This window comes from Schistocerca nitens, chromosome 4 (assembly GCF_023898315.1).
Source record: "Schistocerca nitens isolate TAMUIC-IGC-003100 chromosome 4, iqSchNite1.1, whole genome shotgun sequence".
Lineage (NCBI taxonomy): Eukaryota > Metazoa > Arthropoda > Insecta > Orthoptera > Acrididae > Schistocerca > Schistocerca nitens.
The window spans coordinates 560,976,107-561,048,195 of NC_064617.1; positions in this window are offsets into that span (position 1 = coordinate 560,976,107).

The window sequence follows — 72,089 nt, forward strand, 5'->3', positions numbered from 1 at the left end:
CACGAAAGTGACATCATATAAATTTAAAATATAAGAAACAGTGGCATTCATTGGTCAGCAAATATTGAATATTACAAAACATTTTTCATCATTCAAGTGACATATGACATATTTAAAAATAATTATTGGCACTCATTGGCCAGTTACAAATCATCAGGAGTTAATGAGTGTAGCATCACGCTACTGATATTCATATATATATATATATATATATATATATATATATAGTATGTAAGTCACATAATACAAATTTAAAGTATAAGAAACAGTGGCATTCATTGGTCAGCAAGTATTGAATATTACAAAACATTTTTCATCATTCAAGTGACATATGACATATTTAAAAATAATTATTGGCACTCAGTGATCAGTTACTAAACATCAGAAGTTATCATTCAAAACAGGAGCTAATGAGTGTAGAGCATGCATGCATTATTATAAAATATCATTCACTATTACTCAGAACTCATCATTCAAGTGACATAAGACATAGTTAAAATGTAACACACTGTAACTATTACTCAAAGTCTGTGGTTGAAAAAATCATTCAGGATTACTCATAATTCTTTTAAATTGGTATCATTATTTGGGACTGGTAATACATTTTTTTTGTGCTAGCAATGCATTGCATTGGGATCGATAATTAATTGCTGGGGGCATAACAATGTTTGCTTTTCACTTATTGCTGCAAATGAAGATGTGTAACGTCATTCGTCATGAGTCAGCTGTAGCAAGGTTATGAAACAAATAAAGTATATGTGATCACATTCATGAATGACAATGGTTTAATGACCAACTGCTTATAGCACATTAATTGCATGAATAATTTCTCTTGCAAAAAATACAAAATTGATTATTAAGCTGAAAGAAGAAACGCATATTATGCTGAAAAGTAGTGAACTTCGAATTAACAGGTAATGAAATGTGTATTAAATATATATGTTCTCTAGCTGTCCTTTCCAAAACCTCCAGTCATCATACCATGGGACATAAGACATACTGTCAAAACGAACTGCAACAAATACTTAAATAACTACATAGCATTAATACATAAACTTCAACATTATCCTCATCTGAAAAGAAAAACTTCATTATCATTACTATCTTCATCTTCAAAGAAAAACTTCATTATCCATATCAACATAATTCCATTATTATCATCACCTGTAAAGAAAAACTTCATTATCCATAGTAGCATATTCTTCATCACTATTCATCATCATTCATTATCATCTGCAAAAAAGTCACTTCATTATACAACTATTCATAGTATATAGTTCCTTATTTGTAGCATATTTCATCACTAAAACTAAGATGTGTAGTTCTGTCTGACAGCCTGCATCAATCGCCTCGTATTCTGAAAGAAAAAATTAGTTAAGACTGCTATCATACGATGTGTATAGTAAATTCTTGTTAATGCTTGTTAATTCTGATCCATTTACTCTTCGTGACGAGGTATTGCATCTTCTTTCGTTCATTCCGAAGGTGAAATTCCCATTTCTGTTTAATTTATTTCTTTTACACGTTATTTCTTTCTGAAAATGATTAATGTCTTGCATTTAAATCATATACCCGTTTAATAAAAGCTGGTTTCTAGTGATATAATTGAGCATACAGCGTAGCATGACAGAAAACGTAATATGTCAAAAAACATAGACAGTGTTCAGATGGAAAAATGTACACAGGGTATCACAATGTAGCAGCAAAGAAAATGTAAAAATAGTCACGATGTTCAGATATCATACGGAAAAATGTCAAAGTCAACTGGTGTTTGTTATATCTTAAATATTTCATAGTGCATACAAGCAAAACAGTAAAACAATCATATATACAAGAAGAATGGAAAAGGTGCACGGTCTGATGTGTAACGACAAGAAAAGCGACCTGCTAACCTTACCTTGCCGGGCACTTGCCAAGAAAAAATACGATAATCATCAGTAAGTGATCATGTGAATATAATTGCATAAGTGGTCATAAAAAAAATCAGGAAATGGCATTAAAGTGTGATAAATCATAAAGTATACTCATTCAATAAAAGGTTTGATGTTGGAAACATGGTGATTCCCTTTGGTTTTTCTGGTTCTCAGAGTTTCGACGTGTATTACATGGGGGTGGGGAATGCTGCGAATTCGATATGGACCTGCGTATAGAAGTTCAAATTTACTACATCTACTTTTTCCTCTATTACATAAATAATGTGTGCGTGGTAATATCTTCTGTCCAATGTGAAAGTCACGGCGTGTACAAACCTGTTTTTGCTGTCTTCTCCGGCGCTCTGCGGCACGTTTGATGTGGTTCAGCGCAATGTCAATTATTTCATGGTGTCGTAGTCGACGAGATGTAGGAAAGGTTACTAATTCTTTAATTTTGTTAGGTGATTCAACATTTTTCAGTATAACAGACGGAGATAGCATAGTAGATTCATTTGGTATGGAATTAATTACATCCTGGAATGAGAGTATGTGTGTGTCCCAATCAATATGTTTTTTATGGCAGTATATTCTACACAGTTTACCAATTTCTTTCATTAATCGTTCACAAGGGTTCGAAGAAGCATGGTACCTGGATATATAGATCGGAGAAATGTTTGTAGCTCGTAACATACATCTCCATATAGCAGATCGAAACTGTGATCCATTGTCGGAAATTACTTTCAATACATGCCCTACATGAAATAGAAAAAGTTTTACAAATGCTTTCGAAACAGTTTTAGCAGTAGCTTTGCGTAACGGAGTGAAGGTAACAAATTTTGAAGTGAGTTCAACAGCGACAAAGATGTAGCAAAAACCTCTATTAGTTCTGGGAATCGGACCGAAAATGTCTACAGCGGCCATGTGTTTCAATTTAATAGGTACAATGGGATGTAATGGAGGAATATGTGAAGTTGTATCTGACTTAGCTTTCTGGCAGATCTTACATGACGCTAAAACTCGTCGAATACGTTTCTCCATGTTGGTAAAATAACAGTTCTGTCTCAGTATAAGAAAACATTTTCTGGCTCCGTAATGTGCGTAACTTAAATGAGTATACCAGATTAATTTGTTAATAAGTTCGTTAGGAATGCATAATAACCAATTGTTGCTGTCAGGATGAGAGCGGCGAAACAGAATATTATTGCATACAGTGTAATGGTTTCTAATGGTAACATTATTCCTATCTTGCCAAAGGTGTTTAATTTCGTTCCACACGTTGCATTTACTCTGCTCTTGTGTTATGTCTTGTAATGACGACGAAATGAAATTTTCAAATGCAACTTGTTGAATGTACATGACGCTGAAATTTGCTTTGCAGAATTTGGTTGCGATGTCTTGCTGATTGTTGCTGAGAGAACGGGATAGTGCGTCTGCTACAATATTTTGTGTACCGGGAATGTGAACAATTGTAAAATTAAATTCTTGTAAATAAAGTTTCCATCTGATTATCTGTCGTGTATAAATTTAACGGAAAGTAAAAACTGTATCGCTCTATGGTCTGTGTAAACGGTAGTGTGTCTTCCATAAAGAAAATGCCGAAATCTCGTAAATGCCCATACAACACATAATGTTTCAAGTTCTGTAACAGAATAATTGCGTTCAGCAGGTGACAGAATGCAACTCGCAAAGGCGATGTTTTTAATTACTGTAGTGCCATCTTCTTCAATTTCCTAAAAAGTTGTACGCCTAAAGCGGTGTTAGAACTATCGGTGGCAATGGAAAAATTTCTAGTAAGATCTGGGTGTGATAAAAGTCGTGCATTCAACAGAGCTTCTTTCAGGTTCATAAATTCAGAATGTGGTTGCTTATCCCAGGACCAAATAGTGTTTTTACCTGTCAATTGACATAATCTAGGGGTTTCTAAAGCAGAGTAATGAATAAATTTACGAAAAGAGTTAATTAAAGCCAAAAAACTGCGTAGTTGTTTCTTCGTCGTAGGAACAGTAATGTCACGTAAAGCTTGAAGTTTTTCCGGGTCAGGCGCAATGCCTTCTGCTGAAATTACTTGTCCAAGAAATTTTATAGAAGTTTTACAAAAGTGCGATTTACTGAGATTAACTGTGAGCCCTTGTGCACGAAAAGTTCGTAACAGTTGTTCAAGAATCAGATTGTGTTCAGACCAGTTAGCTTCTGCAATAGAATGTCGTCTACATACGTTGCGATTCTGTCTTTAAGTTCTGTCGGAAGTATTGTATTCAAACCGCGAATAAATGCTGCTGAAGAAATAGTTAAACCGAACGGTAATTTACAAAATTGATAACAGTCACCAAAACAGAGAAAAGCCGTGTACTTTCTGCAGTCCGGGTGGAGTTGAATTTGCCAAAATCCCGATTTCAAATCTAATGTGGAATAAATAGCAGTAACATGAAATATCTGTAGAAGTTCTTCTAGTGTCTGTGGGCGATCCGTTTCATTAATAATAATGTCGTTGATGTGACGCGAATCAAGTACGAGGCGAAGTGAACCATCCTTTTTCTTAACAATATGGAGCGGGTTTATGTACGGACTAACTGCCGGTTCAATAATTCCTTGGTCAAGCATAGCTTGCAATTCTTTCTTAACTTGTTCTCTGTGAATATACGGAATGGGATAATGTTTGGCTTTAAATGTGTCGTGCTGTTTAACTTGAAATTCATACATAAAACCGGACATAGTACCAGGAACGTTGTCAAAAACTGGAGCTTGCTGTAAAAGAATTTTGCGTAGTTGCGTGCGTTCGTCGTCTGTATTTTCACTGCTCTGTTTAACTTTATCAGAAATCATCTGTATAACGTCATAGTCGGCTTCATCTGGAGTATTATAGTTGTGTACGTACGTATCTGTTAACAAGTGGAATGACAGTCTATGTTACGTGATGCGGAAATGACCTCTGTACGATTAATTGTTTGTTCTTCTGCAGATAAAGAGTGCTGAAATTCTAAAGCTAGTTGTACATTTTCATCCTTTAACATTAAATAGGAGTTTTGAAAGTCAATAATTGCGTCGGGTTGTACCAGAAAATTCGTTCCTAAAATAACGTCTGTTGTCAATATGGGAACAATCCAAAAATTTGAGTGAAATGTATGACCTGCAATACAAAATGATAAATGTGTCTGTAATTTAACATCTACTCCTTTACCAGATACTGCTCCTTTTACTTTCGTTTTGCCTAATGGTAACGTAGGATAGCTATTCTCTTTGTTACATTCGTTGAAAGTTTCCTCATTTATAACTGACGTGAGAGATCCAGAATCAAATACTGCTGAAAATTTGGATGATACAACTTTTACTTCGATGACAGGGTGCGAAATGGTTTTTTGAATAACTGGTCTTTCATGCAAAAGAGTGTCTCGGATGTCGTCAAAAGTAATAGCATTTTCGTGAACAACATTCTGCGTGTTAAAAGTAATGCTTGCGTTGCTGGAAGATGCAACCTGTACTGTATTTAGTCAAATTCTATCTGACGTGCTATTATTTTCGGGAGGATGCTGTGGCATTTCAACTATTTGTACTGTTCTGTTATTTCTTCCTGACGTATTGCGTTCGGGATGATACCTACTGTCTGGTTCATTCATGATAATCTGTTGTTGCGGATGATTCTGCTGTCGGTAAGACCGACTGTTATTAAACGTACGCTGAAAATTGTGCTCATTACTTTTACGTCTCTCATGATAGTCATTTCTATACGGCGCATTGCGATAGGAATTGAAATAGTGTGTCTTCTGTACGTACTGATTCCCTTGTTGCTGTGCGTTACTATTTGTTGGAGCTGATGCTATACGTGCACGTGGCGAAACGTTAAAGCTTGGTTAACCCTGTACGTTACATTGTTGGTTAGGTATGCTAACGGGTTGGCTTTGTTGCTGTTGCGGAGAAAAACCTCTATTGTTACCAAAATGTGGTTCCTGTTGCTGATAATTTTGACGATACTAATAATGAAAATTTTGTTTGTTATTAAAATTATGCTCGTAGTTCTTGCCATTTCGGGAGTGTCTAAAAAAAAGTGTCACTTTCGGTAAAACTTGTCATATCAGGTTTTCTTTACACGTTCTTAATCATAGATAGATCAATAATTGAAGAGCTGTTTTAATAGATATAAAGGATAGTAGAAGAGAAGGCAGCAGTGCAGGAAACTAAAGATGAAATAGCACTACTATGGCTCGGGGCCCTGTGCACGCTACGGCACATATTCATCTAAGTGTAATGAATCCCCTGAGGTGAATTACGCACTGCAAATAAATTTTAGTTTCTGCGTTACAGGCAATGCCGGTGAAAATTAAAAAGAAAATTGTTGTTTCCAGTCCAATTCTAGTTTCTGCATTATAGGCCAAGCTGGTGAAAGTACAAATATAAATTGACGTATCCAGTTCAAAGCGTGTACCTGTGCTCTGTCATTTTTAAATACCTTAGATTTTTTTACTGATAAAAATTGCTTATAATCAACGTTATCGTCTCTGTATGTCTGAACAGGTTCAGGATTGAATGAGAATCTGTTTGACTGTGACTGTTCTGAATCTAACTCATGTACTCTCTGTAACTTACCTAAATTATACTGACTGTGTGAGTGTGACAAATGTTTGGAATGTGCCGTATGCTGTGACGTGTTATTGACTGAAATATTTTTTATCTCTGTTACTTCTTGCTGTAAAGTTGACAATTTTCTACGTAACGTATTATTGGACGAATCTATCTCACTGTTCGTCTGCTGTAAATTTTGGAATTCAGGTGTTTGATTAAACGAAATCGGTGAAGTATCGTCTGATTTGCTGTCATTATTACTTTCAATAACGTCAATACGACTGGCCAATTCATCATATTTTTCAGTCAGTATTTTTACCTGATCATCGTTTTTAGTGTCACAAGCATTAATTTGTTTTTGTATTTTACGTGTAGTTTCGTTCAATTTTTTGTCTGCTTTGATGACATCGGAATCCTGTATTAGTTCTAATTGTTCAAGTCTGTCGGTCACTGTCTGAAAGTCTACTGTGTGTCAATCTGTTTTTGATTTAAGATCGGAAATTTCATCACGCAATTCGGTGTTCAACTGTTTGATAGTATTAATTTCGTCTGATACTGTAGCAATATTGTTGTCTACGTATGTTTTTGCTTTCGTAAACAATTTACGCTTATCTTCCTGTCTCTGTGCGGTAATTGTTTCCATGACTTGTCGCTTTACTTTATTCTGTTCCTGTATGAATTTACGGTAACGCGTTTCACTGTTTTGTAGGTGGTGATTAAAGCGTTCGTCAATTTGACTGTTCTGTTGGTCAAATTTCGCGTCTACTTTCGCATCCAGTGTGCGTGAAAGTTCTGCTGACATTAATTTAATTCCTCGCGTAACTGTGTTGTGGTTTCAGAGCATTGTTTAGCGACTGCATTAATTTCGTGTCTAAGTGATTCTGTTGTAGCTGTTTGCGTATTCCTTAATTCTTGAGCAACAGATCTAATTTCTTCACTACTTTTCCTAGCACAAGCCTTAATTTCCTCACGTAATTGTTCTTTAGTATCTTGACATTGCGCGGCAACGGCTGTAATCTGTTCACTAAGCTGTTTGGAATTGTTATCTAATTTTTCATTAAGGTTGTCATGTTTTTCATTCAACTGTTTGTAATTGTTGTCTAGATTTTCATTAAGTTGTTTGTGATTGTTGTCTTGCTTATCATTTGACTGTTTAAGACTTTCACTAAGTTGTTTGAAATTTTCACTCTGTTGTAGCAATACTGCCATAATTTGATCCAAGCCAATATTACCTACACTATTCTCTGTGCTGTTTGATGGCATACCTGCAATTGTCACGTTTTCTGTAACTATTTGGTCATTCTGTAATTCTTGAAAAGGTTTGCCAGTTGAATGTGCACTGTTGGTCACTAAATCGGAATCACATAAATCTTTCGTACTTTGAGTACACTGTTCATTTTCGTTAGAAAAATTTATCTGTTCACAATCCAAATTTTGCAAATCGGGTGTGTTAAACCGGGCAGCGTTCATTGTAACAGAACGCCCCGCGTCATCAACTGTCGTTAAATTAACAGAGGACACAATTGAATTTATTTGTTCATCATTAGGATCAAAATCATTACTAGCGGTCGGTACGCACTGATTGTCTGTAAATGGAGGATTGTCATCATTACCCTGAGTGTTGCAAATATTATCGGTCAAATTATTCGAGTCGGCTATTTCACTCATTGCTCATCGCGATGCACTGTTAACAGTTTTTCGCGGCATTTTTCACAAATCAAAATTAAGCACAAATGAAATAAGGACAATGCAAAAATGCAACAAACACAATTACAACAAACAGCAACAAATTGCCGATGATCTGTGAAAGAAAGAGTGACAAATTAGTAAATGCGTTGCGCCAGATGCAAACTACATTTAAGTAAGTAAGAGCAGATATATGACTACTTATCAGAAGATTCACAAAGAAATACGATCCAGGCCGGATGTCGCCAAGTGTAACCTCCCCTCAGAAATACTAAAACTAAAATATGAACCATGTGTAGCTCCCCACGGTAATAATAATTAAATGAATTTTAAATATTGTAACCTCTGAACAAAATTGGCTCCCATTTATAATCTCTGTGCAGAAATGCATTCACATTTAATGTTCCCACAAAATTCTTTTCTCATTTAATGTTAAGTTCGAAACAGAAAAATTCGTAAACACCAAAATAATAAAAAAACTTCAGTAACCTGGTAAATTTTATGACGACAGCAGCGCTGCGCCTCGGCCCTGTATTCTGAATAAAAAAAGCAAAAAATTCTTACCTCAATAAAAACTGCGAATATATCTGCTCTTATATAAAAAATTTTCGGCACAGCTCCATGCAATGCTGGCCTATGCTTTGTGATTCATGAAAGGAAAGATAATCCACTGAATAAAATCTTTACATTGAAATGAATGCTTTTTTTAAAAAAATTACTTTATATTATAAAAATTATTATTGGGGCATTTTTTTAAAAGAAATTGATGACAGTTAACATACATAACTAGATATGAGCAAGGCTGCTTCTTTACCTTCTACAATAATTCTCATCATCCAGAGTCCCGACCAGAGCAGACTGCAGACAAGCGCATACACGCGCCGACTACTGCCAACTACTGCCGACTCACGCAGACTATTGTCGACTAATGCAGACTGATGCCGACTAGCGACAAGCAACAACTAACTACATACTGCTCTCTGGTCAGCAGGCAGCGCATACATCGCATACCTCTTACAACATGCAATTTCGCTGATTCAAAACGCAAAAATATCCAGTTTTAAACTCGAAGTAGAATCTGGATTTCCTGTATCCGTAAACCAAGAGTAAACTAGTACACAACTGTAAATCGCAAGACGATCGTGATGTACAAAAGCGATTTATGTTAGGACTCTCCGATGACCTATAATTTAAACAAATATCGACTGATTTTCCACATAGAATAAGACCAGCTTTAGAACGATTTCCACCATTGAAGGAAAAATAAAGAAGTATTGTCCATTCAAAACCGGAATATGATGAACTTACATAAAACAAAGGAACAAGTGACAGCATTTTAAAAATTTGAAATCAATTAGTGGTCTTACCTTACTGACTGATCTCAACTACCGCGCGGAGAGCATATCTGGAACACCGCATAAAGAGTCCTTGCAGCGGCGAGCGTACTGGCAGCAAGTTGCACGGGCGACAGGTGACTCCACGTACAATGCTAATGAGACGGGCTACAGCATTTGTGATAGCGGAGCAGACGACAGCGGCACAGGCGAAACCGGCTAAACATAGAATAAGGACTAAATGTATACTCACGAAAGTTTCGCGAAAACAAGGGTTCATTAGAAAGTAATACTGCAAGACAAATGTAGAAGCAGAGGGCAGCACACTCTGTTTTGTAGAGTAACCTAACCTAGATGATGAATCACACCATCTGAGGGCGAAAGGCTATCCTTTTGAGGTACTCGTTTGAAGACAGAATCGGTGGTGGCGTTCTTTAAAATGTAAACCATTTACCTCTTTCCATTTCCCAAACAATTAATTTAAAGTATTTCAGTTTCATAATTAGGTATAAGTTTCCAAGTATTTAAAGCTATAACTCCCTTACAACTTTCTTAAAATACTAAGAAATATAATAAATTTCATATTATATATTGCTTTGGAACATACGTATGTAGCGTTTTTACTTAAGTTTAATAAACAAAGCAAATAGGCATAACAGACATTTTGGTCATCAGTTATATATTCTCCTTCACTACTTACAACGGTCGGCTAGCGCTCAGATAACTTTACGATTCCGCGACTTTAAATATCTCGTGGTTTTGAGGCGAAGAACGCGTCGCGCCATTTTCATCCAGAAACGAAATTGCTTGAAGTTTATTCGATAGAGAGCTAGGAAAGCGAAAATCTGAGGGTGTAAGATCAGGTAAATTAGGTGGGTTTGGAATGACTTGCGTACCCAACACCTGCGTAGTGTTTATTGTCAGACCAGCAGAATGCTGGCAGGCGTTATCGTGGAGCAGCATCACTTCACGCAGTCTTCCTGGTCGTTGTTCTTCGTCGGCATCACGTCCCATTTTCTGACAATAAATGTCAACAGAACTGTTACACCTCGAGGAAGCAATTCGCCGTACATCACACCGTCAGTGTTCCACGAGTAGCATAACATCATTAAAAAAAATGGTTCAAATGGCTCTGAGCACTATGGGACTTAACTGCTGAGGTCATCAGTCCCCTAGAACGTAGAACTACTTAAACGTAACTGCCCGAGGCAGGATTCTAACCTGCGACCGTAGAGGTCGCGTGGTTCCAGACTGTAGCGCCTAGAACCGCTCGGCCACCAGGGCCGGCATATCAATATCTCTCGCGGTAGCGCGCAGATCTTTGTTTGGAGAGTTTCTGCTTTGTTTGGGCTCAACCATTCCTTTCTTTTCCTTAGATGCCATAAAAGCACCATTTTTCGTCACTAGTAACGATACAGAACAGAAATAGCTTTGTTCACGATCCAACTGATGACCAGCAAGCGAGGTGCACCAATGGACGCCCGCTGAGTTTGCGATTTTGGCTTAGAGCACGTGGTACCCATAATGTCGCACAATGATGGAATCATTATAGTTCATGACATTTGTCAGTTCTGGATTACACGTACGTAGATTATGGATTAATGCGTTTAAACGATCTTCATCAATCTCCGATGGTCTTCCTGAACGTGGAGAGTCACTGAAGTCAAAACGACCCTAAAAGAGAAAATAATTTTCTTGCCGTGCCCCGTCCCATGGCATTATCCCCGTACACGGCGCAAATATTTTTGGCTGCCTTTGTTGATGTCATCCATCTACTGAACTCAAACAGAAGGATATATCAGAAATGTTCCGATTTCTCCACTTGGCACTCCATTTTCTAGCGTCCACAGCTCCACTCACTATCTCCAAATGACAAATCGACAGTATGTTAACTTAGATATTAATAGTTAATTAGAAATAAGAAATGGCAATGGATAAATAAGCCCATAGCAGCTGGAATACCAACAAGCAAAACAAGTACTCAGTAGCGGTTGATTTAGTTCTGAGGTACGTAGAGGCATTGTGTTTACTTTCTTCAAAGTACGTAAAGACTTACTGATTAAATGTTCCGTATGCTTTTGAAAGCATTCCAGAGTGTGAATTTTCCCTCCTTTCACTTTTTCTCCTCATTTGCTCAGTTTTTGCGCTGTTTGATTCGAAAGTAATTTTTGCCACCCTTTTCCGCCGTATGCGGCCGCCTAGTCCTGCTTAATGGTAGAAACACCCCCAATCAGAATAATAGGTATGACGGCAGATAAATTCGACGTGCTTTGAAGTAGAAGCTCTACAGCCCCAGCAAATAAAATACATCGAGAAGAATGAGACAGTGCCGTGTCTGGCCACAGCCCGCAACGTGTCGAACAAAGTCAGCAAAAGATGAGTTGCGTTTCTGTGAACCGGGTTTTATCCCACGCAATCGCGGCAAGTTATCTATGGGGCAGACTATGCGGATAGTTGGAGAAAGATGCCAGGAGCAGAGCAGACACGTTGATCTTAAACAACAATCAAAATCTGCGTTTGTAGACCGTTGCATTACTACTGGAGGTTCAAAGAAGTGTGAAGAAACAGAAATGATTTGACTGACCTCGTCTTTTTGGGATTGGGTTCTAGAGGTGGGTTCCTCTACGAGGAGTGGCCCATGACCTGATAAACAGCGACAGTCACTCACTATAAATCGTGGGATACAGCGCTCATGAATTAATCGAGATATAAGTCTATTACCAAAAACAGCATGAAAAATAAGACCATTATTCCAAAACATTACAGTGTCGTCCGGGGGCGACTTCCGCGAGCGACGGGGGTGGCATAAGCACTGAAGGTGGTCGCGTCCTACCGTCATTCCACCCACGCGGCCAGCCGCCGGGTAGTGGGGGAAGGACTGTGGAGCGAAATGAGCATACGGGAGTAGCGATGTAACGAAGACGCTCGTTCTGCATGTATCACCTGAATATGATGGCAAGGTACGGTGCCGAAATGGGGTGTTAAGTAAGCGACTGCTCCAAATTGAGTAACCGAGAGCAATACAAATCAGGAAAATGTTAAAACATTATTTTTGTGGAGGACCACAGACTATGTATTTTGAGAATGACGACATTATCCAAGTAGACTGCAATCTGTTTATTGTCTGTGTGTTTTGTTTTTAATTTGATGCTGTTATCTGTTTATTATCTGTGCAATTAGTCCATTTTAGCGATGGCTCATTCTGAGGCAATTGTAATACATTTATATAATGTTGACATTGATTTATACATTAACTGCCTAGCAGCTGTCGCATATACATATAGGTACTTCATAACACAAGTTATTTACGTATTTTATGGTTTATTTCACATTTTACTACATCGCTAGTACATGTGGATTGGTGTACATCATATTTCTGTGCATATGTGGTACAAAAGTAATATAATAGTGTACAAGATTACGTCCATTAGTCCCTACAGAAAGCTGCCATATCGTAGTTGAGGCACAGCTCTTATGGTGTGACCAAAGATTTTTAGAGTCTTATCTGTGGATGGTCGATAGCATTAAGTAAGCCATGGACTTATTATTCAGTGGCATATTATATACATTGTTCTCATATGTGATATCTTATTAAAACCATAAGACTGAAACTCATACGCCATACCACATATACCATTCGAATTTACAGTACAAACTACGATCTAAGAAGATTATCTCGGTCCTCTTTATGGGGAGTGCCAGTCAGAGTTAGAAATAAAATGTTAATGGTGTAGTAACAAATGCTTACAGGTATAAAAAATTCTTTTAAGGTCTGTACGTCATGTGGTGTATTAGTATTGTAGCGGCACCACCCTTTAAGATAGGATAAAGTTAGATTCGGTGCAATATTTCTGAGCACACAAGTTACAGCCAGGCATGGGTCTGTTGACAGTAAGTTATGCTTACCAAGTGGTTGCGAAGTAGAATGGAAGCCACAGGGTCGTCGAAACACTGAAAAGAGTAAACGCAGCAGTTTGCATGGTGGAATTTACAGACAGAAGGGGCGCACTTGCCCAACTTAGGTGGTATGAGTGCATGACTTGGAGTGGCAGGTTAGCAAAACAGAGGGCACAGCAGCATATAAATAGGTGATGGTTTTCTAACGAGGGGGATTCAAGCGTGGCAGCTCTCCTGGACGGCTTGGCATGTCGCACCACCGGCTACACGCAGCAGCAGATGGGGCGCCAGCATTCCAGTCATGGCGGGTCGCTGGTTCGACCCTCAACCAACATAGGGTCTGTAGCCAGCCAGCGCCGGGCCACTCGATGGGTCGCTACCACGGGCAGTCTTGTTGGTCCCAACACACACCAGAGGCATCCCGAGGTGGGGGCCGCAGATTTGGCTGTCGGATTGGGCACTTGTGGTCGCCCATGATCTTAACCACAATGGTGAAGGAGCACACAGCGAGCCACCCTGCGGCTCCCAGCGAGCTGCGCTGCGGCAATGGGGATGAAGGCCACTGAGTTGGCTGCCAGCATATTCTGACATCACAGCTTTACATGGCCGGCACGCCACAGTACATTGCACTGGTCGCTGAGGTAGCCCTTCTGCACCAAGCTGTTTTGAAAACAGCGAAGTGGCGTCCTCAGAATGGCAGGACCCTGTAAAGGAGACAGACACAGCACTGTATCTGGGAATAATAAAACACTTGAAGATCACGGCCGAATTTTAATATGGCGCATCCTGACAGTTTCTATCCATGTCCAACATTCCTCCACCACACACCAATATCTACATAGGGCAGTGACAGCTACATTTGGTGTCAGAATAGTTGGTGTCCTCTGTACAGTATGAAGTTTGAGATTGCCGCCTGCATTACAGTCACAAAATGTGGTGCGTGTTGACCAGTTTTTATTTTGAGAGTTGGACGTTTTCTTTCTTTGCGTTGTCAGAGCAAGTGTTAGTTTGTTTCGGGGCAGTCAGATTTTTTTTGTGGAATTTAGTGACTTTTGTATTGGGTTGAGTATGATGTTTTATTTATTTCCTCCTATTACATAATCAGATGAAACATAAGATGAGATACTGAGCTGTGGGAAGTGAGTTTATTTTTGTAGTTCAATGTTTTGTTTCTGTGGGATTTTATAGGTTGAAATGGGACAAACTGGGAACGAAAGCAATACAATGGCAGAGTCAGGGACGCAAGGTGTGTCAGAACCAGAAACGGTATGGATTTTGATGGAAAAGGTAGCACAAGTGACAGCAGACATACGAAGCTGAGAAGTGAATTAACATCTAGGAATGAGTGGGAAGCCGCATCTGATCAGTCGTAGTTGCCTAGGGTGCTGCAGTAGGAGATTTATCCAGCTGCCATGAGTTTGATTATTCGGTTTTCTGGCAAGGCATTTGAGGATGTGCGTTCGTTTGTGGAGGACTTGGAACTTCAGCTGTGGTGAATGGTTGGTCTGATGTTCAGTTGTTACCTATAGCCAAGAATAGATTAACAGGTGAAGCGAAGACATATGTAAGGTGTTCTCTTGCTGTTACGAAGGCAGGACTGTTTAAGTAATTGAAGGAAGGGCTTTTACAGAGGTTCAAGAAACAGAACAGCGCTCGGTACTTTAGGGAAAGGTTGAGTACAATGACTAAGAGACAGGGGGAGACGATACAGAAATTTGCGGACAATAAGTATCAAGTAAAATTAAGAGTTGGGTCAGAGCGATGAAGCGAATGGTGTTCTGTTGCAGGAGGCTGAGCAAAGGGCACTTGATGTATTGTTGAGGGGGTTACCGGCGCATAAGTCGCGGAAAGTGCATGAAGGGACTCCGAAGGATTTGTATTCGGCCATTCAGCTGGCAATCCAGTGTCAGGAAACAGATGTGGCAACGGGGGTACGTGACACAAAAGCAGTGTTTACAGCAGGCATAAAATGGGTATAATATGTTATGAGTGTGGTCGTACAGGATATGTGCAGAGGCAGTGTACCCAGTCACCGAGGAATAGGGGAAGGAGTGGAAATCAGCAGTGTGTAGGATGGAGCAGTGGAGTTAGTAGAGGTGGACAATCGTTAAAAGGCAGAGGGGGCCAAGACCCACCTAAGGGAGTTCCCATTTAATTTCAGTGCTACAAATATGTATGTAGGGGTGGAAAGTTCAGTGGTAGGATCCATAGGAACTAAGAAGTTTAAGATTTTGTTGGACACAGGGGCGCAGGTATCAGTTTAATGGGATGAAGGAAGTTAGACCCACCACCTTATAGGTTGCGTGGAGTGGGGGATAAGGAGGCCACACCTTTGGGGTCAGTGCCGCTTGACTCTTGCATAGGGAGAGTCTGATTTGATGCATGCATGGAGGTAGTACCATGGGTAAGCGAGGGCTACGACATGATCCTAGGAGTAGATTTCTTGCATCAACATTATGCCAAAATTGATCTTGAACGACCAACTGTGGAACTTGGTGGAATGTTATTTCACCTAGGGGAAACTGTTGTCGATGCAGTGGTGTAGTAAGGGGCGTTCAACGTAATTAACAAACCAATTGAGCCGTGCACACCAGCATTAAAGCTTAATTCGCATTAGTGTGTGTCTAGTTGCACCGGGAACTCGCTTTGGGTAAGTGTAGAGTCAAGTCTATCTGTGGGTATGGTATGTGTTATTGAACCATTGGAGTGCAATTAAGTTTTGGATCCATTAGGTTGTTTTGTGAAAAGCAGTATTGTACGCATACAAAAGGGAAATGATGGGCGTGTAGTCCCTGTCAACATGGATAATTTTAGCGCTGTAGACGATAATTTGTGAAAATGAGCTTTAGCAGCGAATTTGGATGTACCAGATGACGAAGACTAGTGTTCGAGTGGTAGGCGTAGCGATCAACCACTAACTGCCGATAGAACTGCATTGCATAACAAAGTTAAGCATCTGAGAGGAGAAGAAAAAGAGCATACGGAAGAATCGTCGTGGAAATTTAAGGATTTGATTTTTCCTTGAGGGCCGTTACCAGCAACTCCATTAGTTCAACATAGGATACCAACAGGGAACGAAGCACCTGTTTACCATAAACCATACAGAATACCGAGGTATTTGGAGCCGGTTGTGGAGGATTTCATTGATCAGCAGCTTGTGGATGGTATTATAGAACATAGTAATAGTTGCTGGGGATCAGGCATTGTCGTTGTGCCTAAAACATCTATGGATGGAACTAAGAAATACAGGTTGTGTTGAGACTACCGGAGTATAAGACAGTAACGGACGCATACCCCACTCCAAACATTCGGAGACTTTGGGTCACATAGGACAGTGCCAGTACTTTTCTAGGAGGGATTTGGGCCGCGCGGGATTAGCCGAGCGGTCTAGGGCGCTGCAATCATGGACTGTGCGGCTGGTACCGGCGGAGGTTCGAGTCCTCCCTCGGGCATGGGTGTGTGTGTTTGTCCTTAGGATAATTTAGGTTAAGTAGTGTGTAAGCTTAGGGACTGATGACCTTATCAGTTAAGTCCCATAAGATTTCACACACATTTGAACATTTTTTGAGGGATTTGATGAGTGGTTATCATTAGTTAGAGATGGCTACAGAGGATCGTCCAAAACCTGCTTTCTCTACTCCTGGAGGACATTACCAGTACATTAGAATGGCATTCGGTTTGAGAAACGCTCCGGCAACGTTACAGAGGTTGCTAGACAGTGTGCTAAGGGGTCTGAAGTCACGGCAGTGTCTTGTCAATTTGGATGACATTGTAGTGTTTCCAAGTAGTATGGAGCAGCATAGACAGCGGTTAAGAGAAGTCTTTATGAGATTAAGAGCAGCTCGTTTGACGATGAGCCTTGAGAAGAGTCGTTTTGCATTGCAAGAAGTGATATATTGAGGTCATATCATCAGTAAGGACGGAGTGTGTACAGATCTGAGGATGGTACAGGCTCTAAGGGATTTTTGGGAGCCGAAAACAGTTAAGGAATTGCAATCATACGCCGAAATTCGCAATTTCAAACGAAAGTTCATGAAGGGTTTTGCAGATTTAGCACAGCCATTGACGCGATTATTACGAAAGGGTGTGAAATTTGAGTGGACAGAAGAGTGTCAGAAAGCGTTTGAAAAACAGCAAGAAGTGTTAACATCAAGTCCGGTTCTTGTGTTTCCATATTTTGATAAGGAATTTATTCTATCGTGGGATGCATCGAATCAAGGATTATGGTGTATTCTTAGACAGGAAACTGATGGGAAAGAACATCCTGTAGCCTATGCATCTAGTCAGTTGAATGCAGCAGAAAGGAATTACTCAAAAACAGAGAGGGAGATGCTTAGCGTAATCTATGGAATCACATATTTTAAATGTTATTTATATGGCAGAAGATTTCGGGCAGTGACAGATCATGCTGCATTGAAATGGTTGTTGGCATGAGGCTGTGAGGCTTAGTGAATTTGACCACGAGGTGGTGCACATGCCGGGGAAGAAGCACGGTAATTCCGATGCACTGAGTAGAAAGGTGGCAAAATAAGAAATCATAGGTTATGACCCAGCAGTATGGCAAGAATTACTGGACGCTGACAAAGATTGTAAATTATATCGGCACAGCCACAGTTTAATATGTACGACGGTCTTCTGTGCAGGGAAACGAAGTTAGGACCAAGGGTAAAAGTTCAAGTGAAGCTAGAGATGAGGTTTTAAAAGAAGCACATGTTAACTGGTCATGGTGGGAGTAGAGCGACGAATAGGAGAGTGGCGGGGAGGTTTTGGTGGAGAGGTAGGAAAGTAGATGTGGATCAGAATGCCAAGAATTGTATCACATGAGCACAGAGAGCAGATTTGGGTCGGAAACGGATACAGCTACAACGATTGCCGGAAGCGACATGCCCATTTTCTGGGTTGGGAATTGATGTCTTAGGACCTTTCAGTCGAACACCAACAGGGAACAGATACGTTCTCACAATAATAGACCATTTTTTGAGGTATGTGGAAATGGTAGCTATGCCAAATCAACAGTCAGCAATGGTCGCACAAGTGTTAATAAACAACTGGATTTTGAAGTTTGGTATACTGGAGACAATAATTACTGAACAAGGGACCAACTCCATGTCGTATTTAATGAAAGAACTGTGTAAAGTGTTGAACATAAAGAAGCTGAGGACGAGCACATTGCATCCACAGGCGAACGGAAGGAGAGAACAGATACACAGAACAATCGGGAAGATGGTGAGCTTTTATGTGGATTCTCATCAGCGTCAGTGGGACGAGTATTTGATGTATATTAACGCGCATACAATGCAAAAATCTAAACCAATAACGGTTGGTCTCCGCTTGAGTTAGTGTATTGGCGAAAAATGCCTTCAAAACACTGCGGCTGTACATGGCCGGCATGCCGCAGTACATTGCATGGGTCGCCAAGCTGCTTTGCAGAATGTGAAGTGGCGTCCTCGGCATCGCGGGACCCCGTGACGCAGACACATGTGGCGCTGTAGCTGGGAATAACAAAACACTTGAAGATCACGGCCGAGTTTTAATATGGCGCATCCTGACAGTTTCCATCCACGTACAACATTCCTCCACCGCACGCCAACATCCACGTTTGGCAGTGACAGCAACAGTGTATTAGGGGCCAATTTCACTATATGTTTTAAATGGTGTTACAAAAAAAATGGAAAACAGAGTTCGATTACGCCATGTAGGTATAGTTGTTTCGACAATATATTACAGCGCTGATGTTGCAACTTACAAATGTTTTGTGAAGTACAAAGGATTTATTTCTGCTTACCTACATGGGGCATCTAACTTGCTACCACTTGATGCGATACAGAACACATAGATAATAAACAGACTACAGCCTACTTGGAACACGTTTTCATTCTCAAAAGAAAAGTATTCTTTTTTGCCCATCGGTTACGAATATTGCATACGACTGCAGCATATTGATCATAATAAACAACGCTCATCTTTAGTTCTAATTCTATGGATTCAGTATACAGTTGTTGCTTACATGTGTGACTACGAATTGGTTGAGATCATTGATACAGTGAGGCAGTGGGCAATGGAAGTGATGCTATAGACTTTCCGAGTGTCAGTTTCTCAGCGGGAGGTGTGCTAATGTGTGACAACATCCCATGTTTCCAGTATAGTGGAGCTTCAGCACATTTCAGTTCTCGTGGATGAGTGCTACTGTATGTGAACTTCGTGGAATATTGGAAGAGTCAAGCTATACTTGCTGCTTCATCAGTGCAGTGGCTTTATTAAAGTCCAATTAATTTGTTTTTTTGAGGTTATGGCAAGTCTTTGGTACCATATAGGTTTTATATGCCCTTCTTATCTGAAGTTTTAGTCCCCTCAATGCAGTTCAGAATACTAGAGAATTTGCACAAAGCGCAACTTATTCAAAAAAACTGGAATATGTGGGGTCCAGATAGCCATCTAAGTGGGAAAAAGGCCTGTCTTCAAAACTGTTTCATTTTATAAAACGCACAGTCCGTTATGTGATGTGAATATGCATAATCTCTCAAGTATAATTTTGCCTGACAGTGTGATTCTAGACCACGGAACGCTCTTTACTTCATATAAAATTTAAAATATTTGTGAATATTGCTGTCTGCCGTTGAAGCTGGGCATCTGGCACAAAATGTAAACCAACGTAAAAATTACAAATGTCAGCTGCACAAACCAAACAGAAGCGGTAATGTACTATTTGTAAATTAAATATTGACAAAACTTCGACTATTTTATCATAAGAAACAAATAAGTGCAACTGACGATGATACAACTGTGGCGAACCATGTTTTGGCAAAGTTAAATCAATAGTTCCATGAATATTTCCAGTATGCTGAGTAATGTGGGACAACAACTCATTTTAGATTGTGATTCAAAAAGAATTATCCAGAGTTGCAACTAAATCGGATATTTATTTAGTTGGTGAGAGGTTTCGGGCTATACCCATTCTCAAACCAACCAATGTCTGCCAAGTAGAATGTCCGTCCAAAATAGCAGTAAATGAAGTGGGCATATATATGTATGTTCCCAACTAATGTTCCTTAGTTTTGCTCTTATTGAATGGCAGATTGGTTAATAATTAGCAAATTTGCTGGTCATTGTGACCGAGCGGTTCTAGACGCTTCAGTCTGGAACCGCACGACCGCTACGGTCACAGTTTCGAATCATGCCTCCGGCATGGTTTTGTGTGATGTCCTAAGGTTAGTTAGGTTCAAATTGTTATAAGTTCTAGGGGACTGATGACCTCAGATGTTAAGTCCCATAGTGCTCAGAGCCATTTGAACCATTTTTTAATTAGCCTATTTCTGGCCAATATATTGAAGATGGACAACGGTACTTTAAGCAGTCAGAATGTCAAACGTAAATGAATTATTTGCTGTTAACTTTCTTCACTGGATTTGTATTGAAAATTAAGCGATGACGGAAAAAAGACTCTAAAATGTAGGTTGCTTTCAAGAAGTTCGCGTTTCAATTACTCAAAAAATGCGGCTCTTTTATTTCTATTAACTTATAGACCATTACTAACAATTTCAGATTGCAAAACAAATATGCAGCTGTTACTTCGGTGTAAATGTTACTCGATCAAAAATACTGAAATTTGAAGTAAGGAAGACACGAGGGAATATTAAGGCGTAACTTCCCATCGACGACGATGTCCTTAGCTGCACTCACACATCCGAATAATTAATAAGTCACGAGTCACTACAACCGTTAATCAGTACAGACCTACACTTTTTAGAACTAAGATTTCGGTGTGTTTAAAAAGGAAATTTGCGAATAGTGCGTATTACCAGTACTCAGTTAAGGTAGAAAGACGTGGAATTCAATGAGAAAACCGAAAAGTGAGAATTTCTCAATCAGAAATGTTGAAAGATATGTTAGAAAGTACTAGCAGAAACAGAAAAAAGTTATAAGACATGAGAATGTAGCGAACAAATTGTGGACATAAAATGTGGAATAAACAACGAACTGAATATGGACCAATAACCTTTTTTTACTAGCAGATAATTAATACCCGAGACGAAGATCTAAAACGTGCGATATCAGATAACACCATAGTATCAATATAAAGTAAAAAATATATTTTATTTTAATTATTTAAAATGTTTTGTCTTGCGTTCTCCCTTGTTTGTTCTTATGTGTAGTATGAGAGAGTTTGTTTATCAATTACTGCCTGGACGTGTATGTCTGATCACGTGTATTTTGATTTTTACTACCCTTTAGTAGCATACAGAATTGACTAAGATTTTTCAGACTTTAAGAGTTTGGTACAGATTTCTTTTTTACCTGATTTACAAACTAAAATGACCATAGGATGGACTAAATCAGTTATGATTATTATAATAATTTAAATACGATTGTGTATAACACAATTACTCTCTCCGTAGAACGTCGTTTTAGTGCACAGTGTAACTCTCCCATGAAGGGTTTTTCTCTGTTATAACAGACTCTCTATCCTTAATGGCTTTCCGGAGCTTGTGTGCTCATTTTCGAAGTTTTGATTCTGAGAAAGAGACATAAAGTAACGAAGACATCGAGGTCTTCATCTTGGCCGCAACCTCGATCGCAGACATGTGTGGAAGTGAATGCTAGGCTTATGAACTTAAATGATATTGATACATACTCAGGCGATACGGGCAACGTCAGTTTACTAGGCAAAACGTAGAATTCTCATGGGCTCTTTCACCAACACAATCACGATTCTCCTTCACTCCATATTTTGTGTTTTCCTCTGCTCTGTGGGCAATGATGAGTTGTCTTTATATCTAAAAATTTAGGAAGTTGACAATGTGATTTTTTTTTAAGTTCCTCAGAAAATATCGAGCAGCACACAGTATTCTGTTTGTTAAACTGATGTCTTTCTCTGTGGCAGGATAGAGATAGCTTTTGTTAAGAATAATCTGTAAACGCGTTCGAGTGCAAAAGCCCCATTACCGCCGTTAAGATTTAATATCTCACGGAAACTTGCTGCAGAGTTATTAAACCTGTCGGAAAATGTAAGCTCGGGCGCATTCCATTCGACACCAAATTAGAGCGCCAGAAGTCTCACGTCCCGCAACCGCTCTCTCGAATTACCAGCGCATTTCCATCCGACAGCATGAAAAGTACTTTCTGCTAATGGAATCCGCGAGAACTCCGACTGTGCCTGAGAATGAAAGGGACGGTAGGAGCTCAAGAGCAAAAAGAGCGGCTGGTAGAGTATTGCTCAATTCATCCCATTCGAGTTATCGATTCATATGTAAACAGATGTCTGACATCCTGAAAGCACTTAGCTTTATAAACGCATACATTTCGAAGATCATAACTTCGTGAGTTGTTCCTTAGAGAGCAAGCACAAAACCCCTGTTACGAACATTCCAACAAGTTCAATGCAGCGATTCTTTTCTAGCAAATTGTGACTCACCCTGCTTACCATGGAAAGTACATCCGTGTATGTAGTTATATAGGACCTTTTCAGCTCTACAAATATTGAAGTAACATCTCTTTTCAACGAAGAATTAGTTTGTCTATTGAGGAGATGTACCTATACTGAAACTTGAAAATTCCTGGCAGATTAAAACTGTGAGCCGGACCGAGACTCGAACTCGAGACCTTTGCCGTTCGCAGGCAAGTGCTCTCATTCTGGAAGTGTCCCCCAGGCTGTAGCTAAGCCATGTCTCCGCAATATCCTTCCTTCCAGAAGTGCCAGTTCTGCAAATTTCGCAGAATTCTGTGAACTTTGGAAGCTAGGAGTAAAGGTACTGGCAGAACTGAAGCTGTGAGGAGGGGTCGTGAGTCATGCCTGTGTAGCTCAGTGGTACAGCACTTGCCCGCGAAAGGCAAAGGTCCCGAGTTCGAGACTCGGTCCGGCACACAGTTTCAGTGTGCCAGCAAGGGTCGTATCAGCGCACACTCCGCTGCAAAGAGAAAATCTCATTCTGTAACTATCCTATTTGAAAATGTCTCCTATTTAGTATCGCAGAAACTACAACATTAGTTAAATGTTTATTATTGGCTACACAAGGGGATATGAAAGATCCCGATAAAACCCCAGGTAAGTGACTTTCGTCATGAAAACAAGAACAGAAAGAGAATCAGAGATGTAAGCTTCTTCGATTTTGTTCCTATCATTGCATTTTCAGCACTTTTAATATTATTCAGCATTATTACAACCACAGAAACTAACGTTTATTTCACATGTTATCAGTCACGTGCAAAACCACGGAAAACCTTCAACACTAATTGTAGAACTTTGTTTTATTTATAATGTCCCGCTAATTTGGTCTGGAAATATGAAGAAGATCTGAGAGCAACAGAGAGATATGTAACATATATTTGCACAGAATTTAAAAGACAGTATTAACATCAATACTTAAAATTACCCGAATAGGGCACAAAAGATAATTCGAACTCTCGTATGTTCTGTGTTGAAGCACCTTTGTCAGGCTTTCTTTTAATACTGTTATTATGGCTCCTTATACGCATCTCTCCTGTTCAGCAGAGGATGCTGAACGGATGAGGCTTTAATTTCCTTTGACGGGTGGGGCTTTAACGGAAATTTCCAATTACACACAATTCCCTAACAGACTCTCTACACGACGAAATGTGACGATTTCATTCTAGAATTGTCAGTCACGCTTATGAAATGCCCTAGGGCAGTGTCGACCACAGAGCGCCAAGCTGCACACAAGCACGATCTAAGGACCACGTGAAGTCCGAGGCTCGGCCTTACTCGGCTGTGTTTGGTATTTCTCGGAAGTACACGGTACTGCACGACAATACGTTTATCTGGTGAAATGAAATGAAATCAGATCTGACATCGGCCACAATTGGGCACTCAAATGAAATCAGTGTCAGCAAGAGAAAATTTTTGACGGACCTGGACTCGAACCCGGATATCCCGCTTACTCAAGTGATCACAACCGTTTCATTTACCTGAGCACGTTTTCTATTTTCCGCTTTCTTTAGGACATGTCCAATAGAACAGACACCACCCGTATATGAATGTACGCGGGTTGGAACTTTAATAGTGGCAACTATTTATTTACAGCTCGTACAAAATAGATACGTGTTCAAAGTTTCATTGACCTTGAAAGTAGTCACCAGCATTGTGTATAATCCGTTGCCAGCGATGTAGAAGTCGTAGGATACTCTTAGCACTGCTAGTTGTGTTGACAGTTCAAGCGGCGATGTCTTTTTTTTTTTTTTTTTTCACTATGGGGCTTAACTTCTGAGGTCATCAGTCCCGTAGAACTTAGAACTACTTAAACCTATCTAACCTAAGGACATCACATACATCCATGCCCGAGGCAGGATTCGAACCTGCGACCGTAGCGGTTGCGCGGTTCCAGACTGTAGCGCCTAGAACCGCTCGGCCACCCTGGCCGACGGCGATGTCTATTGCCCAACGAATTTGTAGCAGTTCTGAAGCCAATGCCACGAAGTGTTTCCTTCAGTTTAGAAATCGAGTTGAACGTACGAGGGTTTATGTCAGGGGAATGCAGTAGAGGATATAGCACTTAGCAGCCCCATCAGTCAAACAAATCAGTAACAGCTTGCACTGTACCTGCTTGAGCATTGTCCTGCAAAATGATGGTCAGGTCCTGCAGAAAGAGTAATCACTTCTGTCTCTATGCAGTTCATTTTTGGAACACAACCTACGACCAGCACTCACCTGGTATAAGCCCTCGTAAGTTCAACTCGATTTCTGAACCGAAAGAAACACTTAATGGCATTCGCTTCAGAACTGCTACAAATTCGTCGGGCAATAGACCACGCCGCTCGAACTGTCAACACAACTGGCACTGCTAAGAGCATCCTACGACTTCCACATCGCTGGCAACGAGCTATACACAATGCTGGAGACTACTTTGAAGGTCAGTAAAACTTTGATTCATGTATCTATTTTGTACGTAGTTGCCACTATTTAAGTTCCAACTCTCGTATATGGCTTAACGACCATTAAGTCGTTTTGGTGTCGATGTACTCTGTCTCCTGAATTCTTGCGGGAATCCAGCGTGACTGCAGCGTGTAGTGAGTACCGTGGACAGGGGGCGCTACGTAAGCAGTGTGCAACCAGATGGGAATATGGGTCGGACGTGAAGCATGCTCTGATATCCGGTTAATGTTACCACTAGTGTAAAGAAGGAAATCCGAGTTTGTGTCCCGATCCAGCCCAAATTTTTACTCGTATTTCATTTATTACTGAGGTGTGACACTGTTTGGTGGCACGAATTTCTTCAGTCCGAGAGAATCGTAGTGTCAGTGTTGTTTACCTTCGCTATTCTTTCGTTACTTAAAAGAAATTCACAGTGGCTGTTTGTACAATGACAGGCAATCTATCGGCAGGAGCTTTTAAAAGCGAATGGGAGTGAGAGAAGCGTAAGAATTCTCAGTACCTATTATGCAATATACAGTACATAAACGACAGATACCGCATATTTTCTACGGAAAGATATTACAACACCATACAGAAAGAAATTGAATATGCAGTTGCTGAAGAAGTAAAAATTATAGCGTTTATCACGACAGGATTCACTGTTCTGTACATGAAGAAGCACTTTGTAGTAAATTTCAAAGCATAGATGAAATTGTCGGTACGAATAGTACATTTTCTGAAGTAACACAAGTCGTTCTACCGTCTGTCGCAACAGTTTTCGACAGAACTGAAAGGAGTGCATGGAGATTTTATATTTAACTTCAAAGTACGTTGGGTAAGTCAGGTGGCATGCCTGAAACGATTTTTTAATTTTAAAATCTGTACTGTCGAATTTAAAGAGAAAAGAAGAGCAGAGACAGACATTAGAGCATTCGGAATGGATAGCAGAACTCGCATGTTCGGAGGACTTGACTATATACTGCTCACAGTAAGATATTGCAGGCTGAGGAACAACTTATTTTTAAGTTGATGGGAACGCACTGAATGAGCTACCTGCACAGAGCAAGAGACAAATACAGTTTAAAAATACCATTTTCCTAAGCTCACTGGCCTCCAAAGAATTATAATGTTGTTTTTATAAACTTTATCGAGCTGTTTTTGAGACCGATTGCCATTTTAGTTGAAATAGCCTCTTTACATCTGCATATGGGACTGACTGATTGCTCTCCAGTGTCGTCAGGAATGTCCAGAAGATCTTCGTGATTTCCTGCATAAGAGTTTCCAATGTGACTGCATTGACTTTTAAGTGGGATGCATTAAAATTGCCCCTCTGCCCCGTCTTCGCACCTAAGGCAGCACGACGCTGTGGTGCGCAGAGTTCGCAGAGCGGCGAGAAAGCTGTGGCATGCAGCCAGAACACGGCTCGTGTGACGAAACCTTGGTCTTTCCTGCCCTAGGATTTCCTCTCTTTGTTTCAAATTCCACAGACCTAAGTTCTTGTCACATTGTATGTACGAATCACCTCGATCTGAAAGTATGACCTTCTCTTTCATTAAGGTATGCGTGATATTACGTACCATGTAGTGAACGATACGAATAATTGTGAACTATTTTTGTCCTCCTGTAGAGCCACAAAGCTCTTGAAGCTCTTCAGCTTATTAGGAAGGTGGTTCACCGGTCGTTGTACAGATGACTTGCCCGGTATTTTCGTTGTAATGGTTAAGTTACCTACTTCTTTTCCTGTATGCTAAAATTTTAATGATAAATAAACGCATGATTAATCTGTTTCTACAATTTTCTGTCGTATTAAAGTTGTGTATGTGGTGTCACCGCCAGACACCACACTTGCTAGGTGGTAACTTAAATCGGCCGCGGTCCTGTAGTACATGTCGGACCCGCGTGTCGCCACTGTGTAATCGCAAACCTAGCGCCACCACTTGGCAGGTCACAAGACACGGACTAGACCTCGCCCCAGTTGTTGTACGGACGACATAGCTTGCGACCAGACGTACGAAGCTTTCCTCTCATTTGCCGAGAGACAGATAGAATAGCCTTCAGCTTAGTCCATAGCTACTACCTAGCAAGGCGCCAATTGTATCAGTGCTTATAGCTTACTAATATTCAAGAGAGATGTATTCCAACAAGAGAATAAAGTTAAGTATTATAAAACTACGTACTTTTCTTTAGTGCATTAATAAGTCTCCTGTTCCAGAACTTCAAGCCCGTCTGCGTTAGTTTAGCGTGCACCTAGCTACCTCATTGTGTCTATGCTGTATGAAATAGACACAACATTATTTGGCGACGAGCAAAAGAGTTTGTATTAATTCGCTTGTGTCATGGCTTCGCCACAATCTCCAGATGTACTGTCCGAATTTTTTCGCTTACAGAATCAGCAGACGCAGGCGTTACTGGAAGCCCTTGGACAGCTCGTCCAGGGTCAACGTGCGCTGCAAAACGATGCGGCAGCCGCCGCTTCTTCGCTACCGCTGCCACAAAACGCTGTTGCACCTCCCTTTCGGCCATACGTGGCGGCCGATGAGACCTGGCACGAGTGGTCTCGCCAGTTCACCTTTCATCTAGCAGCCTACAGAATTCAAGGTAAAGAGCGGCAGCCGTTTTTGCTTTCTTGTGTCGGTGTGTCTACCTACCATGTGATTGTGAAATTGTTTCCCCGACGCGACGTAGCAACTCTGTCCTACGACGAAATTTTGTCTGCTTTAGATGCCTATTTCAAAGAAACAGTAAATGTAGTTGCAAAACGGTATACGTTCTTTCGTACAAAACGTACGGCCGGTCAGACTAATAGGGAGTGGGTAGCAACTTTGCAAGGACTTACTAGGGAGTGTGCATTTGAATGTGACTGTGGACTTCCTTATTCAGACACTATGGTGCGTGATGCAATAGCACAGAACGTTACTGATGTTCGCATAAGGGAACAGATTTTGAAACTAGTTAATCCCTCCCTTCAACAAGTGATAGACATATTGGATAGGCAAGACACACTTGACTTTGCTCAGGCATCATTTGAAACGTTGCCAGCAGTGTGTCACATTAACCGGCCCGCCGGGCCCGCTGCACGGGACGCTCAGCGGCCCTCGCGCCCGTCTTCGCAGCGGCAGCCTAGATTGCAAACACGTGCGCCGCGTAAGCAAGCAAATGCAGTGAAATCATGCCCGCGGTGTGCAACTAGACATTCGCGTGAAAATTGCCCGTCACGCCAAGCTATTTGCTTTTACTGCCAAAAGAAAGGACATGTTCAAAGTGTTTGCCAGAAAAAGCTTAGATCAGACAATCACAATACTTCCAGGCCTTTTGCTTCGCGCCGGAATCAAACCCAGGACAATCAGGCTCGTGGACCTTCTCCCATGGATATTCATGTAGTTCATTCCCACCCGTCCAGTGACACTTTAGCTATCAGTGACTGTGTTCGTCCCACCAAAAGTGTGCGTCGACGTCGCCGGAATTCCCGTAAAGTCGCAAGTGCTTCTGTACCTGTATCAGTTCAAATTGCACGTGACAGTCGCTCTTGTCGTCGACAGGACAATAAACTTTTTGTGGACTTAGACTTTGAAGGCAAAGTGATACCATTCCAGCTCGATACCGGAGCTGCAGTTTCATTGATCAATCACGACACGTACAAACAACTGGGCCAACCGCCATTGCGTGCCGCAAATGTTAAGTTAACTAGTTACTCAGGACAGCCGATCCCTGTGTTAGGACAGTGCAGCCTTCTTGCCACATACAAGGGACAAACAAAACTTGTATCGTTTTACGTTCTTCGTTCTTCTAGTGCAGTGAACTTGTTTGGTTTAGATTTATTTCAATTGTTTAATTTGTCTATAGTAAATCAGGTCCTATCAGTGAATCAGACTGAGCCTTCCGCCAGTGTTTCTACTCTTTGTGAAGAATTTGCAGACATTTTTGCACCGGGCCTTGGTTGCGCTACGAACTATGCTGCACATTTGGAACTGAAAGACAACGCGCAACCGAAATTTTTCAGAGCGCGCAATGTTCCCCACGCATTGCGTGATGAGGTCGCAAGAACATTGCACGATTTAGAATCTCAAGGTGTAATTGAACGTGTGCAGGCTTCTCTCTGGGCCTCACCCTTAGTCATTTTGCCAAAACCTTCCGGAAAATTGCGACTTTGTGTGGACTTCAAGGCAACTGTGAATCCACAACTTGTGACTGCTACTTTTCCTTTGCCCCGCCCGGAAGATCTTTTTGACAAACTGTGCCCGGGAAAATATTTTTCAAAATTGGACCTAGCAGATGCGTACTTGCAAATACCTGTGGACGAAGACTCCCAGTGCGTCTTAGTGGTAAACACGCATCTTGGCTTGTATCGCTTTAAAAGACTGCCGTTCGGGTGTGCATCCGCCCCTGCTTTGTTTCAGCAATATTTACAAACTGTTTGTGCGTCGGTCCCTACTGCTGCGAACTATCTGGACGATATTGTGATCTCCGGAAAGACAGAAGCCGAACATTTGCAAAATCTCCGAACATTATTTCAGGTCTTGCGTCAGAATGGTCTTCGCTTGAGGAAGGACAAATGTGTGTTTTTTGCTCGGGACTTACCTTACCTGGGGCATGTCATAAATGCCCAAGGTATACATCCGAGTCCAGAGCACCTCCGTGCCATACAGGACTTACCTGCTCCGCAAGATTTGAAACAGCTACAGAGTGTGCTGGGTAAAATTCATTATTATGCAAAGTTTGTGCGCAATGCTTCTTCCATTTCAGCTCCGCTTCATCGCTTACGCCGTAAAGGTGTTCCGTTCGTCTGGACGACGGAATGCGAACGCGCCTTTCGCCAGTTGAAATTGGCGTTACTTTCAAATACTTGCCTTACGCCATTCGATCCCCGAAAACCCCTTTTGTTGATGGTAGATGCTTCGGAATTCGGGATCGGTGCTGTGCTTGCGCACAAGGATGGCTCGCATGATCGCCCTATTGCCTTTGCGTCCAAATTGCTCTCATCTGCGCAAAGAAATTATTCACAGATAGAGAAAGAAGCTTTAGCTCTCGTGTTTGGTGTTACCAAGTTCCATGACTTCTTGTATGGTCGTCACTTTACCATCATCACGGACCACAAACCTTTGACATCGCTTTTTCATCCGAACAAGCCTGTACCTCCACGTACAGCGCAGAAATTCATTCGCTGGTCACTTTTTCTCTCGCAGTACCGCTACGATATCTTGTATCGGTCCACTGTTAAGCACGGAAACGCTGATGCGTTGTCCCGTTTGCCTGTTGCTGAGGATACAGCATTCGATTCTTCCGAACTTGCTTGCATGTTCATTGATTCGGAAACCGATGACGTGGTCGAATCGTTTCCGATTGATTTTCGTCGTGTAGCTACAGCCACAGCTGCTGACCCTGTCCTTGCTACTGTCTTGCGTTTTGTTGCTACGCAATGGCCCTTGTCAAAATCACGGATCGAAGATCCTTTGGTTCGCCGTTTTTTTGCTCACAAGGAGAGACTTTTTGTACGACGTGGTGTTTTGTTGTTGCGTTCTGATAATGATCAATCCCGAGTCGTGGTCCCACGTTCGTTGCAGTCCTCTGTCTTAAAGCTTCTTCACCAAGGACATTGGGGTATAGTGCGTACGAAACAACTTGCTCGTCAGCACTGTACTTGGTTCGGAATCGATGCTGCGATTACGAATATGTGCTCCTCTTGCGTGGCGTGTGCCGAACAACAATCCGCACCGCCGCGTAAATTCTTTGAGTGGCCGAACGCCACTTCCCCTTGGCAACGCTTGCACATCGATTTTGCTGGTCCATTCTGGAATGCTCGATGGTTGGTTGTGGTCGATGCTTTCAGTAATTTTCCTTTTGTTGTCCGGATGTCTTCCACGACGTCTTCTGCCACAATCCAAGCCTTGTCTGCTATCTTTTGCATTGAGGGTCTTCTGCAGACTATTGTTTCCGACAATGGCCCACAATTCATGTCCGCAGAATTTCAGTCATTCTGCAAGGCCAATGGTATTCAACATCTGACATCCGCGCCGTTTTCGCCTCAGTCGAACGGTGCCGCTGAACGATTGGTCCGGACTCTCAAGTCACAGATGTTGAAATTGAAAGAGTCGCGTTCTCGGGAGGACGCTTTGTTGCTCTTTTTGTCTTCGTATCGCTCTCAGGCCCGCAATGGTCGCTCGCCGGCTGAGTTGCTCCATGGTCGTTCTCATCGCACCTTGATGTCTTTGCTGCATCCGCCGCATCAGGTTCCTGTGCAGCGGCAGACTCCTGCTTTTGCTCCTGGCGACGTTGTCTATTATCGCAACTATCGCGGTTCACAGCGTTGGCTCGCAGGGCGCATTCTTCGCTGCCTCGGCCGCGCGATGTATTTGGTTTTGGGGGCCTCTGGTGAGGTGCGTCGGCATCTCAATCAGCTGCGCCTCTGTCGTCGCCTGGGTTCTGCCGCTCCCCGTCTGCTTTCAGCGACGGAGCCGTCCGGTCAGCGCCTTGGGGACCCATCTACTGGCTCGCCTCATCCCCAGGTGTTACCGACGCTGCCTTCCATTTTGCCTCATGGCGTCGCGCCGCCGCCGCCGCAGCCGCCGCCGGCGCCGCCCGCGGGGGACGCTTCGCTGCAGCCGCCACGCGCCTCCCTGGGTCACGCGCCGCCGATCGCTTCCCGTGACCAGCTGTCCTCCGCCATGGACCTCTTGCCCGCTCCGGACCAGATGTCGTCATCGCGCGTCGTATTCCCCGACGCAATGGAGGTCGACCCTTCGGCCCCTCCTGTCTCATTACGTGCGCATACACCGCATGTTGACGTGCACCCTGGACTAGGTTTTCAGGCGTTTCCTAGCTCCCCTCGGACCGAATGGCCGGGTGCGGGTGGCACAGCCTCGCCTGTTGTTAGGCTCCCCACCTCATCGCATACGTCAACATGGGGTCCTCCCCACGGCGGGCGGAAGCCTTATCTCACGACCGTTCGCCGATTTGCGGGGTAGGAATGTGGTGTCACCGCCAGACACCACACTTGCTAGGTGGTAACTTAAATCGGCCGCGGTCCTGTAGTACATGTCGGACCCGCGTGTCGCCACTGTGTAATCGCAAACCTAGCGCCACCACTTGGCAGGTCACAAGACACGGACTAGACCTCGCCCCAGTTGTTGTACGGACGACATAGCTTGCGACCAGACGTACGAAGCTTTCCTCTCATTTGCCGAGAGACAGATAGAATAGCCTTCAGCTTAGTCCATAGCTACTACCTAGCAAGGCGCCAATTGTATCAGTGCTTATAGCTTACTAATATTCAAGAGAGATGTATTCCAACAAGAGAATAAAGTTAAGTATTATAAAACTACGTACTTTTCTTTAGTGCATTAATAAGTCTCCTGTTCCAGAACTTCAAGCCCGTCTGCGTTAGTTTAGCGTGCACCTAGCTACCTCATTGTGTCTATGCTGTATGAAATAGACACAACAGTGTACTCAAACCTGGGGCCTTTGCCTTGCATGAAAATGTGATCTACCAGCTGACCTATCCGAGCACGACTCACGACACGTCCTCAGTTCTGCCAGTAACTCGTCTCGTGCCTTCCAAACATTATAGAAGTTCTCCTACGTATCTCTCTGGACTCATACTCCGGAAATAATGGATGATGGTAACATGGTTTAGCCACAGCCTGGGGTATTGTTTCCAGAATGAATGTTTCGCTTTTCAATGTACTGTGCACTAAAATATTCCTTTTTTTGGGCAATATAAAACTATCTGTTGAACTGGAATACAAACCTGGCAAGTTTGATTTGACGGGAAAGTGCTCTACCAACTGAGCCATCTTCATTCATCCAGGATTCTAGTCCTTCAAGGTGTCCATCAGAAAAATGGCTCTGAGCTCTATGGGACTTAGCATCTGAGGTCATCAGCCCCCTAGAACTGCTTAAACCTAACTAACCTAAGGCCATCACACACATCCATGCCTTAGGGAGGATTCGAACCTGCGACCGTAGCAGTCGCGCGGTTCCGGACTGACGCGCCTAGAACCGCTCGGGGACAGCGGCCGGCTGCATCAGCACCTCTGTGAATCTGGAAGATGGGCAACGAGGTACTACCGTAAATAAAGCTGTGAGGAGGGGTCGTGTGTCATGCTCGTGTAGCTCATTCGGTAGAGCAGTAGCACATGAAAGGCAAAGGTTCTGTCCAGCATATAATTTTAATCTGCTGTGGTGTTTCGTACCGGTGCACACTCTGCTAAACGTTGAAAACCTCATTTTGGAACCTGTTCTGTTTGATAGGTTTAAAAAGATGTCATTCCGACGGATAACTACTGGAACTTCGGATTCATGTCGAATATGAATGTAACTCTTCTATTTTCTTTTCTTTATCTTTCACGTGTAATACTATTTTAAAGAAATTCCTTAGTTTGTTACTGCCTATGAACCTCAGGTACTTACATATTTCGAGTATAATATGTTTCAGAGTAATGTAACCGCTATCCCGAAACGATAAGGCAAGGCCTATATATCTCAAATATTATAATTTTTTCATAGATCTCTACACTGAACAGCAAGAACATTATGAACACCTATGACCTATTATCGAAATAAACCCTTGTACGAGATAGCAGCGTCACCTGCGAGGAATGACTGCAAATCTGACACGCGTGCGGTGCATGTAGTACTGGCGAGCGTGCTGTCCGTGTGTAGAATGGGGAAGGCGCGCGATCTGTCTGAGTTTGACCGAGGACAGATTGTAATGGCCTGGAGGCTCGGCACGAGTATTTCGGAATTGCACAACTTGTCGTGTGTTCGAGGAGTGCTGTGGTTAGTGTCTTCAACACGTGGCGAAACCAAGGTGAAATTATAGCCAGATTTTTGGGGTTGGGCTTTCACCACTCATCAAAAGTGTCGGACTTCGTACGCTGGGCGGACGGGTAAAATAGGACAGGTAACGACGGTGGCAGACTTAACACCAGACTTTAATGATGGGCAGAATACAAGTGTGTCTGAACACACAATGTACCGAACAGTCCTAACGATGGGCCTCCGCACCCGAATGTCGCGCTTAAGTCGCGAATGAACATCGTGAAGTATTGAGAGTGTAAAGGTATAATGTTGCACAAGGTGTTCGAGTAAAGGAGTGACATAAGATTAGCAGGGACGCTAGCAAATAGGAGGAACTGTGTTTTAGCGATAAGGGTAGTGTGAGCTATGTGATCAGCACCATAGAAGCTTTACGAAGGAGCTGATGTCAGGAGGACGGTGCGTGATCGAGTGGGACACGCATAATGCGAGCCTCTATAAGCGGAGGCGCCGGCCCTGCTAAAGTTTCCGATCTCAGTCTGTCTCAGAGGCTGGACCTGCATTACTCTGGCCCCGGGACAGGACTAAGTTTCTCGTGGCACTTAGCTGCAAAGGGTACTTGCGGGGTTGCACAAATCAAGTCAGTGTCTTAGTGTCTCGTACGATTCGATATAATTTCTTTATCCTACACTGGTGTTCAGTCTGGGCTGCTATTCACATCTACTCTTCCTTTTCATGACAAGTTTCCTTGCCTAAAAATATTCCAGCTTGCATTTTCAGGCACCAGGTTTACAAGTTGGACTAGCCATTTCACAACTGGAGTTAGCGTCAGCTCCCATCCTGATCCGCTCGCGGGGCACTCCACGACGACCCACGCATGTGCTAATGTTAACCCCATTACGACTGAAATGACCACTTGACCATAGGCACTGAACATTGGCGCAGTGGCAGGGAGTTGCATGATCTGATGGATCTCTATACCTTGCACACCATGTCGAAAGTAATGTGCGAATCCGTCGTGTTTTCCGACAGCAGTGGTACTTTTCAACAAGACAATGAGCAATGTCACAAGGCCAGGAGTGTCACTGAGTGGTTTGAAGAACATAGTGGTGAGATCCAATTGATGTGCTGACCCCTCAACTCGCCAAGTCAGTACCTGATAGAGCACATCTGTGATGTGATGGAACGTAGCGTCAGAGCTCATTGCCCATCTCCCCGAAATGTACTGGAATTAGGTGACTTGTGTGTGCTGATGTGCTCCCAACTCCCTCTAACGACTTACCAAGGCCTCATTGATTCCATAGCACGACGCCTCGCCGCTGTTGTTCGTGCCAAAGCAGGACATCTAAGCCATTACGTAGGTGGTCATAATGTTCTGGCTGATCAGTCTATGTTACGAGTTAATGTGAAGTTTATACATTCTTCAGTCGCATCAATGTGACCATCCGTCAAAAGGATTAATAACAACTTTTGAAGCACGTACCGCTGCGAGAAGTGCAGGAGCACAGTCATTGAGGATCTAGATGGAATCGACAGGCTTGGGGGAATCATGCCGATTCCAAGGTCGTGGCCAGCTGTGCTAGGTTTCTCGCGTGAGGATCCATGCCGCGTGCATACCGATCGAGGTGGCCCCACAGATTCTTGATCGAGTTTTAATCCGAGAAGTTTAGTAGCTTGGGAAATACGGTAAACTTATCCTAGTGCTCTCCAAACTACGCATGTACGCTGTGAGCCGTGTGACAGATTGCATTATCTTATTGATAGAAGCTGTCGTACCAAGGAAAAATAAGTTACATGCAGGGATCGACAGGATCCCCAAGGATAAATGTATACTTGTGGTGACGCTTTGTTCCTCCACAATGACGAGATCACCCTGGTATGCGACGAAAATATTTCTCAGACAGTAACGCTCCCACCTCTGGTCTGCATTCTTCTGACAAGCCAGTGCTCATCTGTCCAATGGAGCATAAAATGTCATTCATCTGGGAAGACCACCTATCGTCACGTAGTGGACCTCCAGTTGCGTAACTGGATTGCCAATGCCAGCCTTCGTCGCTAATGAACAGGAGCCAGCATTGGTGCATGAACAAGGTGCCTGCTGCAGAGGCCCTTATGCAGCAACGTTCTCTGATCGGTAATTGAGGAGCCACCGGTTGTAGCCCCTTGGTTCACCTTGATGATCGGTTGCTCAATAGTTACACATCTGTTTGCCCATACACATCTCTGCAGCTGTCGTTCACTCCTATCATCTACGGCCTGTGCTGCGTCACTGCAGCCTCACCGTCGGTTTTGGAAAGAACTATTTTCCTATGCTCGGTCTATTTCAACAACGGTGACACGTGAACACTTCACAAATTTAGCCATTTCGCAAATACTTTCACCCTTCGCCCAGAAGCCAATGATAATACCCTTCCGGTGGTCAGAAAAATCACTCCGCTTCGCATTACCACAACAACGCAACGTTGTCCGCTCCCCCCCCCCTCCCCCATCTCCCCCCACCAAATTCTATGTATATCGTCCACTGCTATTGCTGCCACCTGACCTCTGTCAGTGACACATAGGCGGTGGTCACATTAATGTGATTGGACCTGTATGTGCAACGTAGAAGCTGTTTCAGTTAGGTAGATGTGCGTGTATCTCTACTCGTATGCTTCATTAAAACCTACTACCTGTTGTCATCGTATACCAGTACGGCGCTGTTGTCTGGGAGATCGCGTGAGGCGACGCACAGCTGGCTAAAAGAACAGGGTTTTCTTCCTCCGCGCACAATGGCTCCTTTCCATGTGGAAGTAATACTTGTATGTTAAGTGTGTCCGTAGAGAGTAAACGTCAGTAATGGGTTTATCTACAATGTGGAGTGTATGTTGTAAGATGACGGGAGAAGGCAGACAGCGAAACCTACATCCTTCTGAATCTGTTTAGTGTATTCATCTCTTGGTCTCCCTCTACGATTTTTACCGTCCACGCTGCCCTCCGATACTAAATTGGTAATCCCTTGATCCCTCAGAACGTGTCCTACCAATGGATCCCTTCTTCTAGTCAAGTTGTGCCACAAATTCCTCTTCTCCCCAATTCTGTTCATTGCGTTCTCATTAGTTGCGTGATATAGCCATATAATCTTCAGCATTCTTCTGCAGCATTACGGTTAGAAACCTTCTATTCTCTTCTTGTCTAAACTATTTATCGTCCGTGTGTCACTTCCACACATAACTACACTTTATACAAATATTTTAAGAAAGGACTGGTTCAAATCGCTCTGAGCACTATGGGACTTGACATCTGAGGTCATCAGTCCTCTAGAACTTGGAACTACTTAAACCTAACTAACCTAAGGACATCACACACATCCATGCCCGAGGCCGGATTCGAACCTTCGACCGTAGCGGTCACGCGGTTCCAGACTTAAGAGCCTAGAACCGCTCGGCCACACCGGCCGGCTTTCAGAAAGGACTTCCTGGTTCAAATGGCTCTGAGCACTATGGGACTCAACTGCTGTGGTCGTAAGTCCCCTAGAACTTAGAACTACCTAAACCTAACTAGCCTAAGGACATCACACACATCCATGCTCGAGGCAGGATTCGAACCTGCGACCGTAGTGGTCGTGCGGTTCCAGACTGTAGCGCCTTTAACCGCTCGGCCACTCCGGCCGGCAAAGGACTTCCTGACACTTGAATCTATACTCGATTCTGACAAATTTCTCTTCTTCAGAAACGCTTTCCTTGCCATACCCAGTCAACATTTTGTCCTCTCTACATCGACCATCATTAGTTATTTTGCTTCCCAGATAGCAAAACTCATCTACTACTTTTAGTGTCTCATCTCCTGATCTAATTCCCTCAGCATAAACTAATTTTATTCAACTACATCCCATTATCCTCATTTTGCTTTTGTTGGTCTTCATTTTATATCCTCCTTTCAAGATATTGTCCATTCCGTTCATCTGCTTTTCCAGGTCCTTTGCTGTCTATGACAGTCGTCAGCAAACTTCAAAGTATTTATTTCTTCTACATGGAATTTAATTCCTGCACCAAATGTTTCTTTTGTTTCATTTACTGCTTATTCAGTATAGAGATTGAATAATATCGGGTTAGGCTACAAACTCTGCCTCACTCCCTTCTCGGTCACTGCTTTCCATTCGTACCCCTCGACTGTTATAATTGCCATTTGGTTTCTGTACAAATTGTAAATAGCCTTTCGATCCCTGTATTTTACCCCTTCAACCTTCAGAATTTGAAAGATAGTATTCCAGCCAACATTGTGAAAAGCTTTCTCAAAGTCTATAAATACTAGAAACGTAGGTTTGCCTTTCCTTAACCTACCTTCTAAAATAGGTCGTAGGGTCAGTATTGCCTCGAGTGTTCCAATATTTCTACGGAATCCAAACTGATCTTCTCCAAGGTCGGCTTCTACCAGTTTTTCTATTCGTCTGTAAAGAATTAGTATTTTGCAACCGTGACTTACTACATTGATAGTTCGGTAATTTCACACCTGCTTTCTTTGAGATTGGAATTATTATATTCTTCTCGAAGTCTGAGGATATTTCGCCTGTCTCATAAATGTTGCTCACCAAATGGAAGAGTGTTGTCATGTTTGGCTCACAAAAGCTATCAGAAGTTCTAATGGAATGTTTTCTTCTCCTGGAACTTTGTTTCGACTCAGGTCTTTCAGTTCTCGGTCAGATTCTTCAAGCAGTATCATATCTCCCACTGCATCTTCATATACGCCCTCTACCGTTTCCCTAATATTGCCCTCGAGAACATCGCGCTTGCATAGACCCTATACAGGGTGCTACAAAAAGGTACGGCCAAACTTTCAGGAAACCATTCCTCACACACAAAGAAAGAAAATATGTTATGTGGACATGTGTACGGAAACGCTTACTTTCCATGTTAGAGCTCATTTTATTACTACTCTTCAAATCACATTAATCATGGATGGAAACACACAGCAACAGAACGTACCAGCAAACACTTTGTTACAGGAAATGTTCAAAATGCCCTCCGTTAGCGAGGATACATGCATCCACCCTCCGTCGCATGGAATCCCTGATGCGATGATGCAGCCCTGGAGAATGGCGTATTGTATTACAGCCATCCACAATACGAGCACGAAGATTCTCTACATTTGGTACCGGGGTTGCGTAGACAAGAGCTTTCAAATGCCCCCATAAATGAATATCAAGAGGGTTGAGGTCAGGAGAGCGTGGAGGCCATGAAATTGGTCCACCTCTACCAATCCATCGCTCACCGCATCTGTTGTTGAGAAGCGTACGAACACTTCGACTGAAATGTGCAGGAGCTCCATCGTGCATGAACCACATGTTGTGTCGTACTTGTAAAGGCACATGTTCTAGCAGCACAGGTAAAGTATCCCGAATGAAATCATGATAACGTGCTCCATTGAGCGTAGGTGGAAGAACATGGGGCCCAATCAAGACATCACCAACAATGCCTCCCCAAACGTTCACAGAAAATCTGTGTTGATGACGTGATTGCACAATTGCGTGAGGATTCTCGTCAGCCCACACATGTTGATTGTGGAAATTTACAATTTCATCACGTTGGAATGAAGCCTCATCCGTAAAGAGAACATTTGCACTGAAATGAGGATTGTCCCATTGTTGAATGAACCATTCGCAGAAGTGTACCCGTGGAGCCAATCAGCTGCTGATAGCGTCTGCACACTCTGTACATGGTACGGAAACAACTGGTTCTCCCATAGCACTCTCCATACAGTGACGTGGTCAACGTTACCTTGTGCAGCAGCAACTCCTCTGACGCTGACATTAGGGTTATCGTCAACTGCACGCAGAATTGCCTCGTCCATTGCAGGTGTCCTCATCGTTCTAGGTCTTCCCCAGTCGCGAGTCATAGCCTGGAATGTTCCGTGCTCCCTAAGACGCCCATCAATTGCTTCTAACGTTTTCCTGTCGGGACATCTTCGTTCTGGAAATCTGTCTCGATACAAAAGTACCGCGCCACGGCTATTGCCCCGTGCTAATCCATACATCAAATGGGCATCTGCCAACTCTGCATTTGTAAACATTGTACTGACTGCAAAACCACGTTCGTGATGAACACTAAGCTGTTGATGCTACGTACTGATGTGTTTGATGCTAGTACTGTAGAGCAATGAGTCGCATGTCAACACAAGCACCGAAGTCAACATTACCTTCCTTCAATTGGGCCAACTGGCGGTGAATCGAGGAAGTACAGTACATACTGACGAACCTAAAATGAGCTCTAACATGGAAATTAAGCGTTTTCGGACACATGTCCACATAATATCTTTTCTTTATTTGTGTGTGAGGAATGTTTCCTGAAAGTTTGGCCGTACCTTTTTGTAACACCCTGTATACTCCTTCCACCTTTCTGCTTTCCCTTGTTTGCTTATGACTGGATTTCCATCTGAGGTCTTGATATTCATCCTGGTGGTTTTCTTTTCTCCAAAGGTCTGTTTAATTTTCCTGTAGGCAGTATCTATGGTATCACTAGTGATATATATGCTTCTACATCCTCATATTTGTCATCTAGTTATCCCTGCTTATCCATTTTGCACTTCCTGTCGATCTCATTTTAGAGACGTTTGTATTCCTTTGCGCCTGCTTCTTTTACTGCATTTTTATATTTTCTCCTTTCATCAGTTAAACGCAATATCTCTTCTGTTACCCAAAGGTTTCTGCTAGCCCCGTCTCTTTACCTACTCGATCCTCTGCTGCCTTCACTATTTCATCTCTCAAGGCTACCCATTCTTCTTCTGTTGTCTTTCCCCTGTTCTTGCCAACCATTCCCTAATGATCTCTCTGAAAACTCTCTACAGCCTCTGATTCTTTCACTTTATCCATGCCCCATCTTATTTATTTCTACCTTTTTGCAATTTCTTCAGTTTTAATCTACAGTTCATAACCGATAAAGTGTGGCCAGAGTCCACATGTGTCACAGGAAATATCTTGCAATTTAAAGTCTGGTTCCTAAGTCTCTGTCTTACCATTGTACAATCTATCTGAGACGTTCCAGTGCCTCCAGGCCTCCTTCACATATACAGCCTTCTTTCATGATTTGCAAACCAAGTATTAGCTATGCCCCCCCCCCTCCCCCCATGAACCATGGACCTTGCCGTTGGTGGGAAGGCTTGCATGCCTCAGCGATACAGATAGCCGTACCGTAGGTACAACCACAACGGAGGGGTATCTGTTGAGAGGCCAGACAAACGTGTGGTTCCTGAAGAGGGACAGCAGCCTTTTCAGTAGTTGCAAGGGCAACAGTCTGGATGATTGACTGATCGGGCCTTGTAACAATAACCAAAATGGCCTTGCTGTGCTGGTACTGCGAACGGCTGAAAGCAAGGGGAAACTACGGCCGCAATTTTTGCCGAGGGCATGCAGCTTTACTGTATGATTAAATGATGATGGCGTCCTCTTGGGTAAAATATTCCGGAGGTAAAATAGTCCCCCATTCGGATCTCCGGGCGGGGACTAATCAAGAGGATGTCGTTATCAGGAGAAAGAAAACTGGCGTTCTATGGATCGGAGCGTGGAATGTCAGATCCCTTCATCGGGCAGGTAGGTTAGAAAATTTAAAAAGGGAAATGGGTAGGTTAAAGTTAGATATAGTGGGAATTAGTGAAGTTCGGTGGCAGGAGGAACAAGACTTCTGGTCAGGTGACTACAGGGTTATCAACACAAAGTCAAATAGGGGTAATGCAGGAGTAGGCTTAATAATGAATAGGAAAATAGGAATGCGGGTAAGCTACTACAAACAGCATAGTGAACGCATTATTGTGGCCAAGATAGATACGAAGCCCACAGCTACTACAGTAATACAAGTTTATATGCCAACTAGCTCTGCAGATGACGAAGAAATTGAAGAAATGTATGATGAAATAAAAGAAATTATTCAGATAGTGAAGGGAGACGAAAATTTAATAGTCATGGGTGACTGGAATTCGAGTGTAGGAAAAGGGAGAGAAGGAAACGTAGTAGGTGAATATGGATTGGGGCTAAGAAATGAAAGAGGAAGCCACCTGGTAGAATTTTGCACAGAGCACAACTTAATCATAGCTAACACTTGGTTTAAGAATCATGATAGAAGGTTGTATACATGGAAGAACCCTGGAGATACTAAAAGGTATCAGATATATTATATAATGGTAAGACAGAGATTTAGGAACCAGGTTTTAAATTGTAAGTCATTTCCAGGGGCAGATGTGGACTCTGACCACAATCTATTGGTTATTACCTGTAGATTAAAACTGAAGAAACTGCAAAAAGGTGGGAATTTAAGGAGATGGGACCTGGATAAACAGAAAGAACCAGAGGTTGTACAGAGTTTCAGGGAGAGCATAGGGGAACAATTGACAGGAATGGGGGAAAGAAATACAGTAGAAGAGGAATGGGTAGCTTTGAGGGATGAAGTAGTGAAGGCAGCAGAGGATCAAATAGGTAAAAAGGCGAGGGCTAATAGAAATCCTTGGGTAACAGAAGAAATATTGAATTTAATTGATGAAAGGAGAAAATATAAAAATGCAGTAAATGAAGCGGGCAAAAGGGAATACAAACGTCTCAAAAATGAGTTCGACAGGAAGTGCAAAATGGCTAAGCAGGGATGGCTAGAGGACAAATGTAAGGATGTATAGGCTTTTCTCACTAGGGGTAAGATAGATACTGCCTACAGGAAAATTAAAGAGACCTTTGGAGATAAGAGAACCACTTGTATGAACATCAAGAGCTCAGATGGAAACCCAGTTCTAACCAAAGAAGGGAAAGCAGAAAGGTGGAAGGAGTATATAGAGGGTCTATACAAGGGCGATGTACTTGAGGACAATATTATGGAAATGGAAGAGGATGTAGATGAAGATGAAATGGGAGATACGATACTGCGTGAAGAGTTTGACAGGGCACTGAAAGACCTGTGTCGAAACAAGGCCCCCGGAGTAGACAACATTCCATTGGAACTACTGACGGCCTTGGGAGAGCCAGTCCTGACAAAACTCTACCATCTGGTGAGCAAGATGTATGAAACAGGTGAAATACCCTCAGACTTCAAGAAGAATATAATAATTCCAATCCCAAAGAAAGCAGTTGTTGACAGATGTGAAAATTACTGGACAATCAGTTTAATAAGCCACAGCTGCTAAATACGAGGGCAGTTCAATAAGTAATGCAACACATTTTTTTTCTCGGCCAATTTTGGTTGAAAAAACCGGAAATTTCTTTTGGAATATTTTCAAACATTCCCGCTTCGTCTCGTATAGTTTCATTGACTTCCGACAGGTGGCAGCGCTGTACGGAGCTGTTAAAATGGCGTCTGTAACGGATGTGCGTTGCAAACAACGGGCAGTGATCGAGTTTCTTTTGGAGGAAAACCAGGGCGTCTCAGATATTCATAGGCGCTTGCAGAATGTCTACGGTGATCTGGCAGTGGACAAAAGCACGGTGAGTTGTTGGGCAAAGCGTGTGTCATCAATGCTGCAAGGTCAAGCAAGACTGTCTGATCTCCCGCGTGCGGGCCGGCCGTGCACAGTTGTGACTCCTGCAATGGCGGAGCGTGCGAACACACTCGTTCGAGATGATCGACGGATCACCATCAAACAACTCAGTGCTCAACTTGACATCTCTGTTGGTAGTGCTGTCACAATTGTTCACCAGTTGGGATATTCAAAGGTTTGTTCCCGCTGGGTCCCTCGTTGTCTAACCGAACACCATAAAGAGCAAAGGAGAACCATCTGTGCGGAATTGCTTGCTCGTCATGTCGCTGAGGGTGACAATTTCTTGTCAAAGATTGTTACAGGCGATGAAACATGGGTTCATCACTTCGAACCTGAAACAAAACGGCAATCAATGGAGTGGCGCCACACCCACTCCCCTACCAAGAAAAAGTTTAAAGCCATACCCTCAGCCGGTAAAGTCATGGTTACAGTCTTCTGGGACGCTGAAGGGGTTATTCTGTTCGATGTCCTTCCCCATGGTCAAACGATCAACTCTGAAGTGTATTGTGCTACTCTCCAGAAATTGAAGAAACGACTTCAGCGTGTTCGTGGGCACAAAAATCAGAACGAACTTCTCCTTCTTCATGACAACGCAAGACCTCACACAAGTCTTCGCACCCGAGAGGAGCTCACAAAACTTCAGTGGACTGTTCTTTCTCATGCACTCTACAGCCCTGATCTCGCACCGTCGGATTTCCATATGTTTGGCCCAATGAAGGACGCAATCCGTGCGACGCTCTACGCGGATGATGAAGAAGTTATTGATGCAGTACGACGTTGGCTCCGACATCGACCAGTGGAATGGTACCGTGCGGGCATACAGGCCCTCATTTCAAGGTGGCGTAAGGCCGTAGCATTGAATGGAGATTACGTTGAAAAATAGTGTTGTGTAGCTAAAGGATTGGGGAATAACCTGGTGTATTTCAATGCTGAATAAAACAACCCCTGTTCCAGAAAAAAAATGTGTTGCATTACTTATTGAACTGCCCTCGTACTAACACGAATTCTTTACAGACGAATGGAAAAACTAGTAGAAGCCGGCCTCGGGGAAGATCAGTTTGGATTCCGTAGAAATACTGGAACACGTGAGGCAATACTGACCTTACGACTTACCTTACAAGAAAGATTAAGGAAAGGCAAACCTACGTTTCTAGCATTTGTAGACTTAGAGAAAGCTTTTGACAATGTTGACTGGAATACTCTCTTTCAAATTCTAAAGGTGGCAGGGGTAAAATACAGGGAGCGAAAAGCTATTTACAATTTGTACAGAAACCAGGTGGCAGTTATAAGAGTCGAGGGACTTGAAAGGGAAGCAGCGGTTGGGAAGGGAGTAAGACAGGGTTGTAGCCTTTCCCCGATGTTATTCAATCTGTATATTGAGCAAGCAGTAAAGGAAACAAAAGAAAATTTCGGAGTAGGTATTAAAATCCATGGAGAAATAAAAACTTTGAGGTTTGTCGATGACATTGTAATTCTGTCAGAGACAGCAAAGGACTTGCAAGAGCAGTTGAACGGAATGGATGGTGTCTTGAAGGGAGGATATAAGATGAACATCAACAAAAGCAAAACGAGGATAATGGAATGTAGTCGAATTAAGTCGGGTGATGTTGAGGGTATTAGATTAGGAAATGAGACACTTAAAGTAGTAAAGGAGTTTTGCTATTTGGGGAGCAAAATACACTCCTGCAAATTGAAATAAGAACACCGTGAATCCATTGTCCCAGGAAGGGGAAACTTTATTGACACATTCCTGGGGTCAGATACATCACATGATCACACTGACAGAACCACAGGCACATAGACACAGGCAACAGAGCATGCACAATGTCGGCACTAGTACAGTGTATATCCACCTTTCGCAGCAATGCAGGCTGCTATTCTCCCATGGAGACGATCGTAGAGATGCTGGATGTAGTCCTGTGGAACGGCTTGCCATGCCATTTCCACCTGGCGCCTCAGTTGGACCAGCGTTCGTGCTGGACGTGCAGACCGCGTGAGACGACGCTTCATCCAGTCCCAAACATGCTCAATGGGGGACAGATCCGGAGATCTTGCTGGCCAGGGTAGTTGACTTACACCTTCTAGAGCACGTTGGGTGGCACGGGATACATACGGGCGTGCATTGTCCTGTTGGAACAGCAAGTTCCCTTGCCGATCTAGGAATGGTAGAACGATGGGTTCGATGACGGTTTGGATGTACCGTGCACTATTCAGTGTCCCCTCGACGATCACCAATGGTGTACGGCCAGTGTAGGAGATCGCTCCCCACACCATGATGCCGGGTGTTGGCCCTGTGTGCCTCGGTCGTATGCAGTCCTGATTGTGGTGCTCACCTGCACGGCGCCAAACACGCATACGACCATCATTGGCACCAAGGCAGAAGCGACTCTCATCGCTGAAGACGACACTTCTCCATTCGTCCCTCCATTCACGCCTGTCGCGACACCACTGGAGGCGGGCTGCACGATGTTGGGGCGTGAGCGGAAGACGGCCTAACGGTGTGCGGGACCGTAGCCCAGCTTCATGGAGACGGTTGCGAATGGTCCTCGCCGATACCTCAGGAGCAACAGTGTCCCTAATTTGCTGGGAAGTGGCGGTGCGGTCCCCTACGGCACTGCGTAGGATCCTACGGTCTTGGCGTGCATCCGTGCGTCGCTGCGGTCCGGTCCCAGGTCGACGGGCACGTGCACCTTCCGCCGACCACTGGCGACAACATCGATGTACTGTGGAGACCTCACGCCCCACGTGTTGAGCAATTCGGCGGTACGTCCACCCGGCCTCCCGCATGCCCACTATATGCCCTCGCTCAAAGTCCGTCAACTGCACATACGGTTCATGTCCACGCTGTCGCGGCATGCTACCAGTGTTAAAGACTGCGATGGAGCTCCGTATGCCACGGCAAACTGGCTGACACTGACGGCGGCGGTGCACAAATGCTGCGCAGCTAGCCGCCCGAAGTGGCCGTGCGGTTAAAGGCGCTGCAGTCTGGAACCGCAAGACCGCTACGGTCGCAGGTTCGAATCCTGCCTCGGGCATGGATGTTTGTGATGTCTTTAGGTTAGTTAGGTTTAACTAGTTCTAAGTTCTAGGGGACTAATGACCTCAGCAGTTGAGTCCCATAGTGCTCAGAGCCATTTGAGCCATTTGCTGCGCAGCTAGCGCCATTCGACGGCCAACACCGCGGTTCCTGGTGTGTCCGCTGTGCCGTGCGTGTGATCATTGCTTGTACAGCCCTCTCGCAGTGTCCGGAGCAAGTATGGTGGGTCTGACACACCGGTGTCAATGTGTTCTTTTTTCCATTTCCAGGAGTGTAATTGATGATGGTCTAAGTAGAGAGGATATAAAATGTAGACTGGCAATGGCAAGGAAAGCATTTCTGAAGAAGAGAAATTTGTTAACATCGAGAATAGATTTAAGTGTCAGGAAGTCATTTCTGAAAGTATTTGTATGGAGTGTAGCCATGTATGGAAGTGAAACATGGACGGTAAATAGTTTGGACAAGAAGAGAATAGAAGCTTTCGAAATGTGGTGCTACAGAAGAATGCTGAAGATTAGATGGGTAGATCACATAACTAATGAGGAAGTATTGAATAGGATTGGGGAGAAGAGAAGTTTGTGGCACAACTTGACCAGAAAAAGGGATCGGTTGGTAGGACATGTTCTGAGGCATCAAGGGATCACCAATTTAGTATTGGAGGGCATCGTGGAGGGTAAAAATCGTAGGGGGAGACCAAGAGATGAATACACTAAGCAGATTCAGTAGGATGTAGGTTGCAGTAGGTACTGGGAGATGAAGAAGCTTGCACAGGATAGAGTAGCATGGAGAGCTGCATCAAACCAGTCTTAGGACTGAAGACCTCAACAACAACAACATATTAGCTATGGTTAAGTTGTGCTCTGTGCAAAATTCTACCAGGTGGATCCTCTTTCATTCTTTACCGCTAGTCCATATTCACCTACAACTTTTCCTTCTCTTCCTTTTCCTACTATAGATTTCCAGTACTCCATGACTATTAAATTTTCGTCCGCCTTAACTATCTGAATAATTTATATTTTTTATCGCATCATACGTTTCTTCTATCACTTCATCATCTGCGACACTAGTTGGCATATATACTTGTACTACTGTGGTAGGCGTAGGCTTCGTGTCGTCTTTGCTACAATAATGAGTTCACTATGCTGTTCGTAGTAGCTTATCCGCGTTCCTATTTCTTATATTCAGTATTAATCCTATTACTCCATTATCCTTGTTTGATTTGGTATTTATAGCCGTGTGCTCACTTGGCCAGTTGCTTTGTTCCTCCTGTTACCGAACATCACTAATACAAACTATATCTAACTTGAATCTATCCATTTCGGTTTTTATATTTTCTAACGTACCTGCCCAATTGAGGAATCTGACATTCCTAGCTCCGATCGCTAGAACCCCAGTTTTGTTTCTCCTGATAACGACGTCCTCCTGAGTAGTCCTCGCTCGTAGATCCGAATGTTGAACTATTTTAACTCCGAAATATTTTACCCAAGAGGACGCCATCATTATTAACCATACAGTAATTTTGCATGTCCTTGGGAAAAATTATGGCTGTAGTTTCCCGTTGCTTTCAGCCGTTCGCAGTACCAGCACAACAAGGCCTTTTTGGTTAATGTTAAAAAGTCAGAGCCGGCCGGTGTGGCCTTGCGGTTCTAGGCGCTTCAATCTGGAACTACGTGACCGCTACGGTCGCAGGTTCGAATCCTGCCTCGGGCATGGATGTGTGTGATGTCCTTAGGTTAGTTAGGTTTAAGTAGTACTAAGTTCTAGGGGACTGATGACCACAGATGTTAAGTCCCATAGTGCTCAGAGCCATTTGAAAAAAGTCAGATCAGTCAGTCATCCAGACTTTTGCCCTGCAGCTACTGAAAATACTGCTGCCCCCTTCAGGCACCACATATTTGTCTGGCCTCTCTACAGACACGCTTCCGTTATGGTTGCACCTACGGCACGGCTATGTGTATCGCTGAGGCACGTCAGTGTCCAGGATTCATGGGGAAGATTAAACTTATTTTGTAGACGCCAGCTACTTTACGCCTTCTGCTTACCTCCCATTTTCGGTTAAATACCAGTACTGAATTTGCCTACCACCGACACGAACGCCACAGCACTGATGTGCATAAGTGACCTCGTATCAGCGAGCACGAATCTGTTAATATTCTATGTGGTTTTACTGAAACCTTAAATTTCGCGTAACGTTTCAAATAGTATACGAATATAACATACAGCAGTCTCATCTAGTGTGGTGTTTTCTTTACTTCTGTTTTCTGAGGATGGTTGAGAAGAGGTGGTGCAGGGTAGGGCAAAGAGCTAGTACTCAGGAGAACAGGCATTCAAATCCCCGTCCACCCATGAAGATTTAGCTTTATCATAGTTTCCTTAATTAACTTAAGACAAACCCCTATTTTTTTATTTATTTTTTATTTTTTAAAGCTATAAGCGTGAATCGTTCTTCATCCAATCCTGGTCCAAGTTTGTGTTCCGCCTCCGAAAGAGCTCATCGTCGACAAGACGACTACCTATTTCTTTTCTTCTAAAGACTGTTGCGTCCAATGCGTTTATTGTTCTTCTCCTTTTATGTGAAAATCGCCTTTCCCAGAAAGCTCCTTAGGATCTAAAGTACAGAGTGAAAGACACATTCTGAATCTTTCCGAGACGAAGCCACTCTCGGTCACATATATTTTCCCAGTAATAATAGTCCTCCAAAGCATCAAGGTTAGTGGAAGTATATTACGCGATATAGATAGCTTTCATCGAAAAAGTACCCAGCAGAGTTTCCGAGGAATTTCATATCTGAAACGCATTATGGATGCTGAACCGCTTGTAAGGCTTTTGAATGAGAAGATGTCTTACGAGATGTGCCGTATACAACAGGTGCAGCCTTCTCATTCTCCGATACCACACAATTACAGACAAGCGTTCTTGGAAACGTCTCTACTGTGAAGCAAACCAACCGCTGTATCACGTGTGAGATGCAGAGGCGAGCGAGTACGCCGGGACTTACCCCAGTTCACTGCTAGTAGCGCCACGTCACCTTAACGCGTCTGCATGTAGCGCACAAGTATTGCATCACAATTTAGTATGAAATTATAAATCAAAATTTATGTTTAAAACATTGTTAAATTATAGTTTAGTGTAATAATGTTCCAAATACCAAGTCTTGAGGTTCTAAACTTAATAGTTTACGGAAAAATGCCGTTTTAAGAGAAAAATCAGAAGCGCTAAATAATGACACTAGGAAGCCAGAATTTGGTCAGAAGGTGCAGTTAGAAGTTATAAATAAGTGATTCTGGTTTCCAAAACCATAAAACAAAAATTAACGCCAGAATCCACGTTTTTCGGAAAAAATAGAGGCGTTAAATAATGGACTTAGAAACTTTAAAATTTTTTTTATGCTTCAGTACGCCCCAAAAATAATAACAGAGAGTCCACGTTAATCTACCTCTTATAGTTTTTGAGTAATTAAATAAAAACTAGTTTTGTAACTAAAATGTACCTAAGTGTTGTAGATTAAGTACTTGAAATTTTAATGATAGAGGATTTAGGTTAAACCAGATGATCAAATATATCAAATAACAGAGCTACACCAAGTTTAAGACTTGTAACATAAATGGCAACTGATATAAGTCTTAGCAAAAGTAGGGTTCAGAGGTAACAATCTACCGTTAGTTCCATTAAATAAATTCTATTAAGCAAAGTTTTCATTCTAGCGAGCTGAAACTTTCTACGTGATTTCAAACTGCTTATCTGCATACCACCAAAAATTAAGAAGTTTCTGAAGTAATTAGTAACTATATTATTAAAGATTATGTGCCCGTGGTAGCGGTCGTTTGTAGACTCCCGCCGTGTGCAAATAGACAGAGACAACAGATGTTTTCTCGGCAGTCCGCACAGGCACCTTATAAATTCAGCCCCTGAAGGAATAGGATGGTTCACTTCGCTCTCAGACATTGTGTGGTCCACGCCAGTTAAACGTCTGGTCGCGTTCTGCCTCGGATGGCGTCAGAGCCGAGCTGTGACAAGTGCGTATTTGGTAGTGAAAACGGATAGTGAACTCGCGAGGACTGTACACCGTCAGAGATCGTTTAGAATTCGGTAAAATAACTGCTAGTGTCCTGTCCGTGTGAAATTCAATTCCGCGTGGCAAGTGGTGAATTTACTTCCACTTTTATGGCGAGCATTAATTTTTGAACATTTATTGCGAACTTTCAATTGAGTGATGTTAGTCAGGGCGAAAAACAATCTGGTAGGAAGTTACCGTAGGGGTCGCCTCTGAACTGCTAAAGGTGCTGTTAGATTAGAAAGACTTGTTTTCAATTGAACATGACGCAATTTGAAGTGTTGTTTGGGAGAAACTTTAATTTAATTAAATCTTGATTGGAACTTTAAACTTTTACTGAAGTCATAGTCCTGATCCCGCAAAGAAATGGGAAACAGACACTTTTCTTTCAGTGGGCTGGACCGGAATGTGGCCGTGCAGACTGGAAACTAAGGTCAGTATGTTTCCCTTCGCTTTCTGGCTGACCACCAAATTAGTTGCCAGGCTCACGTGATTAAAGACGGCATCAAAACTTTAAACCAGTGAAGTAAATTACTCGCCGCCCCACAACTGGACAGGTGCGTTTTCGTCAGACGATCGATGTAAATTATCATTATTACTGAAACTGTCACGAGTAAACAGTATTAATGATACATCTCGGCGATTTGCAGTTAGTCAACGTCGAAATGTAGAATTCATTGTAAATGATAAGAAAGGGTTGCGCATATGTGGTAAGTGGCCGTGCATAAGTAATGTCTACCATATTCATGTACGTGTAACACCACCAATACGAGTAGAAATTCTGATTGTGCTTCCTGAAGGACTATGTTCGACCCAATGAATAGAGCTGCGAAAAACCCACCGTAGAAACTGGTATTTTAGTTCTGAAGAAACAGCATTTTTTGGTATTTGTTTGGTCTCGGTTATAACAGGTTTATCTTACTTTTTACTAATATCGGCTGAAAAAACCGGCTTATGGTTTGCCATAGCAATGGTGGTAAAATATTTGGTTCTTAATAAACCTTTTTTTAAATACCGGTACAGGTGATATTTATTCGTAAATTTTCCATCGCTATGAAACAATGGATTATTACAGGAATTGGGAAAAGCGATCCTATCTCTTTGAACAACAACGCCTACAGTTACAAACCAGCAACAAACACATGTTATAAGAGTCAGTAGTGCTTTGCGGAGAGAATGATGTACCTGTTGCCGTGTGGCGTGGTGTGTTGACGGTACATCAGATGCGTTGCGTTGCTGAATAGTACCGTCCCTAGATTGCAAATTTCTTACGAAGGGTGGTGGCAATGAAGTTCAGTGCTCCATTTGCTTTAAAAGAAAAAAAAAAAAAAACTCGAGGAGGCACAACAAATTTGCGACGTCATATAAGGGGAAAACATCCACAATGTTCTTGGAGGCGAATATAAATTTGATTGCTGTACCTGTACTTTTATTGACGTTCTATAAGTTTTGGATAATAACTGAAACGTTAATGTGGCGGTTGCTTTAGGGTGAAAACCTGATACCATCCAAAAGTGACGATGTAGGAAAGTCATCACTTGCGACCGTTTGCTCTTGTCGTCACCGCGCTCTTCTCCTTCGCCTTCGCCATCTCTGCCGGAGAAAATGAGACTGATTTCTGCTGAAGCCTCACTACCCTATCGATTGTGACCTGCTATTTCTCCGCCTCAATTGGAGTATTTCAATCTTTTCGAAGTCCACGTTTTTTTAGGTAAAGTCCCCAATTATGCTCCCCTTTAATCACTTGATAATCCATCAAATTTGTGGAACAAGGACGAGTACATGGTTCATTAAGCACCCAAGTATGTTTTGTGATTCAAACTTGGCCTTTATGTATTATAGGGATGCATAGCTTTGGGAGCTGGTAATAAAATCGCTGAGACTGGAACCGCGCGACCGCTACGGTCGCAGGTTCGAATCCTGCCTCGGGCATGGATGTGTGTGATGTCCTTAGGTTAATTAGGTTTAAGTAGTTCTAAGTTCTAGGGGACTGATGACCTCAGAAGTTAAGTCCCACAGTGCTCAGTGCCATTTGAACCAAGCCAATAAAATCGCTGAACACGTGACCACTTACAAAAAATAGTTAATGCTAGAAAATATTTGAGTATTTACATTTACCTTTCAAACAAAGAGTGAAAATAAATGTAGTTTTATGTGAAATTTGTCCCCTGCATTTTTCATCCATCCACAAAAAGCACTCTATGCACATATTCATTTTTGTCCTTTATTGTCTTATGAATACAGTTTATTGCACACTGTGAATTTTGCATCTTCTCCTCCGTCACGTTCATCACGAACATCTGTATCATAAGCGTTTGAATCGAAATCTTCTTTAGCATCAGAATCTTCAGAGGCTTCAGAGGAAGAAACTTTCCTTTTCTTTCTTCATTTTTCACAACCTCGGTTCTTTCTTGCAGCTGACTGTTCCTTGTCTTGCTTCTTGTGATGTGTCTCCACAATAATATTTTTTGTGAGGTGAGTCTGTGGTAAGGGTAGGTGAAATTCGTAGGATAGAAGTGCTTGGTTCGATGGCAGGCTTAGAGTGAATATCCTGAGATGGTATGAACTGATTGTCAACTTCGAAGATATTTTCATCCTAGGAGAAAATCCTCAAGGATTTAAATCATTGATGACTGTTGACATATTTGTTGCTCTTCTGTAAGAACAACTCACCAGAGCACCTATTTCATAGTGAGTAACAACCCAGTTTTCGTCCGCATCCAACAACTTTCCAGTTTCTTGGACATAGTATGATTTTAGTGGGAGCATAACATTAAAGTACAATGGTTACATTTTTTCATTGCGGTGAAGAGGCAGCAGACTATGGAAAAAACCATTATTTTGGCCAGGTTGAATAGCATTATTGTTGCGAGTGTGTGTAATGCAGCCATTTAAAATCAGGAGCACTGGATCGTCTGTGGATGGTCTGACAGTGTACATGAAGCGCTCAAACCATTTCGTGAACGAGTTCAATTGCTTCCACATAGAAGGATGAGTTGTTCCGATTGTATCTGGACTGGTTCCGTTGAGTAAATCACCTTGATTTTCTTTCGTGGAAAAATCATGACGGGCGGGGAAAACTGCCCGGAAGCATACATACACGTTAAGTCACAAGTCAACCACGTTCAGTAGAAGACCAATAGTGAACTTGACGTTTGCCTTTATACCAACAATTTTTCTCGATTTACATTGATCTATCGTCAAGTCTGTTTCATATACATTAAAAATTTTCATAGGAGTGTGTTTTATATTCTCCATTTCCAGTTTCAGAATCGAAAAAAATTTGTCCATGTTCTCCTTTGTGAATCCCTGGATACTAGCTTTAGAAAGCAGCTGCGGTGTTCTGAAAGAAATAGCTGAATGGCGTCTCATGAACAGCTGCCACCATTTTTACCACCAAGTCCTGCTCAGTATTGTTTCTAACTGCTGTATGAAAAGCCACATGTTAAACTTCATCAGCGTCTACACCATAATAATTTTTCACCGTTGTTTTACAGTACTCGAGGAAGTGAGCCTCTTCCTTGAGAGTTTTATAACCTAGTGCAGCGTTCGGAACATGTGCAAATTCAGGATATTGCCATTCAAAGTCTTCAAATAGGTCGTCATTCAAGATTACATGCCACTTGTTCAACAGGCACACTTTCCTCTTGATCAACGTCAACCCTTGGATGTATAAGTGGCTGGACTCCCAAAAATGTACGAAAGGAATCTAGAATATCTGTACCTTAAAACAAGTACATGTTTTGTAATAAAGGAAATGTTATAAAGTTTCGAAGGGGTTGGTGACACAAGGTTCACACGATTGTCTTTATTTCGATGCTTTGACTATTATTTTAACATAATATGAAAAAAATATAATTTTCCAGAACTGAACAACTAATTGTCAATTTTCCTGACCCACGGTAGAATATTTGCTCATTAAAAGTACTATTCTTCACAAATAATTTCACCATACTCTTTGCATACACTTTTTGTGCATTTGCAGCATGATTGAATGCTTTTCTCTCTTACAGATGTGGGCACAAGAAGCATCTTCCATTTGGTGATCTTACAGTTATGGCAATCTTCGACCAGTTGGCTTGTAGAGCTGTATTTTGCAGTCGAGGCTTGTTGAATTTCTTCTCCATATGAGAAAAGTTCTATTCTTATCAGATCCGACTCCACGTAGTTGGGATGTTACTGTGAAAATTATTGCTACTATATCGAATACATTTGTACCTTGGGCAAAATAGTATCTTCTTGACTGTCATTTCAAAGCGTATGTACTTGCCTTCTGGTCAAGAGAATCAACTCCTGATGTACATCCATTATAAATGTTGTTTCTACGTGTTTCATCTACAATGGCGCTGTTTTGTGCCATATTTCATCTTTTTGGGGAACACAACGTACAATCGTCAGACTGTCTGTCAGACTAAAATGATGATCATAAAGTTCTCAGGTGATGGAAATCTTCATTTCGAGTGGATGTTCACTTTCCTTTAGTTGCAGTACTTCCCATTGGACATGGTGGAATTTTGATGATAATACGTACTCGTAGTCTACTCACTGGTGCCTCCAATTTACTCTAATGAGTTCCATCATATCTGATAAGGCAATCAGCAATTCTGAAGTCTGTATTATATGATTTTTCACAGCTTGTTTCATCTGGGACGTTATACGACGTGAGTTCGTTACCCCGATTACCATCAGTGTCTAAATCTCTGCTGTCTTCTTGATCTATATCTGTATAGACACTCCGGAAGTTACCGTACGGCACGTCACGAAGGGCACTCTCAACCACCGCTAGTCATAGCCTTCGCCGTTCCACTCGAAAACACAGCGAGGGAAAACGATTCTTTGTATGCCTCCATATGAACCATGATTTCTTATGTATTTGGAGACAGTACAATCACTCTCGAGTCTTCTCCAAGTTTTCTCTGCAGTATTGCTCGAAAAGAACGTCTCCTTCCCTCCAGAGATCCCAAATTGAGTTTCTGAAGCGTCTCCTGAACAGCTGCATGTTGTACGAACCTACCGGTAACAAATCTAGCAGCTCGCCTTTGAATTGCCTCGATGTGTTCCTTTTATCCGACCTGGTACGGACCGTAAACACTGGAGCATTACTCTTGAACGTCCTATATGCGGTCTCCTTTACAGATGAAGAACACTTTCCAAAATTACCCAATAAACCGAAGTCAACCATTCGCCTTCATTACCACCGTCCTCTCGAGCTCATTCCATTTCATATCGCTTTGCAACGTTACGCCCAGATACTTAAAAAAGCTGACTGTTTCAGGCAGAACGCTAGTAATTCTGTATCCGAACATTACGGGTTTCTTTTTCTTACTGGCCCGCATTAATTTACATTTTTTTCTGTATCTAGAGTTAGCTACTATTAATCACACCAACCAGAAATTTTGTCTAAGTCATCTCGTATCCTCCCAATGTCACTCAACTTCGACACCTTACCGTACACTACAGCATCACCAGCAAATTGCTGCCCTATCCTGTACATCAATTCATTTATGTTCATAGAGAACAACAGCAGCCCACCCATTCTTCCCTCACTCAGTCCTGATGATACTCTTGTCTCTGATGAACACTCGCCATCGACGATAACGTATTTGGTTCCGTAACTTAAGAGGTCTTAAAGCCACTCGCATATCCGTGAACCTGTTTCATATGGTCATACTTTCTTTAATAGCCTTCAGTGGGGCATTGTGTCAAACACTTTCCTGAAATCTAGAAATCTGAATTTTACCATTTGCCCTTATTCCATAGTTCACAGTACATCATGTGAGAATAGGACAAGCTGAGTTTCGCGCGAGCGATGCTTTCCTGAGTCATGCTGATTCGTGGATGTCTCGGCCTCAAGAAAATTTATTATATTCGAACTGAGAATATGTTGAAGGATTCTGCAGCTGCTACCATCCTTCCTCACCACCTTGGTATGCAGAGCACGAGAAATACGCGACAAGGACAGTTTGCCTTCTGAACTGCTGCACTTGAGGGAAATCTTTTGCGAGAACCGCTATCCTGATACACAGATAAGACACGTTACCGAACCGAACAAGGAGAAGAGAGAAGACGTACGTAAAGAAGACTCTAAGTGCTTGGCGTTTCTTCCACATTCATCTACGTCTACATCTACATCCATACTCCGCAAGCCACCTGACGGTGTGGGGCGGAGGGTACCTTGATTACCTCTATCGGTTCTCCCTTCTATTCCAGTCTCGTATCGTTCGTGGATAGAAGAATTGTCGGTATACCTCTGTGTGGGCTCTAATCTCTCTGATTTTATCCTCATGGTCTCTTCGCGAGATATACGTAGGCAGGAGCAATATACTGCTTGACTCCTCGGTGAGCCGGCCGAAGTGGCCGTGCGGTTAAAGGCGCTGCAGTCTGGAACCGCAGGACCACTACGGTCGCAGGTTCGAATCCTGCCTCGGGCATGGATGTTTGTGATGTCCTTAGGTTAGTTAGGTTTAACTAGTTCTAAGTTCTAGGGGACTAATGACCTCAGCAGTTGAGTCCCATAGTGCTCAGAGCCATTTGAACCATTTGACTCCTCGGTGAAGGTATGTTATCGAAATTTCAACAAAAGCCCGTACCGAGCTACTGAGCGTCTCTCCTGCAGAGTCTTGCCCTGGGGTTTATCTATCATCTCCGTAACGCTTTCGCGATTACTAAATGATCCTGTAACGAAGCGCGCTGCTCTCCGTTGGATCTTCTCTCTCTCTTCTATCAACCCTCTCTGGTACGGAACCCACACTGGTGAGCAGTATTCAAGCAGTGATCGAACAAGTATGCTGTAACCTACTTCCTTTGTTTTCGGATTGCATTTCCTTAGGATTCTTCCGATGAATATCAGTCTGGCATCTGCTTTACCGACGATCAACTTTATATGATCATTCAATTTTAAGTCACTCCTAATACCTACTCCCAGATAATTTATGGAATTAACTGCTTCCAGTTGCTTTACTGTAGCTAAATGATAAGGGATCTTTCCTTCTATGTATTCGCAGTACATTACACTTGTCTACATTGAGATTCAATTGGCATTCCATGCACCATGTGTCAATTCGCTGCAGATCCTCCTGCATTTCAGTACAACTTTCCATTGTTACAACCTCTCGATGTACCACAGCATCATTCGCAAAAAGCCTCAGTGAACTTCCGAACTTATCCACAAGGTCATTTATGTATATTATGAATAGCAACGGTCCTATGACACTCCCCTGCGGCACACTTGTAATCACTCTTACTTCGGAAGACTTCTCTCCATTGAGAATGACATGCTGAGTTCTGTTATCTAGGAACTCTTCAGTCCAATCACACAATTGGTTCAAATGTTTCAAATGGCTCTGAGCACTATGAGACTTAACTTCTGAGGTCATCAGTCCCCCAGAACTCAGAACTACTTAAACCTAAATAAACTAAGGACATCACACACACCCATGCCCGAGGCAGGATTCGAACCTGCGATCGTAGCGGTCGCGCGGTTCCAGAGTGTAGCGCCTAGAACCGCTAAGCCACTCCGGCCGGCACACAATTGGTCTGATAGTCCATATGCTCTTACTTTGTTCATTAAACGACTGCAGGGAACTGTGTCGAACGCCTTGTGGAAGTCAAGAAACACGGCATCTAACTGGGAACCCGTGTCTATGGCCCTCTGAGTCTCGTGGACGAATAGCGCGAGCTAGGTTTCACACGATCGTCTTTTTGAAACCCATGCTAATTCCTACATAGTAGATTTCTAGTCTCCAGAAAAGTCATTACACTCGAACATAGTACGTGTTCCAAAATTCTACAACTGATCGGCGTTAGAGGTATAGGTCTATAGTTATGAACATCTGTTCGACGACCCTTCTTGAAAACGTGGATGACCTGTGTCCTTTTCCACACCTTTGGAACGCTACGCTCTTCTAGAAACCTACGGTACACCGCTGCAAGAAGTGGGGCAAGTTCCTTCGCGTACTCTGTACTGCCAACGGCAAAATTTGCCAAGATGTTAGAAAAGAGCAGCATTACAACCACCTTTACTCATAGGCCAAAATCAAGAATATACTTGGCTCAGAGAAGGATAAACAAGAAGTACAGACACCTGGAGTCTACAGCATCAGCTGCGAGTGTAGCAAACAATACGTCGGCCAGACGCAGCGACGTAAGTCGCAGCGCTGCTCAGAACACGCAAGAAGCGCTCGCCTACACCAAACGGAGAAATCTGCAGTGGCGGAACACACCCTCAGCGATAACCATATGTGTGATTACGAACAAACAAAGCTGCGCCGGTCGGAGTGGCCTAGCGGTTCTAGGTGCTTCAGTCTGGGACTGCGCGACCGCTGTGGTCGCAGGTTCGAATCCTGCCTCGGGCAGGGTTGTGTGTAGTTAGGTTTAAGTAGTTCTAAGTTCTAGGGAACTGATGACCTCAGAAGTTAAGTCCCATAGTGCTTAGAGCCGTTTGAATCAAAGCTGCTGTAGAGGCTGAACACCTTCTGGGATTCGATCTTTAAAGAGGCTGTGCAGATACGAGTCCATTTTAACCATGTCAACTGAGATAGCGGTTTCCAGCTTAGCATCGCATGGGAGCAGCGATAACGAATATATGACAAGAACACTTCGAAGCGAAACCGGCAAAGGCTGAGGATGGAATGGATAGTACCCACCAGAACGCAACGCCACGACCCGCCAGAAAGCAGTTAGCCATCATCACAACCGTCCGGGACTCCCCCACCCCAATCACTTCTGGAGGCACTCCATTGGCTGAAGATAACGTGAAGGAAACTTGCTGCAGAGCAAGAGTATCATCAGGAGTGCCTGAGGGAAAAATGGTAGAACGGCTGTTGTTCTCTATAATCATAAATGATGTAGCGTATGGTAAGGTGCCGAAGTTGAGTGACTGTAGGAGGATACGAGATGACAAACTTTCCGCAAAACGACGCCTTGACTCGACCGATAACCCGAGAAGACTTCATCATCGATATTAGCCGAGAAAGCCTAAATTCGCAAGTAGTGAATACTCTGTTTAAGAATCACAATACGGGGAAGTATGCTTGGAAAAGACCAGTACATACGGGAAGATTCCATTTAGATTACATCACGGTCAGGAAGAGATTCCGGAATCAGATATTGGATTGTAAATCATAGGATCATATGAAGATTCAGATCACAATACACTAATGATAAAGGGTAGGTCAGATTTTAAGAGACTCTTCAGGAAACATCAGCTCTCGAAGAATTGGGATATGTAGATATTAAGGAATGATGAGACACTTTTGAAGTTCATTGACGCTATAGATACTGCGATAATGAATACCTCACTAGGCAGTTCAGTTGAAGAGGAATTCAAGGAAATCAAGTATAAGGATACACAAGTTGTAAGACAACAACACAGTGCCAACACATAAAACTTTTCCTGATTTATTAACTATGTTCATTTAAATGAAGAGCATAAATATATGTTGAGTATATTACTGTGATGTATGTATGTTTCAGTGATTTTCTGCCTGCAAAATAACCAATAAAAGAAAATGTCAAGAACTGTAGTAGACGCACTGGCCAAGTCAAGGAATGCCCTTATGTAAACCAAAGAGGCTACTGTTATGTTCGTGCTGACGCTGGGCACAGGAGCGTGACACTGTCGTGCAGTGTGTGTCAGGTAGTAAAGAGCGTCGGTTTGTGGGGAGCGAGAGAGTCGGACGCGAAGGAGGAATTCTGCTGCGAGAGGACGCAACACTAATTTCACTGCGAGATCACACGTACAGTACGGTCAGGCATAAAGTGGAGAAGTAATTGGACACAGCGCAAAGCTTCAAGCTTAACCAGTGTTCAGGTAGGGCGCTGGTGAACCCAGAGTTAATTGTGATGAAGAGCCTGTGGCCGTACGTTGTCGTGGTATAAGGGAACTCACTGCACGAAGTAGTTGCAAGTTCGCTTTTGTCCATGACTGAAATTTTTCTGGGCGGTCATTGCGTTTTGATAATGAGCGCTAGTCAGTGCCTTTGCGACTGTCCCCACCTGTCAAATTGCTGCAATAGTAACGTAATTTAATTTTAAAATATAGAGTTTTAATATATTTCGCTCACAATGAGTGAACTGGTGACCATCCATTTACAGTAATTTCCAGAGTCAAAATTAATTCATCATTTTGAACCAAAATTTCACGAGCTAGTTTCCGTATTGTGCTGTACATTTTTTTTTATTTCTACCGATTATTTTTCCGCAAAGTAAATCGCACAATAACGATCAAGTTACAATAGACCCTGACTATCACTTCATATTTTATGCCGTATTCCAAATTAATATCAAAACATTAGCAACAGGTTAATTCTTTAATTACTCTAGCACCTAGAGAGAAACGCGGGTGTTTTGAAGTCACTAAGAAGTTAAATAAATGGGAAATTCAGGAAAGCTAATGGCTACATGAAAAAGAAATGATTGTAGGAAGGACTGACTCAGCGCACAGAAAGTCAAAACAACCTTTGGCGAAATTAAAAGGAAAGGTGTAACATTAACAGTGAAATATGAATTCCACTGTTAATGTAGAAGACGGAACGGATAGGTGGGTTGTGTAAATTGACGATCCCTATGAATGGGACGACATGTTAACGTGTTACAAGAAGAAATTGGAGTCGACATGTAAGACATAGGAGATCCAGTATTAGAGTCAGAATTTAAATGCACATTGGACGACTACGTTCAAATAACACAGAAGGAATAGATCATACTCCATGTACATCTCTATAATCACTGGAGGAAGTGGCAACAGAACAATTACCAACGTTGGTGTGTAGAATCTATAAGACATGCAATACACCATCAGATTTTCGAAGACACATCTTCCGCGAAATTTCGAAGATAGCAAGAGGGAGCAAGTGCGAGAATAATCGCACATACGCATCGAAGTTGCTGAGAAGAATAACATAGAGAAGAATGGAAAAGAAGACTGAGGATGTGTTGGATGACAATGATTCGGACTTTAGGAAAGTTACAGGCACTGGAGAGGAAGTTCTAATGTTGCGGTTAATAATGTTCGAAAAGGTAAAAACTGTAGAAGAAGACAGATAATGGAATTTTTCAGCACGTAATTGAAAATGTAATTTGCAATTACTACTCTCAGATAAAAACATTGGCAGGAGAGGAATTCGTGGCTAGCCACATCAGACTGGTCAGAAGAGAGTGATGGGAAAAATCAGTCGTTCTGCTGCATAGCCCCTAGAATTCAAAGCATGGAATCAGCATCTGTAAGAAAACCGTCATGGTGACCTGAATCTCTCTGACTATACTGATTTTACGTTTTGGTACGTTTCTGAAGGCGATACAAGTGCTGATTCGTAAGGTCATTGTGAAACCAACTACACAGCTCACCCTCCAGCCACCTCTTACAGAAATGTCAACGACTCACACTGTTAAGTGCCTCAGTTACCCACATGCTCAATTTTACCCACCTCAACGGATAAATATATCTGATACTCTCAATACATCGGCATGGTTCTGCTATTGGACTGTGAGTCATAGGAACTCCACGGCTTGATAACTAGTATCCATTAACTAGTTTATAACGCCCTGCACTACAGACCACAAATAGTAGAGCAACTTGAAACTTCCTGGCAGATTAAAACTGTGTGCCCGACCGAGATTCGAACTCGGGACCTTTGCCTTTCACGGGCAAGTGCTCTAACATCTGAGCTACCGAAGCACGACTCACGCCCGGTACTCACAGCTTTACTTCTGCCAGTATCTCGTCTCTTACCTCCCAAACTTTACAGAAGCTCTCCTGCGAACCTTGCAGAACTAGCACTCCCGAAAGAAAGGATATAGCGGAGACATGGCTTAGCCACAGCCTGGGGGATGTTTCCAGAATGAGATTTTAGCTCTGCAGCGGAGTGTGCGCTGATATGAAACTTCCTGGCAACTTGTTAAGCAATTTGGTGCTCCACAGATCCCGATATGCAGATACTTGCAAGCAACTCGCAGGCTCAGGCACCGAAACTTCTTACATTACAAACCATTCCTGTCAGTGCAATGGACTGTCTTCGATTTGTAAGATGTTATCGCTAGCACGCATATTCCCAGTAGATATCTTATAACTTTGGTCGCTACCTATCGCGCTAAGTGCAGTTACATCATTTAGCTAATCGGATAGACCGATTAGCTTAATGATCTAACTGCACTTGAATCCTAAGTCATTGCAAGTTCATGGGAAAAATATCATAGATTTACTTAATATTCGACTGCACATTAGCAAGAAAATTACTACACCTTGAACTAGCATCAGGTGTATCACTAATGATGTCTTTATTAACTATCAGTTTGTGGTGCAGTGCTGCCCCCTGGCGCTAGCTGAGCTATGACACATTTTCCTCAACTGCTTCGCAGTGTGTGCCCATCTCAAACTGCAGATGGTTCTTTAGTAACTATAAAATCCCCAATACTCGTTGCTGGTACATAACATTTTCACAATTTCGAAATTGTCTGAAACAACACAAAATTTCACACAATACACAGTTAACATAAGCTTCATTACCACTGCACGCGATCATAGCCTTGCCACTCAAAGCTGAACACGCTATTCTACAACTGAACGAATAAGGAACGGGTAGGGTGAGCAGCAATGTACTCCGCCAAGGATACAATTGGGTCTAACTAACCGTATTTGCAAAAGCCAAATGGAATATTTAAAGGCATCAACACCAAAATTATGAGAAAGCTTTTACTAAAATGACAGTACAATTTAATCAACCAAAACTTGGTATCATAGCAGTCACAAGGTATACACAACTGTCTGAATCAGTTCAGAATTGCTTATAATTTTCAGCTGCCCGACACAAAAGCAATATCAAACAATTAGTACAATGCATAAATACGTTTAGGCAAATGATAACCACAGCAGCCAGAGACCTGTGAAAACAACACCCACCTCCTTAACTGATCACACAAAATTTTAAAGCGACTGAAGTTAATTTCTTAAAGCAATCCACCACATTAAATTTTAAAGCAGACCGGAAACAGTTAATCGTGGAATAAGTGTTTCAGTATCTGACCATACATACTTTCACAAAATAGGAAAAAGTACCACATGATGAGGTCGGGTCCTGTAAAACGAACAATGACACAAAATCTGTTTCAATGCAGAAGTATAGTTAATGAAAGAACTAGTCACATCTCTCCAAAAAATATTCAGACAGACAAATTAGGAATTTAACAGTTCCCCCTTGTTACTCAGTCTTCAACAAGAACATTTACATGAGAAAACCAATCCAGGAAGAAGTGATAAATTGAGAGGCCCTTAACCTTGACTTCAAGAATATACAAACTGATACTATGGCGCCACAATGAACAGTCCCACACGTCAATATAGACAGAAACCTTACAAAGCAGTGGAAGAAAAAAGTAACATCTGCTTCGTGACTTAAGGATACAAATAAGCGTAACTCAGTTTTAGCAACACCAGATAAAGATCATTCAATAAGGCTGCCTTAGTTTGAGTGAACGGCAAGAACCCATCGTCAAATACCACAGTTCTTTCTCACTGAACTCATTAACAACCACACTAGAAGTGAGAATGGACACACAGAGCACCGAACAGTCTCTCTGAATTTAAACAATTAATAGATATGAAAACTAATTGCCAGCAAGAACATTCACGATTTAAGATCCAAAACAGACCAATACTAGAATGCAGCGCATACACGGTACATACACTATGTAATCAAAAGTATCCGGACACCCCCAAAAACGTACGACATTGTGCTGCCACCTGCTGCCAGGTACTCCATATCAGTGACGTCAGTAGTCATTAGACATCGTGAGAGAGCAGAATGGGGCGCTACGCGGAACTTACGGACTTCGAATGTGGTCAGCTGATTGGGTGTCACTTGTGTCATACATCTCTACACGAGTTTCCACCCTCCTAAACATCTCTATGTCCACTGTTTCCAATGTGATAGTGAAGTTGAAACGTGAAGGGACACGTACGGCACAAAAGCGTACAGGCCGGCATCGTCTCTTGCCTCACAGAGTCCGCCGACAGTTGAAGAGGTTTGTAATGTGCAATACGCAGACATCCATCCAGACCATCATACAGTAATTCCAGACTGCATCAGGATCCACTGCAAGTACTATGGTAGTTAGGCGGGAGGTGAGAAAACTTGGATTTCATGGTCTAGTGGCTGCCCATAAGCCAGACGACATGCCGGTAAAACCCAAATGACGCATCGCTAGGTTTAAGGACCGTAAATATTGAATGATTGAACAGTGGAAAAAGTTGTGTGGAGTGACGAATCACGGTTCACTATGTGGCGGTCCGATGACAGGATCTGGGTATGGCGAATGCCTGGTGAACGGCATCTGCCAGCCTGTGTAGTGCCAAAAGTATTATAGTGTGGTCGTATTTTTCATGGAGGGGGCTTGCACCCTTTGTTGTTTAGCGTGGCACTGTCATAGCACAGGCCTACACTGATGTTTTAAGCACCTTCGTCCTTCCCGTTGTTGAAGAGCAATCTGGGGATGGCGATTGCATCTTTCAACACGATCGAGCACCTGTTCTTTAATGCACGAGGTGCGGCGGAGTGGTTACACAACAATAACATCCCAGTAATTGACTGTCCAGCACGCTCCTCACCTGAATCCTGTAGAACATCTTTGGGATGTTTTGGAACGCTGACTCCGTGCCAGGCCTCAGCAACCGACATCGATACCTCTCCCAAGAGCGGCAATCCGTGAAGAATGGGTTGCCATTCCTCAATAAACCTTCCGGCACCTGACTGAACCTATGCCTGCGAGAGTGGAAGCTGTCATCAATGCCAACGCAATACTGAATTCCAACATTACCGATGGAGGGCGCCACGAACTTGTAAGTCATTTTCAGCCAGGTGTCCGGTTAATTTTGATCACATAGTGTATTTTAAACTTTATTACCGCAACGGCCACACCAATTAATTAATCACACTTTCCTTCACACGACAGAAATGAGCTTAGTGATAGCCTGAAATTCATAAATTGTAATTAGATAATTGTAATTACAGTTGGCGATAAACTGCTTAATGAATCCATGCAAAATTTCACTCTAAAGAAGTCACTTGACCTGAATGAACTGGTGAATCACGCACCAAAACATCTAAATGTTCGGCCACTTGCCATTTGATCTTGAATGGAATCAAGTATAACCTGTACTGACCCCGTAATAAGGGAAGACACTAACTGCAGCAGGCAGTTTAAACACTGTCCCTCAATCAGGCAATAAGTAACCATAGTGGTAAGCTGTGACTCACACAGACGCTTGAAGTTCACCAAGAAAGCTGCTCACTGTTAATTTGAAGCACTGACACTTTGCTAATACACCGTCCACGCCGTCCTTCCAACGGTTGAGTATTCAGTCCCTTTGAAACAGTAACTACCATAACGGCAGGCGCTGTCCTCGGTCATTGCTTTCACAATCCCTCTATGTTCTGCCGTGATCTGACATAAATACTTTCATCATGGTCGCGGACCCCAAACGTCGTCTCCTTACACCAAGTAGCAAGCTCCACTCAACACTGAATCACAACTACTCCTTGGTACGGCTTCTGCCTGTCTTTCGGACTCTATCGACAGCAAAGCAAGGCATCGATACAGTACGTGCACGACACACACACAGTGGAGTGCGAGATTTTAAGCGGTCTGAGGGTGGATTGTTTAAGACTGTATGAGTTGGGAGGTCTTGTGGGTAGTCGGGGTTGTGTAGTTTCCTCCATTCTCGATTGATTGCTTATTGGCCTCGTAATTCAGTTGGTGGGATGTTGCTGATGGTTTGCAGCCAGGGTATCGGGATGGATTTTAATAGGCTCGTAATAATCCTCATTGACTCGTTCAGGTGTACGCCAAGCATTCTCGTGTGGGCACTATGTTGCCACACTGGGGCACAGTATTCGGCAACTCGGTACTTCAGCGTAAGTACAGTAGTACGCAGAGTCGATGCGTTGGCACCTGATGATCTACGAGCTAGTTTCTCTACGATGTTGCTTCAGGTCTTTAGTTTTTGGCTTGTTTCTCCCAAATGTTTTTTACATGTCAGAGACCGACCATTTTTTGGCGGTAGCTTACATTCAACTGCTGGTTTGCAATTCTATTGTTTAGATGAAATGCGCAGACTTCTGTCTTTGCCGCATTTGGCTGGAGTCACCATGCTTTTTAGTATGTGTTGAGAGTTTCTAAGACTCTAGATAACATAGCTTCCCCTTCCTCAAGTGTGCTGGTTTGTACAGCTATCGCAAGGCCGTCGGAATAGCAATACTTCTCGCTACCACTGTTTGGCATGTCACTGGTGTACAGACTGAAAAATAGGGGTGCTAGGATGGACCCTTCGGGGAGCCCATTTTTCAAGGTAAATGACCTACTCTGTGTTTGTCCAACGATAACGTTGAAGCAACGGTTGGTTAACATATTTCCCACAAATGTCGTCAGGTTCTTACTTGAGATATGCTTCTTTAACTTCAGCAGGAGTCCATATAGCCACACAGTGTCATATGCTGCTGACAGATGCACAAAGGCCACTGATGTCTTTAGTTTCTTTTGGAATCCAGCCTCAATGTAGGATGTCAAGGCTAGGACCTGTACACAGCAGCTCCGCTCGCTTCTGAATCCGGCCTGAATCGTTGGAGCTATCATGTTTCTATTCCTTGTATTCTGTTATAGATGAGTCGGTCCAGTAGTTTGAAGCACACGCTCAGCAGTGGAACTGGCTGGTAACTTGAGGGATCATGTACTTGCTTTTCAGATTTCAGGATTGCTAATGTTTGTTCTATATTGAATTGTTCTTCCAGTTTTGAGTACATCATTGTAGAACTTCTTCAGCCAAGTTCTTCCATGTTCGCCTATATGTTCTATAAATTCATCGAATATGCCATCCAGTCCAGCAGCTTTTCTCATTTTCATTATTTTGATGGCCTCACCTATATCACTTTCAGAAAAGGGATCTGATAGTGTGATGTTATAATGGAGGTGCTTATTGACTTCATTCAGTTCGTTCTTTACTTTTTCTTTCGTGGTTGTGTCTACAGGGACCTTCTCAGCTGTTGATTTTATGTGTAATGCCGGTTCTGATGATCTTCGGTTGCTGATTGCAGATGTTGTTTCCAGTGCCAAGTTTGCCTAATAACCCCAATGCCTTTCTGCTTGAATGAGTGGAATTTAAACTAGACGTCAGGTCCATCCATCCATTTCCGCTTTCTTGCTTCATTTAACTGTTCTAGTATTATTGTACCAGTATCAGGGTTTTTAGATTGTTGGTATTCTGCATAAAAGTTTTCTATTGTGTCGTCCCAGCATGGGATGTATTGTTTTCTGAGCGCTCGTTTATATTACGTTGGGCTGCACCAGTTGTAGCTCCAACGAACCTTTTGTAGTTTTCTGCTTTTGGCTGGCTGGGGTGGCCGAGCGGTTCTAGGTGCTACAGTCTGGAACCGCGCGACCGCTACGGTCGCTGGTTCGAATCCTGCCTCGGGCATGTATGTGTGTGATGTCCTTAGGTTAGTTAGGTTTTAAGTAGTTCTAATTTCTAGGGGACTGATGACCTTAGAAGTTAAGTCCCATAGTGCTCAGAGCCATTTGAACCATTTTTTCTGCTTTTGCCGCAACCCAGCGTAGATTGCTGTCAACTTCCTGTGTATACTGATCCAGGTTGGCTTTCTTGAAATTCCATTTACAATCCAAAATGGAATTTTGGCTTGTAAATGGAATTTATTATGGATATCTCCAGCCCTGTTTTGATTGTTGTTGCGCAGTGTTGGCTTCTTAGGAAGCCCTTTACAACTTGTATGGCTCAAGGGGAGCGTGTCTTCATCGGTAGACAGGAAAGACAGGGAAAGAATATGTTTTGAAAACATAAAACTAGAAGTTTACCACTTCTATTAATTTTTTCTTAAAAAATTTCACTAAATAAATGAAATAAATAAAATCTTTAAACCAATAAAGAAAATAAAAAATGCAAAGACAAGGGTAAGAAACTCTTTCAAGCTAAATATTATAACGAAATCGGGTTAAAGTACCTTGAACTCAAATAAACTGAAAAGATATAATAGCAGACTTAATAAAAAATATAAAACAATAAAAATCACAAACCACAAAAATTAAAGGTAACATCATTCTCACAAAAAACAATTCTATTATATTCAGCTAAAAAGTCAAAGTGAAACCACCTGCACAATATTCAATATGAAACCCTGAACATAATTCAGATTCTCCCTCAGCAAAATCGAAAAGAGTTCGATTGGTCTCAGCTATACAAGAAGCAGAATAAGCTAAAGCTAAAGGAAAAGAAATAATAAAAAACCAACAATAAAGCTGACTGTTTATAAAATCAGATATATTAGGTCTACCAATCAGAATAATTAAAGAAAATAAAATTAAAGCTAATCTGACTTCATTTGAAACTGTTTGAGCAACAGAATGTAAAGAACCTAACAAAGAATAATTTGAATTAAAAGATAAACCAACAGTTATTATAGTATAATCTAGTACAGCATAAAAAACAAAAAACCATAAGAAAAAGAACAGCCAAAGAAATCATTAATTTAAAAACAAAAGAAAAGTAATAAAGTTAATTATTAGATATAATAGGGATGGGCTGCTCCTTACAGATCAATTTGACAGCATGACTGAAAGGTTGAGTGATCTCTACAAACCCTACTTTTACGAATTTTAATATAACCTAAAACAAAAACGCCACACTAATTAAAACACAAATAACCAACAAAATAAAATTCAAAACAAGCATAAATAAATATTTAAGTATGAACACTTTTTGTAGAAAGAATCTACATAAATGAATTCTAAATTCAATACATTAACCTGTCAAAATAGTATTAATCAATAACATAAAATATATTTTATGCATATGGTCCCTTTATACAAATATGGGTAAATAATCTTATTATAGGAACTGTCCTGGTGACTCCTGTCTGAACTCAGATCATGTAAGAATTTAAAGGTCGAACTGACCTAATTATCACACTGTTATCTCTAAGGTAACTTAATTTTATGATCACAAATTTTGGATCAAAACAACAAACATAAATCAATGATATAATAACTAGGAGTTTATTTATTCTTCATGTAACCCGAACAAACCATTATCATTACATATAGAAAGATCAACAAAAAACTATATAAAAGTTAAATGTTATGCTGTATAGAGTCCTTTCGTCTTAAAGATAAATTTAAGCCTTTTGACTTAAAAGTTGAACACAAAAATTAACGAAGAGAAAGTTGATTTCTCGTCAAGCCACTCATTCCAGCCACTAATTAAGAGACTAATGATTATGTTACCTTTGCACAGTCAAAATACATAATTCGCTCAGTGAGCAGGCCAGACCTCAAAATATGTTAAGAGGACATACTGTTATAAACAGGTGGAAATCAATTTTGAATAGTTCCTTATAATAAGGAAACAAAGGGAAATTTTCCATACAAATGAATATACTAATTCCATGATTATTAAAAAACTATCAGATTAAATCAAGATTCTTAATATAACCACTAAAATAATTATAAAATCAAAATATGAAATAATTAACTAAAACATAATCTTATAGGTACATGATTTAAAGCCCACTACTATATTCCAAAGAAAAGCTACTTATGGGTTAATAACTTCAAACCTTATCCCTTAAAGAATAAATAAGTTTATATTTAAAAAATTAAATAAAAAGAATTAACTTTAAAAAATTAAAAAGTAAATATCTTAGGAAATGATTAACATTTCAATTCTATAAATAACTTAGCAATAATTGTGACACATTAAATATAAATTATTTATAAATCATTCCAAACAGAGTCAAGTAATGTAAGTAGCAAATTTTGGTAATCCCTGATACAAAAGGTACAAAAAACAAACCCTTCTTTAAAAAATATAAAACAATATTTCATGAAACTCTTATATTACCAATACACTATAATTTAAAAAAAATCTGTTCTATAACATCTACTAAGATAAAAAACAACAAAATTATTCCCATTAAATAATGAAATAAACAAGAAACCATTATAATACCTTTAATAATCAAGATATCCTTATCTGCACAAAAAAATTTACAGTGTGAGTGAAATACTTTACTAATAAGTTATATCGTGAACCTCTTCCTAGATACAATTTCCAATACATGTACTATTTTACAAATTATGTCATCTATATTTAACCTACCTTAAAACAATTTCAGTAGAATAGTCAATAATGAGAGTGACAGGCAATGTGTACACACAGCAGAACCAATATTAGTTCAATTAAATAAATCAAATTACTATCAAATCCACCTTCATCAACAGTCTTTCACCATCAAATCCATTACAAACATAAATCTATCGTAACCAATCTCCTCTTAATTATAAGCTACACCTTGACCTGAAATATTTTATAATTATAAATGCTGAGAATTATAACTGTAAAAAGATTCTCTGATGATGGATATATATAACCAAGCAAATTAAGCAGAGTAAATTGTTTATTATCAGTAACAGGGTAGGTTCATCTGAATGGAATGAGATACCACCAAATTCTTTGGGTTTAAAGATCTTAACTAACAGTACCCTGGTAAGTAAAATAAACATTTAAAATAATAGGGTAGTTAATCCTAGTTTATTATTTAATTTTCACACATTCATAAAAAGAGCTATAAATAAATTTTAACATTTCACCTTAAAAAATTATATTTTAACCCAAATAATATAATTAACTATTTTAACCAATAATAATTATTCACTTCTATCAATCGTATAACTGTGGCTGCTGGCACAAATTATGCTGATACTAAATAAATTTCTAATTCCAAGATCACTTTATAATTAAATAAAATTAGTACAAAAAGAACATTTAGTTTAATAATACATGCACATAATACATAGAGAAAGTGAATGAACAAGTAAGAATAAAACTTTTGGGAAATAATAATAAACCATAAAAATTAAATGCAATAAGATATAGGAATAGATACAAATATTTCAAGAAAATAAGATCAAAAAAACTAATAATAATAAAAAAAAGAACCATACTCCCGTTCATGACCACAACAACTTCTCTTTTATATACAATTAAAGATAAATGTGGAACCTGTATACCACCAAATATGTTATATCTTTATATTTAATCATTCCCTTCTCTAAATAACAACAAATTAAATAATCTAATAAATATATCAGATACAAATATTAGTGGCAGCCTGCCACCTAGTATAGCGAAAGGTTTTTGGTTCTTTGGCATCGTAACTGAGATAGCGTTTTTCTCCTTCTGCCCACTCCACTAATTTTTCTCCATTCATGTTACTCTTTGTATAACAAAAGTATGTGTGGTAGCTGTCGATATCACCTAGGTATATGCACTGCTGGGGCACAGGTGGCAAGATGGGGGTGGGTCACTTGATGTTCTGTGGTTTGTAGACTGAGACAACAGTTAAACCACTCAGCTCCCGAATTATCACTTCTGTGTCACTGATCACCTGGTAGCACACTACTTTAATGTCACAAACTCTGTTTTTGACGTACCTGATAGAGCCAT